Raw genomic sequence first — 72,089 nt, 5'->3', positions numbered from 1 at the left:
ATTCTTCAATTTACTACAGGTTTGGCACAGGTCAGTCTTCTCAAAATGCATGTGGACCCCAGGGCACCAGCGACACACTGTGAACGGCCTGGCACAGATTTTGCATTCCTTCCCATACCTTTCTTTGGTTATTCAGATATAGGGGTTTTCTCCAAGACACATCTGGCCAAGAATGGTGAAGCCCACATCCTCCCAGCTCTGCCCTTTATCGGTGCTGGAACCAGAGGCTGCCACCTTCAGAGCATCTGAGGCCCCAGTTTCAGGTTGGAAGAGGACTGCCCCAATCCCATCAGGCCCTAGGCTGGTTTCTAATTAAGGTTTTTATTGAAGTAAAATTTACACACAGTGAGCACATGTCTTAATTGTACAACTTAATGAGTTTTGACAAATTTGTGTAACCAACACACCAAGCAAGATACCTAACTTCCCACTCCTGTGAATGTTCCCTCATACCCTTTTCAATCAGTCTCCTGCTCTGGACAACCACTGTTACAATTTCTATCACCACAGTCATTTTGTCAATTCATGAACTTCATATAAATGAAATCACACAGTGTATCCTCCTTTATGGCTGACATTTTCCCCTCAGCATAATGCTTTTATTTTACTAGAGGCCCGATGCACAAAATTCATGTAAAAGTAGGCCTTCCTTCCCCCAGCTGCTGGCACCAGCTTTCCTCTGGCACTCAGGACCTGGGCTTCCCTCGCAGCTCTGGCTTCGTCCAGAAGGTCATCCGGAAGGACGTCTGGTCTAATTAGCATATTACACTTTTATTATTATAGATTATTTAATGTCCTCCCCCCTCCATTGACTCCCTAGTGCATCCCTGCCACCCACCCCAGGCCTTCACCATCCTATTGTCTGTGTCTATGGGTTATATATTTATGCATGCAAGTTCTTTAGTTGATCACTTACCACCCACCCCCGCCTTGACTCTGAGATTCAGCAGTCTGTTCCATACTTCTATGTCTCAGAATCTATTTTGTTCATCAGTTTATTTCGTTCATTAGATTCCACATATGAATGATATCATGTGATACTTGTCTTTCTCTGGCTTATTTTGCCTAACATAATACTCTCCAGGTCCCTCCATGCTGTCTCAAAGGGCAAGATATTCTTCTTTTTTTACAGCTGCATAGTATTCCATGGTGTGAATATACCACAGCTTTTTTACTCTTATTTGATTGCTGTGGCTAGCACTTCCAGTACTATGTTGACCCATGTGCACTTGAGAAGAATGTATATTCTTCAACTTTGGGGTGAAATGTTCTGTACATGTCAATTTAATCCATCTGATCCGGTGTGTCAGTTAGAGTCACTGTTTCCTTGTTAATTTTTTTGTCTGGAAGATCTATCCATTGAAGTCAGCATGGTGTTAAGTCCCCTACTATAACTTTATTGCTGTCAATCTCTCCCTTAAAGTTCTCCAGAAGTTATTGTTGTTGTGTTTTTTGTTTTTGTTTTTTTGGTACTCCTATATTGGGTGCATATATGTTTACCAGGGTTATAGCCTCTTTTTGGAACAATCTCTTTAGTATCATTTAGGGAACTTTGTTGTCTCTTGTGATGGCCTTCAATTTGAAGTCTATTTTGTCACATATGAGTATTGCTAATCCAGGTTATTTTTGTTTCCATTTGCATGAAAAATTTTCTTCCATTCTTTCACTCTCATCCTGTGTGAGTCTTTTGCTCTGAGGTGGGTTTCTTATAGACAGTATATATTTGGGTCATTTTTTTTTTTTTTGTATCCATTCAGCTGCCCTACTTTTGATTGGAGCATTTTGTCCATTTACATTTAAGGTTAATTGATAGGTACTTATTTATTGCCTTTTTAAATTCTGTATGCCTATGTTTCTCTCTATTTCTTCTTCTCATTCTAGCAGTTCCTTTAGCATTTCTTGCAGTGATGGTTTTGGTGGTGATAAACCCCTTTAGCCTTTTTTTGGCTGTGAAAAGCAGCAGGGTTGCTGTCTGCCAGTGAGAGACTGCTGGAAATGCAGGCCTTTGAAATAGAAGCTCTTTATTTCACCATCTATTTTGAATGATAGCCTTGCTGGATATAGTAATCTTGGTTTAAGATCCTTGATTTTCATTACCTTGAGTACTTCATGCCATTTCCTTCTGACCTATAGAGTTTCTGATGAGAAATCAGCTGATAGCCTTATGGGAGCTCCTTTGTAGCTAACAAATTGCTTTTCTCTTGCTGCCTTTAAGATTCTCTCTTTGTCTTTAATTTTTGGCATTTTAATCATGATGTGTCTGGGTGTGGGCCTGTTTGGGTTCTTCTTGCTTGGGACTCTCTGTTCCTCCTGAACATGTGTGACTTTCCTTCACCAGGTTAGGGAAATTTTCTGCCATTATTTCTTCAAACACTTTCTCTAGCCCTTGTTCACTTTCTTCATCTTCTGGCACTCCAATTATGTGAATATTGTTATATTTCATGTTGTCCCACAGTTCTCTTAACTGTCCTCCTGTTTTTTAATTGTTTTATTTTTGGTTCTCTGATTGAGTGATTTTTTTTTTCAACCCTGTCTTCTAACTCATTGATCAGATCCTCAGCTTCCCCTAATCTGCTGTGTATTCCTTCCAATGTGTTCTTTTTTAGTGCTATGCCATTTTTTATTTGCAACTGTTTTTTTTCATAGTTACTTGTCTTTTCTCATGCTGTTGAACATTCTTGCCATCATTATTCTAAACTCTATATCTGATAAATTTCTTATATCCATTTTATTTATCTCTTCTTGTGGAGAATTCTCTTGTTCTTTCATTTGGGGCTTTTTTTTTTTTTTTTTGTCTCCCCATTGTGGCTGCCTCTTTGGATTTTCATCTATGTATTAGGTAAAGCTGCTACAACTCCCAATTTCTAGTAAAGGACAATGTCAGAGGCTGTTTGTGACTGGTCCTGAGTATCCTGTTTGGAGCTATCAGCAGTCCACAACTTGTGGCTCCCTCTGCTGTAGCTGAGTGCCTTTGGAAAGGGCCAAGATGTGGAACAAGGTCTGCTTTTCCTAGCCCAGAGCTCTGAATTAGATCAGGTAAAGACTTAAAGTCTCCAGAGACCCACTTCTCCCTGCAGTGTGATTGTTATTCAGTCTTTTTATTTTTTAAATATATTTTTATTTATTTCAGAGAGGAAGGAAGAGAGATAGAAACATCAATGATGAAAGAGAATCATTGATCAGCTGCATCCTGCATGCCCCCACTGGGGATTGAGCCCGCAACACGGGCATGTGCCCTTGACTGGAATCGAACCTGGAACCTTTCAGTCTGCAGGCCTATGCTCTATCCATGGAGCCAAACTGGCTAGGGTGTTATTCAGTCTTGATTAGCCTCAGGCTATAGAGCACAGCAAGGCATAAGCTACACAGAGTGGGGCAAGAGGTTTTACAACAGGGTAGGGCAATTGCTTCTGCCTACAGGGGATTTGTGATTCTCAGTTTCTTAATGGGCCTCAGAAACTCCACAGGATGGGGCCAGGGGTTTTCCAATTTCCAATTGCTTCCTCAGAGGCAAAAGCTGTCTGGATGGTAATGTCTGCTGGAGAAAGATGTCATCTGCAGAATGATAGAATGATTTAGCATAGGAAACCAGGGTGTCTGCCTTCAGAGCTTTAACCCCATTACCCCCAACTCTGGCTTATGTTCACACAGCTCCACTCCACTCTGCCCTCCCTCTGCTGGAGCCCAAGGTGAGTGGTTGCACACGAAATTTTGTGCATTGGCCCTTTAAGAGGGTGCCTGCATCTCCAGCCATCTCTCCTTGGCAGACAGCAATCCTACTGCCTTTCACAGCCAGATGTTGTGTGGGAAACTTTCTCAGTTCTGGTGCTCTGGGCTGGGAGGCCAAGCTTGGGGTTTAGACCTCAGAGTTCTCAGTGAGAATCTACCCACAGCTGAGATATACTTCCAGAACTTCAGCTGCTGTCTGTGGGAATCGGCCTACTCTTTCATGCCTCTGTACTTCCTACCATTCTCTATGGGGTCTACACTTTCCATCCTTGGTTATCAGGGTTTTCTCCAGCTAGTCTTCAGTTGATTTTTCAGGGTGGCTTTTCTGTATTTTAGTTGTAATTACAGTTTAGTCCTGGGGATTGTCAGTGTAACTTCTATTTACACTGCCTCCCTTTTGGAATCTCACATAATGCTTTTTAGAATAACCCACATTATGGCTTATATTAGCAGTTCATTTAAAAAAAAACCTTGCCAAGTTTTAAAATACTGAATTTAAAAAATTCTATTGTATGACACTACCACAATTTCTTTATCCTATTTCCTTGGGATGGACTTTGGTTTTTTTTCCTGTTTTTGGCTCTTATGAATAGAGCTACTTTGACATTTCTGTCAATGTTTTTCTTTGTACATGTTTTCATTTCTTTTGGGTAAATACTTGGTAGAATTGCTGAGGAAGGGCGTGGATGTTTGTCTAACTTTATAAGAAATTCCCAAACTGTTTTTCTAGTTGTTGTACCATTATATACTATGTCTGGAACTGCACAGACTCCAGTAGTTCCACATCGGCAATTGGTATTGGCAGTCTTTCTAATTTTAGCCATTTTATTGAGTATAAAATAGGATCTCAGTGTGTTTTTAATTTGTATATCTTTGGTGTCTTATGATATGCATCATTTTGTATGCCTATTGGCTATTCACATAACATTTCTGCGTGTGTGAAATGTCTGTTCAAGCCTTTTGCCTTTTGTTATTTATTTTAGGAGTTCTTTATATATTCTGGATATAAATTCTTTGTCAGATGTATGTATTGTAAATATTTTCTTCTAGTCTGTAGTGTTTTCTGAAGAATAGAAGATTTGAATTTTAATGAAGTTTAATACTTTTTCCTTTTAGAATCATTGCTTTTTGTGTTTCATTTAAGAAATATTTACTTACCTGAATATCACAAATATATTAATATGTTTTTTTTCTAGAAGGTTTACTATTTTATCTTCTTGTTTTATCCTATATCAATCCCAAAATAACTCTTTGAATGAAGTATATGTCAAGATTTGTTATTCACCTCCCCCACCCCATTGGATATCCAGATGTTACAATACCATTTGTAGAAAAAATTGTCTACTTCCTACTTAATCATCTTGGTGCCTTTGTTGAAAATTAGTTGATTGCATTCTGTAGGTCTATTTCTGGACTTTTATTTTGTGTCTATAATTGCAGTTTTTTTTTTTAAATAGCATGCTTTATTCCAAAAACAATAGGAAAACAAATTTAAGATACTGAAAGAAGAAAAAAATGAACTAAGAATTTTATATCTAGTCAAAATGATTTTCAGTCATAGTTACAACAAGCTATTATCAATGGGGAATATTCTTTCCATGAGTCTTTCCTTAAGATTGAGCCCACAACCTGAGTTTGTGCCCTGACCAGGAATCAAACCATGACCTCCTGGTTCATAGATCAACACTCAACTACTGAGCCACACTGGCTGGACAAAAAGTATCGTTTCATACCAGACTAAAAGTGATAAGGATCTTTCTCTTGCACCCTCTTCCACTTTTGTTATTTACAGCATTCCTCACAGTTGATAATCTACCATTCTGTTTCCCAGCAATAATCTCCACAGTTTTGTTTGTTTGGCAAGTCCTATAACTAAGTGGATTCAGTAGTTGTCACCATTCTGTTTTAGAGTTTTTGCCATTTATCTCTTGTTTAGTTGAAGTTGGTCTTCTACGTTTTTAAAAGAAGGGCTCATTGGGACTATGTTCCCTGAGTTTGTTGTAATAGTTGGATTAAAAAAAGAGTTTGAGTCTATAAATACTCTGAGATTTATTTGATATGTGTGATGAAGTTAGATACAAATTAACTTCTAACCTCCAGCCATGTATGATATCTAGTAAAACAACTTTGCTGATTACTTCTTTAACCTTCAGAAAGATGAAACTGTCCAAGGAGATTTAATATTTGCTTTCCTTTGAGGAAACTGAGACTTCAAACAGAAAAAAAAAATGTGTTCAATCCATTTGAGGGCTTAGGGAGAAAAGAAGTTCAAGTAATTAACTACAGGAAGAAAAGGAAATTGTGGCTAGTTGGTGTCCTATACATTGAACGAAAATAGAAGAATCAAGGAAACAGTGCCTGGGACAAAAAAGGCATTTGGTACATACTTGTTTACTGAATTAGAGGGTGGATTCTGGTTTCTGGGAGGTGTAATGAGAGTAAAAGTATAAGAAATATAGAAGATAAAGAGGCTGTGGTGATAACAAGGTTCCAGGCTGGTCCTCAAAGTGGGTTGTCCAGATACCTTAGATGAGAAGGTCACTAGTATTTAGAAGAATCACCAGAAGGCTCGAGGTTTTAATTGCTCTGTAAATGGGAGCTAAATTCTTTCAGAGCAATAGGAGGATTTTTGGGAGAAGATGAAGACCTAGCCAACTACATAATTATTCAGTGAATGTGGGGAAACAATCAGCTCTATGAGGTGGGTTCAGTCTTCTATTCATTTTATAGATTAGGAAATGAAACATGAAGAAGTTAATAAAATTTGCATATGGCCATAACATTAATAATTGCCAGAGTCAAGACTCAGATCCAGGCAACCTGACTGTCAAGCTTATGACCTACTCTTTCTGCAGCCCCCCGCCCCCAATGTGCACACGCGTGCGTGCGTGTATGCGTGCGTGTGTGTGTGTGTGGTTGTGTCGTGGGGCTGGTGTTGTTATTATTTTTTAAATTTATCTTTATTGTTGAAGGTATTACAGATGTGTCCCCTTTATCCCCCATTGACCCTCTACCCTGCACCCACTCCTCCCAGGTCTTCACCACACTATTGTCTGTGTCCATATCCTATCTAATAAAAGAGTAATATGCAGATTGACCATCACTCCAACATACAAGATGGCTGTCCCCATGTGGACACAAGATGGCCACCACAAGATGGCCAGCAGGGGAGGGCAGTTGGGAGGAACCAGGCCTGCAAGGGAGGGCAGTTGTGGGCGATCAAGCCTGCAGGGGAGGGCAGTTAGGGGTGACCAAGCTGGCAGAGGAGGGAAGTTGGGGGCAACCAGACCTGCAGAGAAGGGCAGTTGGGAGGGACCCAGGCCTGCAGGGGAGAGCAGTTGGGGGGGAGCAGTCCTGCAGGGGAGGGCAGTTAGGGGTGACCAGGCCTGCAGGGGAGGGCAGTTAGGGGAAAACAGGCTGGCAGGGGAGCAGTTAGGCATCAATCAGGCTGGCAGGGGAGTGATTAGGGGGTGATCAGGCTGGCAAGCAGAAGCGCTTAGGAGCAATCATGCAGGCAGGCAGGCAGGCGAGCAGTTGGGAGCCAGCAGTCCTGGATTATGAGAGGGATGTCTGACTGCCCGTTTAGGCCTGATTCTGGTGGGATCGGGCCTAAACGGGCAGTCGGACATTCCTCGAGGGTTCCCAGATTGGAGAGGGTGAAGGCTGGGCTAAGGGACACCCCCCCGCCCCGTGCATGAATTTTGTGCACTGGGCCTCTAGTATGCATATAAGTTCCTGGTTAATCTTGTGCACCAACTGCATGAGACTGCAGAGCAGAAAAGAGAGGGAAAGACAGAGAAATGTCGATGTGAAAGAAACACATTGATTGGTTGCCTCCTGCACAAGCCCAGATCAGGGCCCTGGCTGGGGAGTAGCCTGCAACCAAGGTAAGTGCCCTTGACTGGACTCGAACCTGAGACCCTTGGGCTGTAGGCTGACGCTCTATCCACTGAGCCAAACTGGCTAGGGCTTGGTACTATTTTTGAAACATTTTTGTAATTATAAAATTATTTCAAAACAAAACATTTAAAAACAAAGGTTTTAAAAAAAATAATTTATTTCTCTATGAAATGATTTCCCCCCATATCATTTACCAAGTAGTTGACTGGAAGCAGTGCAGTAGCGTCAGATACAACGAGAGAACACTGCGGGTAGAGAGGAGAGACTTACATGTATAAATAAATGAGCTAGTCCTAAAGTTTAAATCCTCACCCATTTCTACATATAGGGGCGCTACTGTCATTTTGTTTGGGACAGTACTTCATTATGTGGGGTTTTACATACAAAATAGTATGTTTAGTATACCCAACCCCTTGCCCCAAATGCATCTTTATAGCAATCTCCAAGTTCCCTTCACACATTTCCAAATACCACCTTTGGTTGAGAACCTCTGGTTTAGATGATTAGATCCCAAGAAGACTACAGCTCTTGAGAAAAGGTGTGCTTGGGTAGAGGTACAAAACGTCATCTGAGGTGAGTGTCACAATTTGTGTGTGAGGGACAGAATGGGAAACTGTTGAGGACTGATCAAAACAGGATCTTAGCACAGAAGAACCTGTCTAAGAATCTCAATACCAAGGACATTGCCTAAAGCTTGGAATTTGGCTTATTTCCCTAAGGAGACATTACTGTTGATAGTAACACATAATCCAAGAGAAATGTGATCTCACAGAAAAAATAATGAGACATTTGAAGAGCACAACTACTATATAAGAAAGGAAAAAGTAACAGACCACATAGAGCAAGAGTTAGAATTAAGCATAATAAATATCATTATCATGAGAGAGATAAAAATACTGATTGGCTAACTGTAAAGCAGAAACAAGCAGTCATAAAGAACTAGTTGAAGATTCTTGATCTCAAATATATAATAACTGAAATAAATAACAGTCTGGTGCACGAGTAGAATGCATACAAAAATCAAGTTGGTGAGCTGGAAAATCAGGTGAAGGAACTCTCCCTGAAATCATCAAGAAGTATAGAGTTGAAAGAATATAAAAAACAAGTTAAAAGATATGCAGCAAAGATATAAAAAGGTCAATATCTGTATTTAACAAGAATCCTAGAAAAGAAGGGTAAAAACCAAAGACACAAACAGAGAAACTACATTACTTTCAAGTAAATGTGAAAATAAAAGACTACATACTGGGTCACAAGAGAAATCTCAACAACTTCTAAATTCGTAATTTAAATGTAAATCACAATGAAATTGCAATATATTTGACAGTAAATAACAATGAAAATACTTTATATCAACCAAATTATACTGAGAGAGAAGTATATTACTGTAAATGCAGCTACTAAATAGCAATGAGAATTACAATGAGCTAGACGTCCAAGAATAGAAAAAGACCAGCATAGTAAATCTGAAGAAAGTAAAAGTAAGAAAATCATAATATAGGAAGAGATACTAATAAAAGATAAAACAAAGGAACAATAGAAATAATCAGCAGAATAAAAAGCTAATTCTTAGAACAAAACTAAAAACCAAACAACTTTCCAATAAAGTTGATGGATAAACAAATATACAAATAATTAATTTGGGAATAAAAAAGGGTATATCATAGCTGATACCAGGAATATTTTTGAAATCATTAGAGAATACCAGAATGACTTTATATCATACATTTGCAAAGTCTGACAAAAAATAAATATTTTCAAAATATGTAACAACGTAATTGATGGAAGAAGAAAGAAAAGAATTAGAGAAGATGGCAGTGGAGTAGGTGGAAGCGGCACTCACCTCCTCCAGGACAAAACTGGAATTATAGAACTAAATTGCAGATTAACTACAAATTATACAACTAAATTACATAATAAATCAGCTGGAATAACTAACTGAAAACTAGATGAACAGAGGTTTTTAGCCAAGGATTTACAGAAGAAGCCACCTTGAGAATGGTAGGAAGGGCAGAGATACAAAACGAGCTGGCCGCATATGCATGTGCGGTGGTTGAGAATCTGGAGGGCTATCTCAGATGCAAATGTCCCCCCTGAGGAACGTGGGATCTCAACCCCTTTCTGGGCTCCCCAGACTGAAGCCCCAGAACGGGAAGAAGAGCCCATATAACATCAGGCTCTGAAAATCAGCAGGGATTCTGTCCTCCAGGGAGAGACAGGAGTCTACTAGAAACTCAAGTGCCCTCTTAAAGGGCCAGCACACAAAATCTTATTTGCTGCCATTCACCCTGGGCTCCAGCAGAGGGAAGGTGGCTCAGAGAGAAGGTGTGGCTTTGGGGAGAAGGTGAAGGGGACAGCTGTCAAGGACCCGATGGTTTTAGGCGACCCACAGGTTGAGAGCTGCTGCGGTAGAGCCTAAGACCATCGGAAAACACAGACATTTACATTACGATTCATTAACAGTAGCAAAATTACAGTTATGAAGTAGCAACGAAAATAATTTTATGGTTGGGGGTCACCACAACATGAGGAACTGTATTAAAGGGTCGCGGCATTAGAAAGGTTGAGACCCACTGCAGTGGAGAGTGTGCAGGAAGAGCTGATCGATATTTCTCTCTCATCGATGTTTGTAACTCTCTATCTCTCTCCCTTTCTTTCTGTAAAAAATCAATAAAATATATTAAAAGAAAAAGAAGTACAAATTGGTAGTTACAAAATAGTCATGAGGATGTAAATTATAGCATAGGGAATATAGTCAATAATATTGTAATAACTATGTCAGATGGATACTGTATCTATCAGGTTGATGACTTTGTAAGTTGTATAAATGTCTAATAACTGGGCTAAACACTTGAAACTAATATAATATTGTATTACATTGTATTATATTTTTTTCTATCTCTTGTATGGCCTTGGCCAGTGTGACTCAGTTGGTTGGGCATCATCCTGTGCACCAAAAGGTTGCCGATCAGGGCACATACCCTGGTTGTGGGCTTGACCCCCAGTAGGGGGCATGCAGGAGGCAGCCAATCAATGCTGTGTTCTCACATCAATGTTTCTCTCTCTCTCCCGCTCCCTCTTCTTTTCTCTTTCCCTAAAAATCAATACAAATATTTTAAAATATAATATTGTACATCGACTCTAATTGAAAAATTAAAAAAACATATTTTTAAAAAATAATCCCCACCCTAAGCACTAAGTAACTCCAGAGAAATTTAAAGCTGATGGTGAATTTTAGGTCGCCATAGCAACAAAAACCCCAAACCCAGCTGAACTCCTGACTAGAGTAAGTGAAGTCCCCCTCCTCCCCACACACTAATGGCCTAGGAGAAGAGTTATACTATTTCTATGTATAAATACAGTTAATTTTCAGTCTATATTTTTCTAAAATTTATTTCTGATAATAAATAAAAACTCAAGGAAAAGAATTCCCAGTAAAGGAGCAAAGCAATCATTAGAATCAGACTTAGAGACAACCCAGATGTTAGAAATATCAGATGGTATAGTTACACAGAAGTATGCCTTTCATGGCTTTGATGGCTAATTTTACATGTCGACTTAACTGGGCTAAAGGCTGCCCAGATAGCTGGTAAAACATTATTTCTGGGTGTATCTGTGAGGGTGTTTTTAGAAGAGATTACTGATGAAGGTAGTCTGATTAAAGATCACCCTCAGCCGAAACCGGTTTGGCTCGGTGGATAGAGCGTCGGTCTGCGGACTGAAGGGTCCCAGGTTCGATTCCGGTCAAGGGCATGTACCTTGGTTGCGGGCACATCCCCGGTGGGGGGTGTGCAGGAGGCAGCTGGTCGATGTTTCTCTCTCATCGATGTTTCTAACTCTCTGTCCCTCTCCCTTCCTCTCTGTAAAAAAATCAATAAAATATATTTAAAAAAAAAATAAAGATCACCCTCAGTCCTCACTCATGTGGGTGGGTATCATCCAATCTACTGAGGGCCAGGAGAGAATGAAAAGGTGGAGGGGGTGGAATTTGGTTTCTCTGCTTTAGTCAGGACACCTCTTTGTCTATCCCCAGTACTTCTGGTTCCCTTGCCTTTGGACTTGGATGGGGACTTACATATATATGTAACCCTCCCAAACTCAATAATAAAATAAACAATACAATTAAAATGGGCAAAATTTAAACATTTTACCAAAGATGATATGCAGATGGTAAAATATAAAAAGATGCTCAACATCATCACATTAGGGAAATGAAAATTAAAATTATGAAGACATAGTACTACATATCTATCAGAATGTTTTTTTAAAAACTGACAGAATCAAATGCTGACAAGAATGTGGAACAACGGAAACTCTCTGACATTGCTGATGGTGTATGCAAAAATGGTGCAGACACTGTGGAAAACAGTTTGGCATTTTCTTATACTAGTAACTAGTGCCCGGTGCACGAAATTCGTGCATGGAGGGTGCAGTTCCCTCAGCCCAGCCTGCACCCTCTCTAATTGGGGACCCCTTGGGGGATGTCTGACTGCTGGTTTAGGCCCGATCGAGATCAGGCCTAAACCGGCAGTCAGACATCCCTCTCGCAATCTGAGACTGCTGGCTCCTAACTGCTCACCTGCCTGCCTGCCTGATTTCCCCTAACTGCCTCTGCCTTTCTGATAACCCCTAATTGTCCTCCCTTGGCAGCCTGGTTGCCCCAACAACCCTCCCCTGCCTGCCTGATATCGCCTCCAATGGCCCTCCCCTGCCAGCCTGGTTGCCCCCAATGGCCCTCCCCTGCCGGCCTGATCTTGTCCCTAACTGCCCTCCCCTTGCCGACCTGGTTGCCCCAATTGCCCTCCCCTGCCAGCCTGATCTCACCCCCAACTGCCCTCCTCTGCTGGCCAATTTGGTTCTAATTGGTCAGTTTCTATGCCAGTCAGTGTCAAGAGCTCCACCTCCTAGGCAGCCTCCTCACAGTTGACCTAGATTTGGTTCTGATTGGCCAGTTTCTATGCCAGTCAGCATCTCTGGGCCTATCAACAGGGCCTGATCAGAAAGGCACAGCTGATCAGCAGCCCCTGTGGAGGCTGAAGAGAAATGGAGGCAGGGCTGCTGGCCAGGCTTGGAGGGAAAGAGAGAGGCAAGTGCTAGTCAAAAGCTGCCACAGACACCACAGATCAGCCCCTACTTCTTGCTTCAGGTCTCTTTCCGGGCCTGATTCAAAGCCCCCTCAGCAGTCATTGCTGGGTCACTGGGCTTGCAGCCTCAGTAGTCAGCGCTGGGTCACCATGGCAACCCAGCGCTGACTTCCGGTTGGTCAGCCTTTGGTCGTGATCGGTGGTTACACTCTGGCTCTTTATTATAGAGATGTTAAAATGCATTTACCATGGTAGCCAGCATGACCATCACCCAAGAAGCATGAAAACTTATGTTCATACAAAAACTTGTACATGAATGTTTATAGAGGTTTTATTCACAATTGCCCCAAATTGGAAATAATCCAAATGCCCTTCAACTGGGTAAATAAACTAGGGTGGACCCAGGCCCATTCTACTCAACAGTAAAAAGAAACTACTGATAGACACACAGCATGTGTAAATCACTAATGTATTATGCTAAGAAAAAGAACCTAGCCAAAAACAGCTTATACATATGACATTCTGGAAAACAGATTAAGGGGTTGCTAGCAGTTGGGCGTAGGACAAAGACAGACCACAAAGGGCCATGAGATCATGTTTTGGGTGATGGAACTGTTCTATATCTTGATTGTGGTAATGCTCACGTTACTGTCAAAACTTCATAGAACTGTACAGAAAAATGGTGAACTTCACTGCATACAAATTATACCACAATATATTGACTTTAAAAAAGCTAGAAGAGACTCATTTTTCACCTTTGCTTCTGTCAGACTGTTCTGCACACCACACACACACACACACACACACACAGCTCCTTGAAGGTACAGCTTCCATATGAGACAAACGTTGTTTTCTACACACTTAAATACATAGCATCATATATTACCTTATATCCCCATTTTCAATGAAAACATAAATTAGAATTTTATTGTCTACTAGAGGCCTGGTGCACAAAATTCATGCTGGGAGGAGGGTGTCCCCTCAGCCCAGCCTTCACCCTCTCCAATCTGGGACCCCTCGGGGGATGTCCAACTGCTGGTTTAGGCCCAATTGGACTGCCAGGATCGGGCCTAAACTGGCAGTCAGACATCCATCTCACAATCGTGGACCACTGGCTACTAATTACTCCCCTGCCTGCCTGCCTGGTCACCCCCAACTGCCCCTCCTCCCTGCTGACCTGGTCGCCCTTAACTGCCCTGCACTGCCATCCAGGTCACCCCCAACTGACCCCTCCCTGCCGGCCTGGTTGCCTCCAACTGCCCCCTCACCAGCCTAGTCACCCCTCACTGTCCCCCTGCCAGCCTAATCACCCCCAACTGCTCCCCCTGCCAGCCTGGTTGCCTCCAACTGCATCCCCCCCCACCGACCTGGTTGCCCCTAACTGTCCCCCCGCTGGCCTGGTTGCCTCTTACAGCCCCCCTGCCAGCCTGGTTGCCTTCAACTGTCCCCCTCTGCCAGCCTTGTTGCCCCCAACTGCCCCCCCTGCCAGCCTGGTTGCCTCTCATAGGCCCCCTGCCGGCCTGGTTGGCCCTAACTGCCCCCCCCCCCCCACCCCCACCAGCCTGGTTGCCCCACACAGCCTGCTTGTTCAGTCATTTGGTCGTCCCTCACTAACCCCCCTGCTGACCTGGTCATAGGCAGCCATCTTGTGAGGGCATGAGGGTTAATTTGCATATTACCTCTTTATTATATAGGATACTAATAAAAGGGTAATATGCTAATTAGACCGGGTTGACTGGACATCTTCCGGTTGTCTAGTCCTCCTTCTGGAGAAAGCCATGGTGGCAGGGGCCAAGGCAGAGGTGGTTAGGGGTGATCAGGTCAGCATGGGAGAGCAGTTAGGGGTGATCAGGCCAACAGGGAAGGGCAGTTAGGGGTGATCAGGCTGGCATACAGAGGCAGTTAGGAGTGATCAGGCAGGCAGGCATAGGGGTTAGGGGTGATCAGGCTGGCAGGCAGAGGTGGTTAGGGGTGATCAGGCAGGCAGGCAGGTGAACGGTTAGGAGCCAGCAGTCCCCTGCGGGATTGGGCCTAAACCAGCAGTTGGACATCCCCCGAGGGGCCCCGGATTGGAGAGGGTGCAGGCTGGGCTGAGGGGATCCCCCACCCTACACAAATTTCATGCACTGAACCTCTAGTAGATATATAAAATAGTTTTACCATACCTTTTGAGATAATTTTTTAAATGTTTGCTATTCTTTAAAATATTCTTTTAACCAGTTATCCTCTATAATAAAGAGGTAATATGAAAATTGACCCTCACATTGTCGCACTAGATGGCCGCCCCCATGTGGTCAAAAATGGCTGCTCCCATGTTGTAGAAGATGGCCACCACAAGATGGCCGGCAGGGAAGGGCAGTTGTGGGTGATCAGGCCAGCAGGGTAGGCAGTTAGGGGCAACCAGGCCAGCAGGGGAGGGCAGTTGGGGGAAACCAGGCCTGCAGGGGAGGGCAGTTGGAGGAAAACAGACCAGCAGGGGAGCAGTTAGGTGTCAATCAAGCTGGCAGGGGAGTAGTTAGGGAATGATCAGGCTGGCAGGCAGGCAAGTGGTTGGGAACCAACAGTCATGGATTGTGAGAGAGATGTTCGACTGCCTGTTTAGGCCCAATCCCTGTGGGATAGAGCCTAAACCGGCAGTCGGACATCCCCTGAGGGGTCCCAGATTTGAGAGGGTGCAGGTTGGGCTAAGGGACAACCCCCCCACCCATGCACAAATTTCGTGCACTGGGCCTCTAGTATGATAAATAATTTGAAATACTGATTTTCACCTCCCAATAATCTCTCCAATTATAATGTTTCAGGAATGACATCTTCATGATCTGTTAACAAAAATGTGTCTTGAACTTGTCCAAAGTTTAAAAATTTTATGAACACAATAAATGTTTTATTATCACATTGAAAGTCACACTTTCCTGAGGGTTATATCAGTACTCAATATATCAGTTCTAAAAATAAAGAGGTTTGAAAAGTTCAAAGATGTTCAAGCATGAAGAGACATGTACCTTTTAAAACCCTGTGACAACATCTCGGAAGCCCTCCTAGTTAACACTGAGTGTTAGCAGGACATGGAGAGCCAGAACTGACGGCTCTGGGTACAGTGTGGGTGGGAGACAGTTGGTATGCTAGAGAGAATTTATAATCTGATGTCAGAAAGGTAGAATGTGTAGGTGGCAAATGTTAAGACAAAGAGAAGGTCAAAATCCAGGGACTCAGAGGAGGGCTAAGAAGTCAAAATTAGAAGCTCCTCCTCATAACTGCCCCCTCCTACACCACATTGCTCTAGCAAAAGCTACTATTTATGGAGCACGGACAATGTACTGGGGACCTATATTTTCACCTGTTGTGTCCTAAATTCATTGTTCAATATTATAAAAAACATTTATCTTCCTGACAAACCTGTTTGTTGTTATCATTCTCATTTTGCAGAAGAAGAGATGAGCTATTGGCAGGGTCAAGAATTGAATTTACATCGTTCTGATTCCAATGTTCCACAATATCCTGCACCTTATGAGAACCGCCCAGCATCCAGACTTATTCAGCCCTACTGCACTTTTTCCAAATTTCTGAAGAATCTCCACATCTTTGGACAACCATTCCTGCCTTTATAATTTGTAGCACATTCTGGACCTCAGAAAGGACAGGTCCTTTCTCTCTAAGGCCCTGTCAGTTTCCTACCTTTTCTCTCCTGAAGCAGGTTCAACCCCCTTTACAAGATCATCTTCCTGACACACAGAAGCATTTTTGCTTTTGTTTGTTTGGAGCCACTGGCAGCATCTTTATAGTGAAAGGTTCACAGCTTGATAATTACCTTTAACTTGGGGGTGGGGAAAATTCCCCCCTAAACATAATTTAATTATGTTATTCTAAGATTTTAAAATGTGTATATCCAGATTAGTTCTGATTTGTTTTGAAATATGATCCATGGACTCACAAACAAAAGGTAGTTATATATATACTAGTTGCCTGCTGCATGAAATCATGCACATTAAAAGGGAATTAATTAGAGAAAATATTTTAGGGTCTGGGGTGCAGGGAAATGGGATTCCTGGCTGGCAGGCTGCTGACAGCAAGTTGACCAATGGCCAATTCCACGAGGAATGAGGCTCCCTCCTCCCTCCTCTCAGGGTCCGGGGTGCAGGTGAATGGGATTCCTGGTTGGTAGGCTGCTGACAGCAAGCTGACCAATGGCCAGTTCCACAAGGAATGAGGCTCCCTCCTCCCTCCTATCAGGGTCTGGGATGCAGGTGAATGGGATTCCTGGCTGGCAGGCCCAGAGCTCCCTCCTGCCATGCCAAGACCCATCAAATTTATCCTAACTGTCCCCCTTGCTGGCCTGGTCACCCCCAACTGCCCCCCTCCTGCTGGCCTGCCCCCCTCCCCATTGGTCTGGTTGCCCTTTACTGCCCCCTCTGTTGGCCTGGTTGCCCCACACAGCCTGCTGTTTGGTTGTCTGTCTAGTCGTTTAAGTCGTGACAACCCCTGGCTTTTTATATATTAGGACTAGAGACTCGGTGTATGAAATTCATGTATGGGTAGGGTCCCTAGGCCTGGCCAGAGATCAGGGCCATCCAGGGCCTTCTGGCTGCCGGCCGGGGCCTTCCTTCCCTGGCTGCTGGCTGCCAGCTGCTGGCTGGGGCCTTCCTTTGTTCCATGCTGCCCCCTGGTGGTCAGCACGTTATAGCAAGAGATTGAACTCCTGGTCTCCTGGTCAAACTCCCGAGAGGACATTTTGCAAATTAGCCTTTTATATGTATAGATATTTTTCAAAAGGTAACATGGTATAACTGAAATTGACTGGATTGGTAACTAAAAGACCTGTTCTGCCTGGCTGGTGTGCATTACTTGAGCATTGTCTTGTGCACCAAGAGGCCACCGGTTCGATTCCCCATCAGGGCATATGCCCCAGTTGCGGTTGTGGGCTCAATCCCCAGTGGAGGGGGGGATGTTGGAGGCAGCCAATCAATGTTTCTCTCTCATCGATGTTCTATCTCTTTCTTCCTCTCTCTCTGAATAAGTAAAAACATTAAAAAAAGACCTGTTGTGTCCTAAATTCATTGTTCAATATATTATACTAAAGGCCTGGTGCATGGAATTCATGCACTCAGGGGGGCCCTCACCCCGGCCTGCGCCCTCTTGCAGCACGGGATCCCTTGGGGGTTGTCCAAATGATGGCTCCCGCCACTGCTGCTGTGCTTGCCAGCCATGAGCCCAGCTTCTGGTGTACTGACTACCAGGGGGCAGCTCCTGCATTGAGTGTCTGCCCCCTGGTGGTCAATACATGTCATAGTGACTGGTCGTTTTGACTTTTGGTCAATTTGCATATTAGCCTTTTATTATATAGGACTAGTGGCCCAGTGCACGAAATTCATGCACGGGTTGGGGGGGCATGTTCCTCAGCCCGGCCTGCACCCTCTCCAATCTGGGACGCTTCGAAGGATGTCCTACTGCCGGTTTACAGGGATAGGGCCTAAACCGGCAGTCAGACATCCCTCTCACAATCTGGGACTGCTGGCTCCAGCCACTCACCTGCCTGCCTGCCTGCCTAATTGCCCCTAACCACTCTGCCTGTTGGCCTGCTCACCCCCAAATCTCCCCCGCCAGCCAGATCACCCCCAACTTCCCCCCATGCCAGCCTGCTAACCCCCAACTGCCCCCCCTGCTGGCCTGCTCACTCCAAACTGCCCGCCCCCGCTGTCCTGATCACCTCCAACTGACCCCCACTGATGGCCTGCTCATCCCCAACTGGACCCCCTGCTGGTCTGCTTACCCCCAACTGCCCCTGCTGTCCCATCCTGGCCTGATCACCTCCTGGCGACCCAAGGTCCCAGTCCTCCTTTTTTTCTTTTTCTTTATTTTCCCCCCAGTGCCTCCTTGAGTGGAGGCCAGGGCCGGCTGGAAGCAAGTATCTAGGATTTATTTATATTCTATACTCGAAACTTTGTAGCCTTGAGAGGAGGCCAGGGCCTGCCAGGGCGGGAAGCTTGGCTTCCTCCATCTCCGGGGGCAACGCAAGCCTCCTGCTCAGCTCCAGCTCCGTGGCCACCACCATTTTTGTTGGGATTTATTTATCTTCTATAATTGAAACTTTGTAGCCTTGAGTGGAGGCCAGGGCCGGCCAGGGCGGGCAGGAAGCTTGGCTTCCTCCATTGCCAGGGCAACCCAAGCCTCCGGCTTGCTCCAGCTCTGTGGCTGGCCGCCATCTTGGTTGGGTTAATTTGCATACTCGCTCCTGATTGGCTGGTGGGCATGGCTTGTGGGTATAGCGGAGTGATGGTTTATTTGCATGTTTCTCTTTTATTAGTGTAGATAGTCTTTAGTAAATCATATAACCACTTTAATCTTCAGTTTCTTGATCTGAAATCAGGCATAATTTCACCAAATATTTTTTAAAGAGCTGTTAATGACCCAAGTCTCACATTAGGTTGCTAGTTTATGCATGTGGCAAACATATTTACTAGAATATCAGCCCCTCTTGGAATTTTTTTTTTTAGTGTATTTGTGTTTTCCTTGTAGTTAGAGTCTCTGTTTGAACTGAATTCTTGCTCAGTCATGATGGATAGAAATACTAAAGGAAAAACAAACACCAGACTTCATTCACAGGATGCACACCTCTATATAATACACACAGAACACACCCTACACACATCCACACCCTTTTCACATGCACACATCCTGCAGTGTAAACCATGATAGTTTTTCTCATTTTCCATACAAGTGCCTGGCTTGAGCTTTGATTGCTGTCCCCTTGAAAGATGCTGTCTTGAGAAATCACATTCCCAGCCATGTAACTGGCTAAAGACCAAGGCCACTGCCCCTCACCGAAGCACCTTTGTTTAGAGATTTCAGTCGATTTTGGTAACTGACCATTTGAGTCACCCATTTTTTTTCTTTCCCCCCTGTTTTAAATTCACATTCTTATGTTTTAAAATCACCAATAAAGAGGGATCCTGAGAAACCCTAGTCCCCCACTCTCGATTCAATAAAAGCAGAAGTCGAGGCCCACTCTATTGTGACTTTGCTGTGGGGCCCCAGGTGGGCTGTGTGAGTTCCAGGTCCTGCAGTAATAAATCTTTATTTTTTTAAAGTTTCCTGATGGTTATTGTGGAGTGTCTTGTAATCATAGCAATATCCACAAAGGCTGGTCCAACCACACTTGGGTTATTGATAGGCTGAGACTATCACAAAAACACACATGCTTCAGAAACACAGACACAGGCTCGAACATTATAAGAACACCTAAGCTCCCCATTTCTAAAGGATGTGCCCATTTTTATAGTCTGTTTGGACTACGAATAACAAATTACAACAGACTGGGTAACTTATAAACAACTTATATTTATTTCTCACGGTTCTGGAGGCTGGGAGTCAGATGTCAGCGTGCCAGCATGGTTGGGTTCCGGTGAGAGCCCTCTTCTGGGTGGCAGATGCTGACTTTTTGCTGTGTCCTCACATGCAGAAAATTGGCAGAGAGCTCTCAAGGGTTCCTTTCACAGGGACACTAATCCCATTCACGAGGCTCTACTTTCATGACCTAATCACCCCCCAAAGACCTCCTCTCCTAATGCCATCACATTGAGCGTTAGAATTTCAACATGTGAATTTTGGGGAGATACATTCAGTACAAAACACTACTCATTCAACAAAATTTTATTGAGCACCTACTGTGTGCTAGTTGCTGTTCTGCCTGTGCTATGATAACTATGTGGTCCAGTGAGTTACTTAAGTATCTACAGCTATTTTCATGAGGATCCAGATCCTGACTGACAGAGAGCTATGGAGCTGGCTTTCCTCTTCTAGAACTTAAGGAATCTTTCTGGTTTTTTAAATTAGTTCTTTTCATTTAACAAGTCAAGAGGTTGAGGAACAGTGCAGAATGAATATAAAAAAATGTATTTCTTATTAACCTGGTTATGATTAATGACTAGACAAGTTTTTTCCTAGAACACTGATTTAAAGCATAATTCTGAAATAATAGACTTCTAAGTGTTCATTCAGTTGGAGGTCATTCATTAAAACATGCTACATGTCAGTCACTGTGCTAGGCAGGGTGTGCATTTAAACTAAGTCCACACATTTTTTGATCCTCCTCTGGAGTGGGACTTGCTTGTAGCAAATATAATGTGGTGGAAGTGTGTGATTAGATCATAAAAAAAACATTATGGTTTCTTGCTTGCTTTCTCAGTTGGAGTGCTGGCTTTGGGGGGAGCAGCTGCCATGTCATGAGGACACTAGAAGAGTCTTTGGAGAGAGCCACATAGTGAGGAAATGAAGCTTCCTGACAACAGCCATTGGAGTGAACTACCTTAGAAAGGGATCTTCTAGCCCAGTCAAGCCTTCAGGTGACAATGCATCTCTAGCTGACATTTTGAGAGACTCTGAACCAGAACCACTCTGCTAAGCCACTCCTGAATTCTTAACACACAAACTGTGATAGTAAATTTTTATTGTTGTAGATTACCAAGTTACACAGCATGGAAATCTAATTCACAGAGGACACAGGAATAAAAGATTCAGCTCTTGACTTTGGGTCATGTACAAAAAGAGGCAAACAGACATTACGGTAAGTGCTATGATCAACGTGCGGTTGGTGTTCTATGGGTACACAAAGGAGGGGCTCCAGCCTTGACCAGGAGAAGGATGTCCAGGAGGTATTCTTAGAAATGACATTTGAGGTATATCTAGGCAGGTGGATAATGTGCTTATTAAGCTATTGCCCTGCAAATCCAAACTAGCTCTATTCTGCTTTGTGGCATTGGGGCTGGGACTTTGCAGGAGTCAGCTGGACCCTTGCTAGGTCTGCCATTAAAGGGCACTAGAAAGGGACTTCGGGGCTGAAAGAAGAAGGGACGGTTCCTTCCTCTCTGATTTCTATTCTGCCAGGAAAAACGAGTATTCTGCCTTTCTTCCTGGCAGTTGCATCTAGTTTCTTTGGGCTTTTCAAGAACTACTTTCATTGACCTCTCTTCTGATTGTAAGCATCCACAGAGCAGTGCCCTCTTTTAAGTTTCCTGAGCCCTACTTCATTGGGACCTTCCTTGAAGTGTAGGGTTTTGAAAACCTCCACCTATGCTTCCCTGTGCTCCCCCAGCTCTGGAGTGGTGGCTTCCTCCTGATACCTTAGTCTCAGGTATCCCACTGTTCCTCCCCTCTGGCTTTTTAATTCCTCCAACATCTGTTCTCTAATTTAACTTCTCTCTTGAAATATCTAGTGTATGAATTCTGTTTTTGCATGGACTCTGGTTGATACAGGTAGAAATTAACCGGGTAAAAGAGGGTGAAGGCTACTCCAGAGAGAAGGAAGAGGAAGACCAAATCCATGAAGGTGTGAATGAGAACACGGGTATTTTTAGAACCTGGTCTGACATAGGGGGCAAGTGGGAAAAGGAACAAGCTAGGACGATAAATGGAGGTGGGCAGGAATTATGATTTATCTTTATAGTTTTCTTTACAACGTATCAATAGTTAGTGCATATTGTAATGAATATTCTAAGTATAAAGTCAGACTATTAGGCATGACTTATGGAGCAGTAGCATTAAACCTTGGAAAATCCCTCCTTCCAAAGCAACTGGACAAAATTATCAAAAACAACCATTTTAGAACTCTGGAAATAACCAAATGCATACAATAAATATAATAGTGTTGTTGGTTTTCTTTTTGTTTGTTTTTTGAGGAAAACTACTGAATCTTGATCAGGAGAGTGGAATCTCTGACACTCTCAGGGCTGCTCCCATACCACACCCAGCTCCACGGGCAGATGCCATGATGAGTGGCAGCTGGAGGAGTGACCTGGTTCAGAGCTCCACAGGAAAGCCCTATGCTCAGGGATGAGTTAAAAAACAGTAACGGTCCAGAGACAGCTCTTATAATGGCAGGGTGAGGGGCAATGTGGACCCTCCTCCCAGGGAGAGAACCATAACTGGTGAAAATTATAAAACAAACAATTCTTTAAAGTCTCTGGAAGTTATTGTGAAGGCATACAGCAAATGAATAAACATGTTAAAACAAATCTAAATCTTGGTAAGAACAGCAAGATCTATGGCATTTGAGCCAAAAAAAATGTTTCCTTTCCTCACCCCCATCCTCCCACCAGAATGACAGAAACTACTCTGGTGGCACAACCAGGAACACAGGGCTGCCTTTCCCCCAGCTCCTAGAAGAGGGTATCTCTGAGAAAGGCCAAACCACCAGCATTTCTCACTTCTGGCTTCATGTTGCAGAAGTGCTAATCCAGGCAAGAGTGGCTGAGTCTAGAACTTTTCCACCCTGCCCTTACTATTCCAGGTGTGGCAGAATAATCATCACCCCCATGCCAATTTACTTGCTGGGAGAGATGAGTTGAGAATATCTGTGTGCAAAGTTAGGGTCTCACGCTGAGAAAAGTGGGCTACTGTCCTGGTCCTCAGTTCTGCAACCATAGCAGATGTGTGAGAAAGGCAGGATATAGAACAGAATACTTCAAAGATTTCCCAAAGGGAACTAATTTTATTTGAGAAGTTCAAGCCTAAGGACACTCTGAAAAAAGACTAGTCTCAAGGATTGCCCCTGCAAAGGGGCCCACTTTAATTGGATCAGTCAAAACTGGAGCCATCAAGTCAGCCATTACTGACATCTGATGGCTGAATGTTATATCAACAGATGCAGACAGCTTAATGGAGGGATCAGCATAAGAGACAGTCAAAGAAGCTTTAATAAAACCAGTCATCTCAGGGTGATTGTGCAAACATCCATGGTTATGTTCTCTGAGGAGCAACATGATAGGCTGCATAATCCAGAAGAAATAGACTTTACTAACATAGTCTATCCAAGTCACTACACAAAAAGCAAACAACAGCAAGCTTCATAGAGGGAGATCAGAGTGTAGAGTTACTATAATATATTATCTGAAACATTCAGTTTTCAACAAAAAATAAGAGACATGAAATACAATGGACAAGTATAAACTCCCTCCCCACCTCAAATAGGAAAAAAAAAAAAAAAAAAAAAACAGCACCAGAAACTACCTTAGGGAGAACAAGGCGTCAGGTCTAGTAGTTAAGCATTATAAATATGTTCAAAGAATGAAAGAAAACTGCTTAAAGATATAAAGAAAGGTTTTCTGACAATATCTCATAAAAGAGAAATTATAAAAAATGAAGAAACAAATAACCAAATGGAAATTCTAAAGATGGAAGTACCATAACTGAAAAGGAAAGTTCACTAGCAGTGAACTAAGTTTGAATGGGCAAATAAGCATATTTGAAAAATTGATAGAGATAATACATTCTGAAGAATAGAAAATAATGAAAAAAAAAATAGATCCAGCAATATATGGTACAATTTTAAGTACATCAACGAACATAATGCAAGAACCATAGGAAACGAGAGGAAGAGAAGAGTAGAAAAATATTTTAAGAAATAATGCTTAAAAATTTCTGAAAGTTGATTAAAAAAACTGCTATAATCTACACATGCTAGAAGCTCACATCACCCCAAGGAGAAGAGTTTAGAGATCTTTATCTGGAAAGACAAAGACAAAGTGAAAATAAAATAAAAAATAGAAAATTGACTAGTTAAGCACAAGGAAAACACAGTTAGATCAACAGCTGATTTATTATGAAACAATGAAGCAGAAAGGCAGTAGGATGACATTCAAAGTGCTGAGAGAAAAATAAAAACAAAAAATCAATGAAACTCATAGACCAGAATTTTGAATCCAGCAAAAAGATATTCCCAGATAATGAAAATGAAGAGAATCTATTGCCAACAAACCTGACTTACAAGAAACAGTAAGAGAAGTTCTGGCTGATAGTAAGTGGCCCAGATAGTAATTTGAAAGAAACCCCCCCGGCCCCCCCCCCCCACACAACTACCATAAATAATTAGAATCTACTGTATATCTTGCTAGAACAGCCCTTAAAATTCAGAAAATAGTGAAAATATCATTAAAGAAATTAAGATTTATACTAGAAAATATTCATTTAATAAAAAATAAAGAAGTAGGGGGGTGAGGGGTGGCATATATGGGAGTGGGGTGGGGGGTGGCAATGGTAAAACATGTACACATATAATACCTTAATAAAAAAATTGGGAAAAAAAAAGAAGTAAAAAGGGAAGAAACAAAAAGATATGGAAAATATTGAAAACAAATCATAAAGTAACTCTCTTTTTAAAAAATAAATCTTTATTGTTCAGATTATTACAGGTGATCCTCTTTTATTTCCCCCCATAGCTCCCCTCCACCTGATTCCCCACCCCACCCCATGCCCTTACCTCCCCGCCACTGTCCTCATCCATAGGTGTAAGATTTTTGTCCAATCTTTTCCCGCACCCCTCAAACTCCCTTCCCCCTGAGAATTGTCAGTCCATTCCCTTTCTATGTCCCTGATTCTATTATAATCACCAGTCCATTCTGTTCTTCAGATTTTTTATTCACTTGATTTTTAGATTCACTTGTTGGTAGGTATGTATTTGATGTCATTTTGTTGTTCATAATTTTTATCTTTACCTTTTTCTTCTTCTTCCTCTTCTTAAAGAATACCCTTCAGCATTTCATGTAATCCTGGTTTGTTGGTGATGAACTCGTTTAGCTTTTTCTTGTCTGTGAAGCTCTTCGTCTGACCTTCAATTCTGAATGATAGCTTTGCTGGGTAGAGTAATCTTGGTTGTAGGTTTTTGCTGTTCATCACTTTAAATATTTCTTGCCACTCCCTTCTGGCCTGCATAGTTTCTGTTGAGAAATCAGCTGACAGTTATATGGGTACTCCCTTGTAGGTAACTAACTGTTTTTCTCTTGCTGCTTTCAAGATTCTCTCTTTGTCTTTTGCCCTTGGCATTTTAATTATGATGTGTCTTGGTGTGGTCCTCTTTGGATTCCTCTTGTTTGGGGTTCTGTGCACTTCCTGAACTTGTAAGTCTATTTCTTTCACCAGGTAGGGAAAGTTTTCTGTCATTATTTCTTCGAATAGGTTTTCAGTATTTTGCTCTCTCTCTTCTTCTGGCACCCCAAAAATTCGGATGTTGGTACGTTTAAAGTTGTCCCAGAGGCTCCTTACACTATCTTCATATTTTTGGACTCTTTTTTCTTTTTGGTTTTCTGGTTGGGTGTATTTTGTTTCCTTATATTTCAGATCTTTGGTTTGATTCTTGGGGTATGTTGATCTACAGTTGAGTTTCGGTATATTCTTTTTTTTCTTTTTTTTTTTTAAATTTCTTTATTGATTAAGGTGTCACATATTTGTCCTCATCCCCCCATTCCCATCCCACCCCTCCCCACGCATGCCCCAACCCCCTGTTGAACTTAACCGTTGGATAGGCTCATATGCATGCACACAAGTCCTTTGGTTGAACTCTCCCCCTCCCCCCACCCTCCCCTTTCCTCCCTCTGAGGCCTGATAGTCCGATCGATGCCTCCTTGCTTCTGGTTCTGTTCTTGTTCCTCAGTCTATGTTGTTCATCATTTCCCCTAGATGAGCGAGATCATATGTCACTAGATATATACTTATGAGAACTGAATGTGAGACGAGCAATAATAGTTATGCTGACAGGCAGATGGATCAGTCTGTAGTAAGTTTCTTTCTGGACCAACAGTTCTTTTGTGACCCACTTTCAATGTCCACCAGTTCCTTATGTGTACATGTCAGCACTGACCCCTCAGCTCTGGATGGTGGACAAATGGTGGTAACGGAGGTCCGACTCCCTCTGGTTTGGTCTCGGCCGGACCCAGGGGCACGGCTTCACCCGGACTAAGGGGCACGTGGCCTCACCCGGATCTAGGGACACATGGTCTCACCCGGACCCAGGGACGCTTGGGCTCTCCCAGACCCAGGGGCACGTGGCCTCACCCGGGCCTAGGTGCACGAGGCCCCACCCGGATCCAGGGACACATGGTCTCACCCGGACCCAGGGACGCTTGGCCTCTCCCAGACCCAGGGGCACGTGGCCTCACCCGGGCCTAGGTGCACGAGGCCCCACCCGGATCCAGGGACACATGGTCTCGCCCGGACCCAGGGGTGCGTGGCCTCTCTCAGACCCAGGGGCACGTGGCCTCACCTGGACCTAGGTGCACGAGGCCTCACCCGGATCCAGGGACACATGGTCTCATCCGGACCCAGGTGCGCTTGGCCTCTCCAGACCCAGGGGCACGTGGCCTCACCCGGGCCTAGGTGCACAAGGCCTCACCCAGATCCAGGGACACATGGTCTCACCCGGACCCAGGGACGCTTGGCCTCTCCCAGCCCCAGGGGCACGTGGCCTCACCCGGGCCTAGGTGCACGAGGCCTCACCCGGATACAGGGACACATGGTCTCACCCGGATCCAGGGACGCCTGGCCTCTCCCAGACCCAGGGGCGCTTGGCCTCACCCGGGCACGGGACCCAGCGTCATCCAGGTCCAGGGGCACTTGGCCTCACCCGGACCCAGGGATGCTTGGCCTCTCCCAGACCCAGGGGCACGTGGCCTCACCCGGGCCTAGGTACACGAGGCCTAACCCAGATCCAGGGACACATGGTCTCGCCCGGACCCAGGGGTGCTTGGCCTCTCCCAGACCCAGGGGCACGTGGCCTCACCCGGGCCTAGGTGTACGAGGCCTCACCCAGATCCAGGGACACATGGTCTCACCCATACCCAGGGACGCTTGGCCTCTCCCAGACCCAGGGGCACGTGGCCCCACCCGGGCCTAGGTGCACGAGGCCCCACCTGGATCCAGGGACACATGTACTCGCCCGGACCCAGGGGTGCGTGGCCTCTCCCAGGCCCAGGGGCACGTGGCCTCACCTGGACCTAGGTGCACGAGGCCTCCCCCGGATCCAGGGACACATGGTCTCACCCGGACCCAGGGGCGCTTGGCCTCTCCCAGACCCAGGGGCGCTTGGCCTCACCCGGGCATGGGACCCAGCGTCATCCAGGTCCAGGGGCACTTGGCCTCACCCGGACCCGGAATCCGGCCTCACCTGGAGCCAGGGGCACGCGGCCCCACCCAGACCCAGGGACGCGAGGCCCCACCCATACCCGGAGGCGCGCGACCACTCCCGAGCTCCGAGGCGCGCAACCCCGCCCGCACCCGGGTCCCAGCGGGGCCCCGTCCTCCCGGTCCCAATTCCCGCCGGTCAACCCCCCCCAGCTACCCCCCCGGCCATCCTGCCAGAGCTCCAGGACGGCCGCCGCAGAACTCGTCGGGCGGCTGCTCGGCGAAGCTCCGGTGCGTGGCGGCGGGCCGGCCCGGCGTCGCCGCGCCGGCCCCTGGGTCTGCAGCGGCGGCCGGTCGCCGAGCATGTGCACCCGGCCGCCCCCGGGGCACCGAGATTCCTGAAGGACTCGGAGGCCAGCAAGCGCGGAGTCCCCCACCCCACGTCTCACAGGGGCCCGTCTGTCCATGCTCGGCAGCAAGTGGAGCCGCCCCCTCAGCCGGAGACCGCCGGGGGGACCGCGCCGAGCACGCTCCAGGTCGCCACTGCGTCGCCCGAGCCGCAGTTCCCAAAGTGTGGTCCTTGGGTCATCTGCATCAGCATCATCCCGCATACCCCTCTTATTCTAGCTGCAGAGCATCCACTCAGCCAGCCCTACGGTGGTTTTGGGTGGTGTCTGCTCTGCTCTCCCGTCGCAGCCTCAAAGTTGTTGTGGCAGGCAACATCCAGGCCTCCGCCCTATGTCTCCATCCCGGTCCTCCCTTGTATAGTTAAGTCTTGATTGTTGCTGGTGCCACCGGGAGGGCTCTCTTTGTCTATAAAGGAAGAGTTGCTATGCAGGAGACTCTCCTATGGGCCGGGTCTTGGTGCAGCAAGGCTTTGGCGCTCACTGAATCTGCCTGTTGTATGTGTCCCTTATGCATGTGGTTGAAATCTGGTGTCATCTCCCACAGACCACTAGATGCCCTCGTTTCTGGGTCTCCAATGGGGTGTAGATCAGCTACTGCCTTAGGCACTCAGCAAGGATTACAGTAAAAACTGTAGTTTCTTCCTCCTGTCTGAGTGGCCCTGGAGCAGTCCGACTAGAACAGCAGTTTATCTGGTCCGCTGCCAGAGGGCAGGCCACCCACATGCATAAGCCGTTGCTTGGAGCATAGATGCACCTGCAAGACTTGCGGGGCGGGTCTTCAAAACGTGTGGGGCGGGTCCCAGGGTGGGGCGGGTCTCAGGGCGGGACGGGTCCCAGGGTGGGGCGGGGTCTCAGGGCGCCAACAGGCCATGGTACGGCGAGCCGCAATGGCTGCGAGTCTGCTCCTTCTGCCTTCCAAGTTTCTAAGTCCCCTCGTTCCGCGCTCTATCGCAGCAAACACTGATTGCTGGGCGCACCTCCGCAAGAGTCCCGCCTCTCCCCGCAGGCATCTGGGTCTCCCGCGGGTCCCCAGAAGCTGGATTTCAGGGTGATGGAGAGCTAATCTCCCCTAGGTTTGGAACAAAAGCCCCTTTCCCCCGCCACCAGCCCGACCCACGCGCCTCCGCACCTCGTCCCCTCCGATTTCGCTGGTTTCCTCTTCCCTCTTAGCTGTAAATCTGCCGTTCAGCCATCTCTCCTGTAGTTCTGGGCTGCAGATGCTCCGTCCTCCAGTCGCGCCCCTGATCGCAGTTCCTTTGTTTAGCCCAGCCGTCCTCTTGATTCTCCTCCGTCAAAATGGCTAGAGGACTTGAATGTAAGATGAGAACTCCTAAGAATCCTCCAAATCGGTGTTGGCGGCGTCCGGGGCCCCGAGGATCTCAGTGCACAGCTCGGCCAGGTCGGTGGCGCAGGTGAGCCCCTCCTGCAGAAAGATGGTCTCTTTCTTCACTGAGAGCCGCTGCGCCGAGTCCGCGGCTGCCACCACAGCAGCCACCGCGGCCCCCACGAGCTCATGGCCCCGGCTGCGGTACTGACTGAGGGGAGCAGCTGCCCGGTCTGGGGAGGCGCGAGCAGCAGTCGCCACCCTCAGCAGTCCATGTTTCAGTTGTATTTCCGAAACTGCCATGCGAGGCAACAGATCAGCCTTTCACCTCCGCCGCCATCTTTCTTCCTCTGAGTTTCAGTATATTCTTTATTTTAGACAGTGTATGCTTAATTTCTGACTGGTCCTTTTTCATTTTTTTGGCATTCTCGTTAAGATACTCAAAGGTCTCACTAAGTTCCTCAGAGGTTTTTAGAAGATTCTTGAGTAACCTTATAAATGTGGTTTTGAACTCTGTCATCCAGTAGTTTGCTTTCCTCCATTTCTTTCATTCGTGACATGTTTCTTTGTCTCCGCATTTTGCTGCTTCCCTGTGTTGATGGAGTGGCTTTGTGTGGTAGGTGACCTATAGGGGCCAGTAGCTCAGCCTCCCCAATCACCTGAGGTGGACGCTCTTGATACACCCCTTTGTGGGCTGAGTGCAAAGTCTTGGTGTAGTTAAGCCTTGATTGCTGTTGGTACACTGGGAGGAATTGACCTCCAGGCCAATTGGCTGTGAGAACCCGCTGTGTCTATAGTGGAAGAACTGTTGTGCTGGAGACACACTTATGGTGCAGGACTTGTTTCAGTGGGGCTTTGGTGCTCACTGAGTTTGCCTCTTGAATGTGTCACTTATGGATGTGAGGAGTTGAAATCTGGTGTCTCACACTGACCACTAGATACACTGGCTTCTGGATCTCCAATGGGGTGCAGGTCAGCTACTGTCTGAGGCCACCCAGCAGGAGCTACAGCGAGAACTACAGTTTTCTCCTCTTTTCTTGGGGTTTGGAGGTTTTGGAGCTGTCTGATCCGGGCTGCAAGTTTGCTAGGTTAAGCTGCGATAGGGCAGGCTATTCATATGCAAAAGCTGCTGTGCAGAGCTTGGGTGTGTTTGTAGATTGTGCGGGGTGGAGTCTCAGGGCGTCACTAGGCTAGGGCGTGGCAAACAGCGATGTCAGCCGTCTCTGCATCTCCGACTGTGTCCCCGAGTCCCATGCCCCAGCGCAGTAAACAATTATTCCTGCGCGCAGCTCTGCAAGCAAGCCACCCTCACTTTCCAACCTGATGGCAGACAGCCCAGCTTCTCCCCATAGGAGTTTGGGTCCTCCGCACCTCCCCAGAAACTGGATTTCAGAGTAATCGGGAGCTTGTCCCACTTCGGGTTGAAAAAAGCAACGCCTGCCACCAGCCCGGATTGCACGCCTCCGTACCTCAGCTTTTCAGCACTGTGCTCACCTCAATGCTCTTTTCTCTTTCCTTCTAGTTGTAGAACTTCCACTCTGCCAGCTTTCCCTTGGTTCTGGGTGATAGACGTTTTGTCTTTTAATTGTAGTTTTGAAATTGTTGTGCAAGGCAGCAGTTTAGGTGTTTACCTATGCCGCCATCTTGGATCCTCATAAAGTAACTCTCAATAGTAATATTAATTGTGAAATTAAAAAAAACAAAGCTTGCCAGATTGGTTAGTAGGAAAAAATACAACTATATACTGTCAACAGGAGACACTAGAAATAAGAGAAACATTTTCTAATTATAAAAGATTCAATACATCAGGAATATATAACAATCAATTATAAAAATACATGCATCTAACAGACCTTTTCTATGATGCCTGCATTACTCTGATAACAAAACCAGACAAAACACTGCAAGAAAACTATAGACCAATGTCTCATGAATATAAACACAAAAATCTCAATAAAATATAAGCACACCAAATCCATTAATCATAATACTATGACCAAGTTGAATTTATCCTAATAATACAAAGTGAGTTTAACACATGAAAATGAATGTGCTACAACTTATCAATAGGTGCTACAACTCACATGTGCATCTCAATAGATACTAAAAAAAGGCATTTGACAAAATTTAATAGTCTTCATGACTGAAACTCTCAACGTATTAGTAATAGAAAGGAACTTCCTCAACTGATAAAAGGCATCTATAAAAACCCACAACTAACACAATACTTAGTGGTAAAAGACTGAAAGCTTCTCCTAGAATCAGAAAAAAAGCAAGAATATCTGTTTCCCCCACTGCTTTTTGTTATTTGACTGGAGATTCAAGGTCAGGACAATTAGGCAAGAAAGGAAATGAGGCACTCATATAGGAAAGAGAGAAGTAAAACTATTTCTGTTTGCAGGTGACAATGCCCTATATAGAAAATCCCAAGCAATCCACTAAAAATCCATTTAGAACAAATAAGTGAGTTCAGCAAGTTTACAGGGTAAAAGATCAATATTCAAAAAATCAGCAGTATTTCTATAATTATCAATAAACAATCTGAAAATGAAATTAAGAAAATAAGTCCACTTATAGTAGCATAAAAATAATTAATATTTAGGCATAAATGAAATAAAGTAAGTAAAAATTTTATATTCTAAAAATTATAAAATCTATAATAATAAAAGTATAATATGCAAATTGACCAAACGACTGAACAGCAGAACAACTGTCTGGATGACCTTCCAGATGACCACACTATGACACACACCGGTGCCAGGCCAGCCAAGGCAGGTGCGATGCAATTGATTGGGGGCCCCACCATTGTCCCACAATCACCCCATAGAGGGAGGCCCAGGCAACCCTCTGCGGGGCGATCAATGAGGGAGGCCCATGATCAATTGCCCCATAGAGGGAGCCCCAGGTCACTGGCCAGTGACACTGTGGTGGGTGCAGGGCTAGCCAGTGATTGCCCCACAGAGGGGGTCCCAGGCCAGACAAGCAATCGCACCTCACACCTGTCACCCACAGAGGGAGGAGTCTGATGGTGCGGTAGGGGATCAGTGCTGCACAAATGGCAAGCAGTGGCAGCAGCGGGGGCAGGGCCAGCTGCCAGCAGCCAAGGGAAGGAAAGCCCTGAGAGGCTCTGATTGCCGGCCAGGCCTAGGGACCCTATCCGAGGGGTCCTGGATTGCGAGAGCCCCCCCCCCGCCCATGAATTTCATGCACCAGGCCTCTAGTATTATTGTAAGTAACTAAATAAGACCTTAAACATGGAAAGATATCCCATGGATCAGAGGACTTAATATTGTTAGAATGATAATTCTCTCCAAATTGATCTTATGGAGAGACTATAGCGGGGTCTCTCTTTTCCACGTCCAGCATGGAAAGAGAATGATCCGGTTCTTCGAGTAGAGGGGCTGAGGATTGAGAAATAAAAGAAAGAGACAAGACACAGAGATAGAAAGAAAAAGCTGGGACTGGGTGGACCGTTGCCCTCTTCTGATGGAGAGACAGTGACCCAGAGCCGATGCAGCAGGTTTATTTTATACCACCAAATACCAGGAAGTTTCACCAAAATTCAAGACAAAGGAGATTATTTGCATTCTTGAATAGGCCCAAATCCTATTCATTCCTGGTGCTTGACTGGATTTACATATCAAAACCCATTCCCTGACACCTGGGCAAAGATAAGAGTCAATGCTGAGAACACATCTGCCTTTTTGGTAAGATGTGTATCCAAGACATGGCTCTGCTGTCGCCTTGGATTCAGCTGACAATTATTAAGGAAGAATGCCCATGTGCCTTCCCAGGCGCTCTCTACAAGAGACTATATCAATAAAATGGAATTCAGAGCCAGAAATCAACTCTTACATTTATAATCAATTAATTTTTTGTGAAGGTGCTAAAGCAGATTAATGGTTGCCTGAGGTTTGAAATGAGAATGAGGAGGGACTGCATATGGACATGAAGGATTTTTTTGGGATGATGGAAATGTTCTAAAATGGAATTTTAGAAATGGTTTCATACTGGGAAGTTTATTGAGTCCGTAAACTATACACTTAAAATGGGTGGATTTATCATAGCTCAATTAAGCTGTTAAAACAAAAAAAAATAGTTTCACGGGCTATGTTCTCTAAAGGAAAAGCATCACATATTGGAAAAAATTGAGGGAAAATCAGTTCACTCTGGGGCTGGAGGGTACTAAATATGGAATATGGAATATGAAATGGAACTCACTTTTGGTTTCACCTTAGCACCCTCTTCTGTAAAATTCTGCCTCTTTTTGAGGATCATTTTTCTTCTGCTAATACCCATAACCACTTTCCTTTTTGGCTATTAACTTCTCCCTAACATTGTAAAAGAGTTTAGTATTGAGTTCATGACCTTCCTCCCCACCTCAAATCCCATTTTCATTCTGTGAGTTCTTAATAACCACATGAATGACACATCTGACATCTAAATCCTCATAGTTTATTGTCTCTCTTCAATCCTCTTTACACAACTTTAGATAATTAGACCCTTGGGCACGTATTATAACTTGTTATTAGCCATCATTTCTCTGCTACTTTACCACTTCTCTGAGTGAGTACAACCTCCTGTTCTTCTTGCACTCCACTCACATTTTTAGTGAGGGCCAGAGAATAACTATTTTAGGCTTTTGGATCATATGGTCTCTGTCACAAATACTCAACTCTGCAGTTGTAGGGAAGAAGCAATCATGGGTAACATGTAAGCAATTGAGTGTGGTTGTCTTCCAGGCAAAACTTTATTTATAAAAACAGGTCTCAGCCCAGATTTGGTCTATGGGTCATAGCTTTCACTGCTCTCTCCCTCAGCTTAGAAAGAGGCTTATATAAATATAAGCAAATTATTTTACTGTTTTGAGTCTATCTATATAATGTGGGTAATGTTTTTCAATTCTACAAGTTTATGAGTTAAACTAGTGGCCCGGTGCATGAAATTCGTGCACATTAAAAGGGAATTAATTAGAGGAAATATTTTAATATTGCTATTTGCCCTTTGCTGGGAGCAGGGATGTGAGCCTCATGTCCCCAGGCTGGTGCAGGGGGCAGGGATGTGAGCCTCACATCCCAGGCCTGTTGCCAGGGGTGGGGACACGAGCCTCAAGTCCCTGGGCTAGTGCAGGGGGCAGGGATGCAAGCCTCACGTCCCCGGGCAGTGCAAGTCCCCGCCCACCCGCACCTGCTGCGCATGCAGCCTGCTGATGGGTCATTACATGATGGCGTCCCAACCAATTTGCATATTACCCTATTATTAGATAGATGAGAATATTATCTAAAAGCTCAAATGTAATTTATGACAAAAAAGGATTAAAAGAATGTGTTACCACCAAACCAGCATTGCAAGAAATGCAAAAGTGACTGTTGCAAGAAGAAATAAAGAGGAAGAGAAGAGCACAATGATAAAGAATAAGAATGGCAATAAATAAGCACCTATCAATAATAACCTTAAATGTAAATGGATTAAATGCTCCAATCAAAAGACATAGGGTAGCTGAGTGGATAAGAGCACATGACCCATATATATGCTAACTGCAAGAGACCTGCCTCAGAACAAAGGACTCACATGGGATGAAAAATAATGTTCCAGGCAAATGGAAATGAAAAAAAAAAAGAAAAAAAAAGAGCTGGGGTAGCCATACTCATATGTGACAAAATAGACTTCAAAGTAAAGGCCATAACAAGAGATAATGAAGGCTACTCAATAATACTAAAAGTTTTGATAGAAGAGGATATAACTTTGGAAGACATATATGCACCTAACAGATGAGCATCCGAATATATATAAAAACACTTCTGGAGGATTTTAAGGGAGAGACCAACAGTAATACGATCACAATAGGGGACTTCAACACACCACTGAAATCTTTGGATGGATCTTCTAGACAAGAAATCAACAATGAAACAGTGAATCTAAAAGACATACTAGATCAGATGGAATTCACTGACATTTTCAGAACATTTCACCCCAAAGGGATGAATATACATTTTTCTCAAGTGCACATGGGACATTTTTAAAGGTAGAGTACATGTTAGGACACAAATTAAGTCTCTACAAGTTCAAGAAGATTGAAATCATATCAAGTATCTTTTCGGATCACAATGACATGAAATTAGAAATAAACAACAGTAAACACACTCAAAAACATTCAAATACATAGAGGCCAAATAGCATGTTATTAAACAATGAATGAGTTACCAAAGAGGACAAGGAAGTAATAAAAAAGCATCCTAGAAACAATGAAAACAACAACCCAAAGACCTATGGGACACAGTGAAAAACAGTTCTGAGAGAGAAGTTCATAGCATTACAGGCTTACCTTGAAAAACAAACAAACAAAAACTTTTAATAAGCTATCTTACACTACAACACAAATAATTAGAAAGAGAACAAGAAAAGCACAGAATAAGTAGAAGGAAGGAAATAGTAAAGATTATGGCAGAAATAAATGACACAGAGACTAAAAAAAATTCATGATCAATAAAAACCAAGACTGGCTATTTGAAATGAAAAGATAAACAAGCCGAAACCGGTTTGGCTCAGTGGATAGAGCGTTGGCCTGCGGACTCAAGGGTCCCAGGTTCGATTCCGGTCGAGGGCATGTACCTTGGTTGCAGGCACATCCCCGGTAGGGGGTGTGCAGGAGGCAGCTGATCGATGTTTCTCTCTCATCGATGTTTCTGACTCTCTATCCCTCTCTCTTCCTCTCTGTAAAAAATCAATAAGATATATTAAAAAAGAAAAGAAAAGATAAACAAGATTGATGAACCTCTAGCCAGATTCATCAAGAAACAAAGAAACAAATAAAATAAAAAATGAAAGGAAAGAAGTAACAACAGACCCCACCGAAATACAAACAATCATAAAAATACTATGCATGACTATTTATAACAAACTGGACAACCTGGATGAGATGGACACATTCCTAGAAAAATACAATCATTCAAAACTCAATTAGGAAGAACCAGAAAACCTGAACAGGCCAATAACAACTGACAAAATTGAAGACGTAATAAAATAAACTTCCAGTAAACAAAAGCCCTGGTCTGGACAGGTCCACAGGGGAATTTTACTGAATATTCAAAGAAGAACTAACACCTATCCTCCTTAAAATATTCCAAAATATCCAAGAGGAAGGAACACTTCCAAACTCATTATGAGGCCAGAATTACCCTAATTCCAAAATGTGATAAAGACATTACAAGGAAAGAGAATTACAGGCCAATATCCCAGATGAATATAGATGCTAAAATCTCAACAAAAATATTAGCAAACCAGATCCAGCAATACAGGCAGTCCTCGGGTTATGTCAGAGATCAGTTCCTATGGCGCAACGTAACTCGATTTTCGCCGTAAGTCGGAACCCACCTACATAAGCACCTATGTCACTCACATAGAGCACATACACAGCAGTAATGAAGTGAAACAGTAAAAAAAAATGTAAAAGAAAGATAACAATTCCTGACCTTTACATGTGGTAAATAAATAATAAAAAACATAAAGTACATATGTACATATGTTGAAATGACGGAACTTTTTTTTTTTTTAATAAAAACTGTAAATGGGAGATGGCGATGTAACCACGAAATGACGTTAGTCGAGTCCAACATAACCTGAGGACTGCCTGTACAATAAAAAGATCATACATCATTACAGGGATGCAAGGCTGGTACAGTATTCAAAAATCAATAAATGTGATACATCACATAAACAGACTGGAAAACAAAAGTCACATGATCATATCAACTGATGCAGAAAAAGCATTTGACAAAATACAACATCCATTTTTGATAAAAACTCTCGCAAAGTGGGAATAGAGGAATCATGCTTCAACATCAAAAGGTTATGTTATAGCCAACGTCATACTCAATGGGCAAAAACTAAAACCATTTTCCCTAAGAACAGGAGCAAGACAGGTATGTCTGCTTTCACCACTCTTATTCAACACTAGAGGCCCAATGCACGAAATTCATGCAAGAGGAGGCCTTCCTTCCACTGGATGCCAGCACCGGCTTCCCTCTGGCACCTGGGACTCGGGCTTTCCTCCGGCCCCAGCTTCGTCCGGAAGGTCATCTGGAAGGATGTCCGGTCTAATTAGCATGTTATATTTTTATTATTATAGATAGTACTGGAAATACTATCCATAGTGATCAGACAAGAAGAAAAAATAAAAGGCATCCAAATTGGAAAGGAGGAAGTAAAACTCTTATTATTTTCAGATGACATGATATTGTACCTAGAAAACCCTAAAGACTCCATAAAAAACTACTAGATTCAATAAATTAATTTAGCAATGTAGCAGGATACAAAATTAACACCCATAAATTTATAGCATTTTTATGCACCAATAATGAACTCCCACAAAGAGAAATGAAAAAAAAATCCCATTTACCATTGCAACAAAAAAAAATTATGATACTTAGGAATAAACTTAACCAAGAAGGAAAAATCTTGTACTCAGAAAACTACAGAATGTTGAAAAAAGAGACAAAGGAAGATATAAACAAGTGGAAGAATATACTGTGTACATGTCTTGGTAGAATCAACATCATTAAAATGTCCATACTATCCATAGCAATCTATATATTCAATACAATCCCTATTAAAATACCAATGGCATACTTCAAAGACCTAGAACAAACTCTCCAAAAATTTATATGGAATCCAAAAGATCCCTGAATAGCTGCAGCAATCTCGAGAAAAAAGAATAAAGTTGGTGGGATCACAATACCAGATATCAAGTTACACTACAAAGCCACTGTACTCAAAACTGCCTGGTACTGGCACAAGAACAGGCATATAGATAAATGGAACAGGACAGAACCCAGAAATTTACGTAAGCCATTATGCTCAATTAATATTTGATAAAGGAGGCAAGAACATACAATAGAGTCAAGACAGTCTCTTCAATAAATGTTGTTGGGAAAATTGGACAGATACATGCAAAAAAAAAAAAAAAAAGAAAGAAAAAGAAACTAGACCACCAACTTACATCATAAATAAGAATAAACTCTAAATGAATAAAAGACTTAAATGTAAGTCGTGAGACCTACCTTTGGATACTATAGAAGTATCCAGAAGTAGCAAAATCTCAGACATCTTTCATAGCAATATGTTTACAGATACATCTCCTAGGGCAAAGGAAACTAAGGAGAAAATAAACAAATGGGACTACATCAAAATAAAAAGCTTCTGTACAGCAAAAGAAAACATCCACAAAATGAAAAGAGAACCCACTGTATGGGAGAACATATTTGCCAATGATTCATCCAATAAGGGGTTAATTTCCCAAATATATAAGGAACTTATACAACTTAACAAAAGGAAGACAAACAATCTATTTTAAAAATGGGCAAAGGACCTCAATAGACACTTCTCTAAAGTGGACATACAGATGGTGAAGAGACATGAAAAAATGTTCAAAGTCACTGATCATCAGAGAGATGCAAATTAAAGTGACAATGAGGTATCACCTCACACCTGTCAGAATGGCTACCATCAAGAAATCAACCAAGGACAAGTGTTGGTGAGGTTGTGGAGAAAAGGGAACTCTAGTACATTGCGGTTGGGATTGCAGACTGGTGCAGCAACTGTTGTAAACAATATGAAGTTTCCTTGAAAAATTAAAAATGAAACTCCCATTTGACCCAGTGATCCCACTTCTAGGAATATATCCTAAGAAACCAGAAATACCAATCAGAAAGCATATATGCACCCCTATGTTCATAGCAGCACAATGTACAATAGCTAAGATTTAGAACAGCCCAAGTGCCCCTCAGGAGATAAGTGGATAAAAAAGCCTTGGTACATTTCCACAATGAGATACTACATAGCAATAAAAAAAGAAGGAACTCTTACCTTTTGCAACAGCATGGATGGACCTGGAGAGTATTATCCTGAGCAAAATATAACAGTCAGAGAAAGACAATTATCACATGATCTCACTTGCACATGGAATCTAATGAACAAAATAAACTGGGGGGAGCGGGGGAAGGAAAAATAAACAGAACGCACTCCACAGATTGAGAAGAACCAGCCAAATCCATTCTCAGTGGTGCAGGAACTGTGGACAAGAGCTTCTGCTCTCTCTCTTTCCAGTTTTTCTGACACTGCTCCTGCTACCGGGGAAGTGACGAATCCCGCAGGACAGCAAAACAAGGCAAGAAAGGGGAAGGGCACTGCGCGGAAATACGTGAGGTCTCAACCAAAGGTGATCCTGGGCTGTGGTTAGCCACATCCATCCCCTAAACAAACTCACCGCTCCCTCCTGGCGTCCGTCTTCTGGCTCTGTGAAAGGGGTGCCTGTGATTCCAGCTGGCACACGGTCGCCACAAATGGCTCTTCAGCTTTTGATCAATGAAGCTTATAGGGAAACTCCAGCCCTGAAATAAATGCAAAGACTGTTCTAACCAAAATACTCAGGACAACTGTAATCCCTGTGAGAGAGTATGAGAATATGATGGAGGAAATATTCATCCACAGGTGTGGTACCTCCCAACTCTTATTTGCACGTTTAATGGCAGAGACAGGAGGGTGCGCAACACATCAGCCATTGCTTTTCAAATGGTGCGTTACAGCTCTTTGGTATAGTAAAATTGTTTACTTGGACATGAATAATACTTTAGAAGTGGGTTAAAATGGAATGGATTAAAATAGAATAACTAGAAAATACGCAGTAATATGAATGTCGTTTTATGAGACTTGTAGTGTGTGTGTGTGTGTGTGTGTATGTGTGTGTGTGTGTGTGCCTGCCCTGAAACAGGCTTTGATATGATTTTCTTACTGTGGGTCTGGGCAAAAAAGTTTGAGAAAAACTGCCATAATTTAGCTCTTTGCCACATACTTTTGGGATTCTGGACTTAAAAAACCAAAACTAAAATCCCAACCATTCAACAGTGACAATTCTCTAGAATGCCTCCTTTCCCTTTATGCAATTTTCTCAACCTCTTCAGCACGAGAAGACTAAAAGCCTGAGGTGGAAGCAGTCTACCTAAAGACACAAATGGGAGATTCAGGATGAAGTCTCCGGAGGCAGAGAAGATTGGGGAGGAAGGGCACCAGATAAAAACATGTGTGTGCATGCGTGTGTATCCAAGAGAATTAGAGACCAGGATTCATTGGAGGGCACCAGAAAAATGTTTTTTTCTTAGGGTAAACAGTTGCTTTGGGTAAAAACCTTGATGAGAGAAATAGCTCAGAGCCTGGATGTCACTTCAAACCGAAGAAGGTCAGGAATCAGGAGACCTTCAATCAGTTCAAGTCCCTGCTTCAAAGAGGGTTGTTTGTTTCTGATTTCTATTATAACATATAATGGAACTTTCCAGAAACGCAGGAGATAGCAGCATATAGAACATAATCCTGTCTGGAAAGCACTAAAGAGGAACCAAAATATACAGAGCAATGTCATGTTTAATTTATTTAATGTGTGATTATTTCTCCTCTTTCTTATGGTGTACTCACTAAGTTTCCAAATGCAATAGCTCATAAATTACTGGTGATGCTGATATTTATCTTAGTTTTCTGGGCCATTTAATTGTCTTTAAAAGAAATAAAGGTAGGAATTTTTTTCTTTTTTAGAATTTCAGGGAAGATCACAGTGACTTTGAATACTCATCTTTCTCAAGGCAAAATTTAAGTTAAAAGCATATCATCTCAGCAACAGATGTGGGTGAGACGGTTCTCTGTTTAGCCAAAATCCCTCTGACAATATCTATGATATTATTATTTTTTTTAGTGACAGGTGGATTTCCAGCCATCTCTATATAATTTGGCACTTCTAATCATCCTGGCTAAAAATTCTCTCCTGCCTTTGTCTCTGAGGCTCCAATCCAATTAAACCCGTTTCAGTTCTCTGCCTTCTTCACAGCAGTTTTCTTATTCTTTGCATAGCTCAGTTAGTGCTTTTATTTTCCTTTTCTGTAGTCTTTCTTAACTGATCTCGCTTCACTTTCTCCTCTTCCCAACCAGGTAGTAAAAAACTGATCTTTCAACACTTCTGCCTTCATCATCCTCTTGTCCCGATCAAATACTTTCATCATGGTTTTCATACATGACAGAACCAGAGCAACTCCTTAGCCACTCAAGGTTCTTCTACATTTGAACCCTACTTCTTTTCAAAATGTCTCTTGCCTTAGTCTAATAGAAACTCCCAGCTCCAAACAAGAAGGGCCACAAGTCCAGGACATTCAGGCATTGATGTGAACTGGTGAATAATAGAGCTCTCCGACCACAGCTCAGAATGTTTCTCTTTGCAATTCCTCCCTATATATTTTTGTTCTCTACCTACCTTTCTTCCTTCAATCCTCTTCTTTTTCACACTTGTATCCTTCAATTTACACGCTCAGATCCTATCCACTACTGCAGGAGGCTAAAGCAGACAGCAATTAGCATAAAAGTGCAAAAAGAGACATTGGAAGGCCAATGGACTTTGATATTCAGCAGGGCTGAATATGAGCAACTGCCCTGCTGTGATTGCAATGGCTCAAGGTGATTTCCCAAACTGATAATCTTTACATTGTATACCAAACTTTACCTTTGATCTGCCTGTCTGCATTGCTAAAGGGAAAATGTGTATTCAGAGTGAATAAAAAGCAGATGGGACCCAGTCTTGGTGAGCCTCTTCACAAAAGAGGTTTCCACCTGCCCATCCCCCACCCCCGCCATGCCTTCTAAATTCATATTTCTTGTATAGCATTTTCATTTGTGCATTGGCCCCTCCTTCAGATCCTGAACCTTGCTGTGCAGGTCGCAGCACACTACCAAATTAGTGCTTCTTAAAGTGAGGTTTGGACCTGAACACCTGTGTTTGTGCATGTACATGTAAAATGCAGATTTGAGGTCCTATTCCAGAGCTACTGAAATCTCTTAGGCCTGAGCCTAAGTATTAACAAGCCCCCCTCCCCCCCCCCAGATGATTCTTAGGGTAAAGTTTAAGAATCTCTGCCTATGTACTCCCAGAACTGAGATTTATTCTGTTTCCCACTCTTGAAATACAGGGTGGGAAAAAGTAGATTTACCATTGCGAGTACACAAGAGTTTATTCCTCTATTATTGTTTATTAATCATTGCATTATTTTTTTAGCAACACCTGTAAACCTGCTTTTGCCACACCCTGCATGTGCTGCTTATCGGGAATCTCCACCTCAGTCTTCCACTCGTGTCCCCAGCAAAGAGAAATGCACTGATTTATCATCTCCCACCACCCTCCTTGGCAAAAACAAAAACCCAGCATCAGCTGGAAACAAATTGCCTGCTCTTCTCCTTCCTCTCCTGTGTTGTCACAGTTCATTAGTCAACCAAGCCAAAACTCTCTCCACAAGCAGTCTCATAAATTCTACCTCCTAGATATCTCTCAAATCTATCCTGTTTTCTCCACCCTCATTGTCTTGCTTTAGTCCTAGTCCTTTGTCATTTCTTGTCTATGGTGTTGAAATAGTTTTCTAATTAGTTTCCCTGCCTCCAGTCTCAGCCTACTTTAATCACTTGTTACACAATCATTTGTTTAATACTAGAAACAGCTTCATCTCCATCTCTTAATATCTCCCTCATCCTGACATTTTTCCCCAATAATACCCTTTACTTTCTAAATTAAAATACTGTATAATTTATCTATTTATTATGTTAATTGACGATTGTCTATCTTGACCTACTACAAGGTGACCTACATAAAAGCAAGGATTTTTATCTGTGTTTACTTTTTTAGTCTAACAAATGATAGAAATGACAAATTATAGAACTAGAGAACAGAAAAATGGTTGCCAGGAGTTAAGGGATTAGGGAGGGTGGGGTAGGAGGAAATAGGTGTGGCTAAAAAAAGGCAACCTAAAGGAGCTTTATGGTTGGTAATGGAAATGTTCTATATCTTGACTATATCAGTGTCCTCTTGCTGGTTGTGATATTTTACTGGAATTTTGAAAGCTGTCACGATTAGGGAAACTGGGTAAAAAGTACATGAAAAAACTTTTAGGATGGCTATGATCAACAAGACAAGTGTTGCAGAGGTTGTGGAGAAAAGTATAGAAAAAATAGAGTTGAATATTTAGAAAATTAAAGTGTGGAGAACAGTCTAAGATAAGAAGCAATACAAGTTGTGTGACAAAGTAATTTTTCAGTGCTTTAAATATTAAATACCTCTAAAACTGTCAAGCAGTAAATTGATAAATACATTTTGTGTAAAATTGAGAGACTAACTGTTACAATGTTTATTATATAAAGAACTGAGAAATAAAAGCATTGAAATCAAAATTAAAGAATTGGTCAAAGGAAATAGACCATTGAGAGGAGAAGAAGGAAATATTTGAAGGAAACTAAGGTTGAAACACACTGGTATTTAAATATAATTTAAAATAATAGTAAGTCTCCATTTTCACCAATAAAATTTGCACATAGTTTTTTTAAAACTGAATTTATTGGAGTGACATTGGTTAATTAAATTGTATAGGTTTCAGGTGCACAATTCCACAAGACATCATCTGTATTTTGTGTTTACCATCCCAAGTCAAGTCTCCTTCCATTACCATTTATTCTTCCTTTGCCCTCTTCTACTTCCCTCAATCCTTCTTTCCCTCTGGAAATCACCATTCTGTTGTCTGTGCTCATGATTCTTTCTCTTTGCTTAATTCCTTCTCTCTTCTCACCCATCCCTCAACCTCCTCCCCTCAGACAGTTGTCAGTCTGTTCTCTGTATCCATGAGTCTGTCTCCACTTTGTTTATTTTGTTCATTAGATTCCACATATGAGTGAAGTCGTGTGCTAATTGTCTTTCCCTGACTGGCTTATTTCACTTAGCTCTCCAGGCCCATCCATGCTGTAACAAGAGGTAAGATTTCCTTCTTTTCTATGGCTGAGTAGTATTTAATTGTGTAAATACTACCCAAAGCAATCTATAGGTTTAACACAATTCCTATCAAGATACCAATGGCTAGAAGGTGTCAACTGGGAAAAAAGGGACACATGTAATATTTTCAACAATAAAGATTTTTTAAAAAAGCACCAATGGTATATTTTACAGAACAAGAACAAATATTCCAAAAACTTATATGAAACCACACTAGATCATGAATAGCCTCAATAATCTTGAGAAAGAAGAATAAAGTTAGAGGAATCATGCTACCTGATATTAAACTACTAGAGGTCCAGTGCATGAATTCGTGCACAGGTGGGGTCCAGCCGGCCCACCCCTATGGGCCCTGCCCCCGATCGGGTTGGGGGACCCAATTGGGGGTGGAGCCAGCCATGGGGAGGGGTCATGGGAGGTTGTGGGAGGTCCGATCAGGGCTCAATTGGGCCAGTTTGCCACCGGAGGGTGGGTCATAGGGACCTGTCGTTCCAGTTGTTCTGGGTGTTCTGTCATTCTGGTCACTTAGCTTTTATATATATAGACTAGAGGCCCGGTGCATGAAAATTCATGCACTTGGGAGGGTCCCTCAGCCTGACCTGCACCCTCTCCCAGTCTGGGAGCCCTTGGGGGATGTCTGACTAATGACTTAGGCCCGCTCCCCTAAGCTGCCTAAGGGTGAAGGGGAGTGGGCCTAAGCTTTAGTCAGACATCCTTAGCATTGCCACAGAGGTGGGAGAGGCTCCTGCCACCGCCGCTACGCTTGCCAGCCATCAGCTCGGCTTGTGGCTGAGTGGTGCTCTCCCTATGGGGGAAGCTCTGGCCCCACTCCCCATCCTCCTGCCGCTGCTGCTGGTGGTCTCCCTCTACAGGAGGTGACCGGCGGGCCGATCGCCACCACTGCCAGTGGCCTCCCTCTGTGGGAGGTGACTGACTGGCTGATCGGGGGATGGCACTGGCTGGTGAGCAGTCGACCCTGCCTCCCGATCACCCCTTCACTACTGCCAGTTGCCGCCATCCCCCGATTGCCGTCCCCTCCCTCTGCCCTCTGGCACCTGCCTTGGCTGGCCTGGCACCGCCCGCTCACCAGCCCTGCCTGCTGCCAGCTGGTCATTCCACCATTTGGTTGATTTGCATATTAGGCTTTTATATAGGATGATTTCACTTATATGTGGACTCTAAAGAACAAAACAGATAGGCAAACAAAATTGAAACAGACAGATACAGAGTACAGACTGATGTTGGCCAGAAGGGAGGGGTGTTAGGGACTGTGTGAAAAAGATGAAATTATTAAGAAGTACAGATTGGTGGCTATAAAATATTCATGGGGATTTAAAGTACAGCAAAGGAAATATAGCCAATAATATTGTAATAACTGTGTATTGTGCCAGGTAGATACTTGAAATCATTAAGTATATGATTATATGTGCTGTACCACTGAAACTAATACATAATAATATTGGATGTAAACTAATTGAAAAAATAAAATTAAGAAAAAAGATGAATTTTTCATGAATCTTTCATTCATGCAATTATTTATTAGAATATGATATATGTGATGTTGCATAATTGTTTTGGGATAACTACTTACATTGTTCTAAAAACGTCTTTGACAATAGTTATGATGAACAAAGAGAGGGGCTCTGGTGCAGGTCCAGATCAGCTGCTGCCTGTGGCCCAGCCCCAGCCTCAGGCCACCTGGCAGGAGCTCTGAAGTGATCTGCAGTGGTAGCTGCATGTGCTGAACGTGGCGGTGCCTGGGAGAAGCTATGTTGTGAACATGGCTGACTGCCACAAGAGCCGCAGGACATCTGCTACATAAGGCCACTCTGCCAAGGCTGGAAGACATAGCAGACCTACCTCCTACATGGAAACAAACACAGGGAGGCGGCCAAATGAGGAGACAAACATGTCCCAAATGAAAAAATGACAAAATTTCAGAAAATGAACTAACAAAATGGAGGCAAGCCATGTACTGGATGCAGAGTTCAAAACACTGGTTATAAGGATGCTCAAGAAACGTAAGAAACGAGTAGATAAACTCAGTGAGAGCTTCAACAGAGAGCTGGGAAACATTTTAAAAAGTTAGAAATTAAGCCCAGCCAGCGTGGCTCAGTGGTTGAGCATTGACCTATGAACCAGGAGATCACAGTTGGATCCCAGGTTGTAGGCTCAATCCCCAGTGAGGGGGAGGGGGTATGAGGTATAGGAAGCAGCCAGCAGCTGATCAACAATTCTCTCTCATCATTCATGTTTCCATCTCTCTCTTCCTCTCTGAAATAAATAAAAATGCTTTTTTTTAAAAGTTAGGAATTAAGAATATAATAGCTGAAATGAGGAAAACATAGAAAATTGAAATCGGAAAAAGAGCTGGGGTAGTAATTAATGCTGATATCAACCTCCTGTGTCCCTCCCCGGCCCTGATCATGCACCGGTGGGGTCCTTTGTCCTGGCCTGTGCCATCTTGCAATAGACTTTAACACAAAGACTGTAACAAGAGACCTAAAAGGACATTTCATATACAATAGCCCAGATATGGAAGCAACATAAGTGTCCATTGATAGATAATTGGATAAAGAAGATGTGGTACATATACACAATGGAATATTAGTAGGCCATAAAAAAGAATGAACTTTTACGATTTGCAACAACATGGATGAACCTAGAAGGTATTATGTTAAGTGAAATAAGTCAAACAGAGACAGACAAGTACTATATGATTTCACTTACATGTGGAATCCAAAAATCAAAATAAATACACAAAACAGAAACAAACTCATTGATACAGAAAATAGACTTAGGAACCTGGATGAAAAAGGTAAGGGGATCAAGAAGTACAAATTGGTAGTTTCAAATAGTCATGGGGATGTAAAGTACAGCATAGAGATATAGTCAATATTATTGTAATAACTATGGATGGTGCCAGGTGGGTACTAGACTTATTGAGGGGATCACTTCTTAAGTTATATAAATGGCAAAGGTAAATACTTCAAAATCAATCAGCAAATAACATATACTTATCCTATATAATAAAAGCCTAATATGCTAAGTGTCCAGTCGTCTGATCATCCGTTCAACCAATCAAAGCGTAATATGCTAATGATATGCTAAGGCCACTCAACTGCTCACTATGATGTGCACTGACCACCAGGGGGCAGACAGTTGACCACTCAACTGCTCTCTATGACATGCACTGACCACCAGGGGGCAGATGCTCTGACTGGTAGGTTAGCTTGCTGCTGGGGTCCAGCCAATCAGGACTGAGCAAGATGGGCTGGATACACCCTGGAGCCCACCCGCAGTCCCTCCTCGGCTGGCCAACCTCCTGTGTCCCTCCCCAGCCCTGATCATGCACCGGTGGGGTCCTTTGGCCTGGCTTGTGCCCTCTCGCAATCCGGGAACCCTCAGGGGATGTCAGAGAGCTGGTTTTGGCCCGATCCTGCAGGCCAGGCTGACGGACCTCACTGGTGCATGAATTCGTGCACAGGGCCTCTAGTTTTATATAATTAATTAAAGATATTTCAGAGAGGAAGAGAGAGACAGAAACATCAATGATGAGAGAGAATCAGCTGCCTCCTGTATGCCCCACACTGGGGATTGAGCCTGCACCCTGGGCATATGCCCTAACCAGGAATCAAACCATAACCTCCTGATTCACAGGGCAACGCTCAACCACTGAGCCATGCTGGCCAAGCTACATAGTTAATTCTTATGCCAGTGACTTCAAATACAGTAATTGATACAAAAGGGCAGATTTGGTTCAGACCAACTTTTCCTAATCAGACTCCTTTATTTGTCTATTACTAATGACTAGGGTTAATTAGACCTATTGCTCAGAGTCACTTAGCTGGTAGTAAAATCACAGGGCCCCATACAGGTCACCTCTACAACTGTGGTTTTAGTGATCCAATTTGCTAAAAGGAGTATAACCAAAGAAGTGTTTTCTACATATATAGTTCTCCATGGTTATAATACTTCCAGATTCAGTAATTTTGTATAGCCCATCACTTCCTATCATGTATTCCATGGAATACCAATCCTATAAAGTATTAATAGATGCTTTGCAAAATACAAAAGGGGGGTGAATGGTAGCATTATGTAGTCTACCCTTTACAGCAAATGAATTGCCAAATTTTATGAATTGTACCTCCCAAATATCTGCTGAGCCCAGACACTTCACTCCCTGTTGTTGCCCCTGTCCTTGTATAAACCATCATTGTGCCTCAATTAGGCTACAGCAACTCCAGAGCTGGGTTTCTTGCCTACAGTCTTGTTTCCTTCCATCTGTTCTCCACACTGTACCCAGACTGGTGTTTCTAAACACAGATGACTTCTACATTTCCTTGCTTAAAACCATTAATATGACCTTAATGCTCTGAGGATGAAATCCAAACTCTTTAATATGTTTACAGAACTTTCCAAGCTCTGGAGTGTCTTGCCTCACTTTAACTTTTATTTCACAAACGGACCATGTTCCCTTTCAACCTTAGCACGTCACACGCCTGGCTTCAGATGGCATTTCCTCCACATCTGCATTCTGTTCTCCAATCAGAACACTTACTACACTATCAAATTTTCAATACATGTTTATATCTTCTGCTACTTCGTAAGCTTTGTAAGGCAACCCTCTATTTTTCACCATGCATGCATTCATTCAGTTTATAAATAGTTGTTAGCACATTCTGTATTCCAGATATAGCTCTAGATGCTTGGAAGTCAACATTTTAGTGGATGAGAAAGACAACAAACAAATAAACAAATAGGTTTGTAACATAAAGTCATCAGAATAAGGGGTTTTGTAGGTGATGGGGGACACTATTTTAAAAAGTGGTCAGGTAAGACCTGTCTTGAGTAGCAACCTGAAGGAAGTGAGGAAGTGAGCCATGCGAATTCTGGGGGAAACAACATTCCCTAGAGAGGGGACAGGGCCTGAGGCAAGAGCATGCTGGGATGTCCCAGGAATCCCGAGAGGGACCACTGAGGCTGGAATGCGAAGGAGAGAGGAGGCCAGATGGGTAGGAAGCACCGTAGAGGCCATCTATGTATGACAGGAAGCCATTAATGGCCACTGCTTTGTCTCACAGGCCAAGCATAATGCTTAACACCTAGGACATCTCAGTACCCGTTGGGGGAAAGAATAAGTGACATACAATCTGGGAGAACAATTAAACAGGTTTCTTTGCAGCAGTCCTTCAAAGCAACTTTAGTATGTATCTCTTCAAGTGGGGATAGAGCACAAAACATTTCCCCAAATGACTTGACCATGGAACATGAACTTAATGGATCATTTTCAGGAACTTGGTTCCACAGTTTGAGAAGCCCTGCTGTATAAATACCTTGGTTTTCTAATGTGGGCTCAGGAGAGCAAGCTGGATAGCATAATATCCTAGAGATTCAAATTCAAACCCAATTCAAGGGCAGGATGCAGGGCATAATGCTGACAAGATTTTCCTTTCAACCCTATCTCACCCTCTCTTCTTTTTGTTTTCTCAATCAAGGTATGGAAAAATATCTTTTCTATAGTTTGTCCCAAAGAGGCTAGACTTTTTCGAATAAATGGTTTACAAATAACAAAAGGAAAAATGGTCATGGAGACATAGAGGCTTGCCTGTTCTGAAGGTCTCCAATCCATGCCTTAATTCGAAGGGCAGAGACCACCTGTGCTGATTCTATCTTCCCTGTTGGCCACACCTGGCTCCCTCTTGAGATGGTCCTCATTGCAGCCTGTTGGAGGGACTTTCCATGTACACTGTCCCTGCTGCTCTCAGGAAATCCCCAGGCCCGGGTCTGGCAGACCTGCCTGTGTTTTAGGTCCCATAATGCTTCTCAAGTGGCCTGTGTTCATGACAGTAGTCTGCTTGGCCCTGTTTACTTCCCAATAGACACATTTCCTCCCCGGATCCCTGGCTCTGTTCAAACTGTCCAGCTCTTTCTCTACTGCATGGAAGCAGAGATTTGAGTCTCCTCACAGATGAGTTAGTATGTGTATTAGGAATTGGACTTCACGAGTGATTCCATATCCAAGAACTCCCAGGGATCATTCTATTCTGTCACTGAGCCCCAGGGTCCCTTCATTGGCCCAAGCCAGGCTCTATGACACTTTTTCATCCCACAGGTCCAGAGACTAAGCCTGGTTCCCTTTCGTTTATAACACAGTGAGTACACTTTCCCAGCAGGACTCTTTCTGCCGTTCCTGACTACAGATTCAGGCGCTATCTCTTCAGACACTCACTCCTTCAAAGTCAAAAAAGTTTGTTTTATTTTTAAATTTAAGAGTTTTATTGATAATAATGATGGGAAAATATAAACAGAGGCTACCACATGAGAAGACATCATACAGAAAACACAGTTGTGATGATTCTTCCATTTATGTTATGGTCTAATGTTATGGACACCCTTCTGAAATGTAATACACACCTGTATACACATATGTATGCTCAATACTAAGATAAGATGCCTTTTTACCATGGAGACATATTTTTCATCTTAATTTTAATGCCTCATCAAAGTTTGGCATTGGTAACTAAATTTAGAAGGCCAGGTATTGGTATCTTTTGTCAGCTTCAACCTTACCTGGAATAGATTTGGGGGAATAAATATTTGACCAAGTGCAAGTTTCTCACTGAGAGAAATTTTAATCCTGTGCCAAAATAGGTCCGATGGGATCCACAGTAAAGCACTCTGTGGTGGTCATTATCATGCCCATTTTCCACACGGGGACATGTAAGCACAGACATATTAAGTAGCTTGGCCAAAGTCACATATCTAGTAAGTGCAAAGTTAGAATTGGAATCTCAGTCTACCTTACACAAAGGTCAATGGGCTATAGCGCTGTCTCCCATGACTCTAGCATGCCATGCAGCCCTCACTGCCAGCTTCCCTGGCCTCTCACTTCTCCAGCCTCTGTCCCGCTAGCTGAGGGGAATATTATTCTCACTTGACCTAAACGAATCCTTTCCTGGGATTCAGACAAACCTTTTCAATTTTGAAAAAAATGATTTATTTACTTATTTATTTATATAAAATAATTCTTTATTGTTGAAAGTATTACATATGTCCTCCTTTCCCCTCATTGATGCCCTGGAAAATGAGTAACAAATAAAAATTGTATATATTTAAGGTTACAATGTGATGCTTTGATATACTTATCTGTTGTGAAATGATTACTACAAACAAGCTGATTAACATATCCATCGCCTCACAGAGCATTTATGTGTGTGTGTGTGTGTGTGTGTGTGTGTGTGGTGAGAACACTTAAGATACACTGTCTCAGCAAATTGTAAGGATAGACTACATTATTATTAAGTATTAGAGGCCTGGTGCACGAGATTCATGTACTGGGGGGAAAGGGGTCCCTCAGCCTGGCCTGCACACTCGCAGTCCAGGACCCCTCAGGGGCCAGGGATCAGGCCTAAGCTGGCAGTCAGACATCCCTCTCCCAGTCTGGGGCCCCACGCTCCTTACTGCCCACCTGCAGCGGTGGTGGGAGAGGCCTCCGCCACAACGCTGTGCTCACCAGCCGTGAGCCTGGCTTCTGGCTGAGCGGCACTTCCCCCTGTGGGAGCGCACTGACCACCAGAGGGCAGTTCCTGCATTGAGTGTCTGCCCCCTGGTGGTCAGTGCATGTCATAGCGACCTATCCTTCTGTTGTTCCATTGATTGCATATTACACTTTTAGTATATAGTACTAGAGGCCCGGTGCATGGAAATTTATGCACTGGAGGGGGGGTCCCTCAGCCTGGCCTGCCCCATCTCTCAGTCCGGAAGCCCTCAGGGGCAGGAGGCGACTTGGTGATCAGGGGAAGGAGACATCACACCTCTGCTGTTGCCACTGCCGGCAGCGCAAACCTCGGTCGGCCCTGGTTACCTGAGCCTCGGGCAGCTCTGGGCAGCTGGGCAGCCACCTCCGAGGCTTGCCTGCGCCTCGGGCTGGTCCTGGTGGCTGGGGGGCTGAGGGGATTAGGGGACTCCGGAGGCAGGCGCACGGAGTGGCTGGACCCACCTTGGGGCGGACCCGGCTGTGCCATGCACCTGCCACCCCGGCGGGGCTGAGGGGACTGGGTGCCATCATCTTGTGGCTCTGGGCGCCTCCATCTTTGAGGGCGTGGCAGTCAATTAGCATATTCCCTCCTTATTGGTTGTGGACACCACCATCTTTATGAGGGCATGATGGTCAATTAGCATATTCCCTCTTTATTAGATAGGATTACATTGATTTGCATATTATGCTTTTATTATATAGGATAGTTACCATGCTGTATATTAAGTCACAGAACTTAGTCCTTTTATAAGTTTATGCCTTTTGACCATCATCTCTCTATTTCTACCAGCCCCCAACCCTGGAAACCACCATTTTACTCTGAGTTTGGCTTTTTAAAATTCAACAGCAACAAAAAATGAGATCATTTTCTGTATCTTGCTTATATCACTTAGTATAATATATTCCAGCTTCACCCATGTTGTCACAAATGGCAGGATTTCATTCATTTTTAAGGCTGAATAATTTATATACTAGTATAGGCCACACTTTCTTTATCCATTCACCCACTGACAGACACATAGGTTATTTTCACGCATGACTAATGTGACTAATTCTGCTGCAAACCTGGGGGTGCAGATTTCTCTTCAAGCTCCCAGAACTATTGAATCAGAAGCTGTGGGGATGAAGCCAAGCCATCTGAGTGGCAACAAGCACTCCACATAACTCTGATGCATGCACAAGGTGGAGAAGCGCTGGGAAAATGCCAATGAAAGCCCAAATTACTACAGGTGGTCAAGTGTGCAGAGATGGCTTATTAAAAAATTAGAAGGAAATGCAAAGAAATATATTTCTGATTAATTTGACATGGAACATGAGTGACTCCCTCTGGATCTCCAGACTCCTGGTATTAGCAGGAGAACAGTTTTTCAGAATTCTAACCCATTCACTCCCCCAGAATATCTAAAATAAGTCCAAATAAAGAAAAAAAAATCTACAGAGAAAGTTAAGGGTGGTTCAATCCACCTTAACCAGTGATTAATTCTTACTTCAATATCTGGGAAGGTATCAGGCTTTCCATTTTTTTGAAGGTCCAACGTGGGAGTTGAATTGCTGACTTTACCTGCAGCAAGGTCTTACAATGCAACAGTAAGTCTATTGTGCTATTGCTTGTTATGTTCACAATTTATACACTTGAAGGACATTCTTATTTTAAGAGGTATTTGACATTTACCTTTAAAATTCTTTTTTCTATATATACAAGGCATTTTTTCTTTTTTTTGTCAATCAGTTATTTTTTAAAAAAATTTTTGTTAATCCTTACAGAAGAATATGTTTCCATTGATTTTTAGGGAGAGTGGAAGAGACGGGGCAAGACAGAGAGAAACATCGATATGAGAGAAACACACTGATTGGTTGCCTCCTGCACAAGCCCCAACCAGGGCCCAGGCTGGGGAGGAGCCTGCAACCAAGGTACAAGCCCTTGACTGGAATCAAACCCGGGACCCTTTGGTCTGCAGGCCGATGCTCTATCCACTGAGCCAAACCGACTGGGGTGACATTTGCCATTTTGATCTCTCATTTCCTGTGACAAATAGCATCAATTGTTTTGGGTTTTATAGAAGAGATTTTATTTTTGTAGGAGTTGCATTTTTGTCTGGAGTCAGATGTAAAAAAACTTGGCAACCCTTAATTTCAGCTACCTATTCTCAAAATGTGCAGGTTATTGTTGTTATTTTTTTAAATCCTCACCTGAGGAGATTTTCCCATTGATTTTTAGAGAGAGTGGAAGGGAGAGGGAAAGACAGAGAGAGAAACACCGATGTGAGAGAAACACATCGATTGGTTGCCTCCTGCATGTCCCCAACCAGGGCCGGGAGCCTGAGACCAAGGTACGTGCCCTTGACAGGAATCAAACCTGGGATCCTTCAGTCACGGGCTGACATTCTATCCACTGAGCCAAACCGGCTAGGGATCTACAGGTTATTTTTATTTAAACTTGAGATTTATTTCTGAAAAGCCAATAATTGGGCAGTGGTGCTCTGTGAAAATGTGTCAGGTGGAACTCGGAGTTAGGAAATACCTTTGGTGGTTTCTACCCTGTTTTTCAGCCGAACCATCTCAGTCAAAGGCCCATAAACTAGCAATTTTTGTGATTCTTCCCCCCCGCCCTCAATTTTACCACATGGACTTCAGTGGTCAATATAAAACCATCTCACTCATAAAAGTGATGTTTCTGTTACTCTGAAATTAAAGTGAATTTCAGAAAAGTAAAAGATTTCTGTTATAACAGTCAACAGAGCCTACATTCACTCTGTTCATGAATTCAGCAAATGTTTATTGAGGACCTACTCTAGGCAAAGAATTTTGCAAATCCCAGTGGAGAACATAGGTATAAATAAAGAACCCATTCTAAAGTTCACGCTCTGTGGAAAAGTCAGTTCCCTTTTCTGCCATGGCAACCATCTTCCATGCCCAACTTTTACACCAAAGAAGGTTCTTAGATTCTTGAGGCAACTTGAGTCCTTTTAATCTCTCTGGTTTCTCTGTTGCCTGGACAGTGATTTCTAGTAAAGTTGGTGGTTTCTTAGAAGATAGTGCCAGACTGTTATTTTTCAGAACCATTTATAAACCTGGTATAATTTAATACGGATAAGTTTAAGTTCCTAAGCTTATACCCCAAATCCCAACACTCTAGGTAGGTGACAAAGAAGGTGTGGCTTTAAAACCTTTTGCACTCGGATGTCGAGTGTGACTCGACACGGTTAGCATTAGAATAAAGGAATCGAGAAAAAAGCAAGCGAGTGCAAAGGGTTAAAGTGGCACAAATATAAAAATGTGCTGAGTGTTACCTAGTGGAAGCCTGATATGAGTCAGTGAATACAGCTTAGGCTACTTTTTAAAAGAATCCTCATCGAAGATACATTTATTGATTTGAGAGAGAGAGAGAGAGAGAGAGAGAGAGAGAGAGAGAGAGATCAGTTGCCTTTCCTATGAGCCCTGACTGGGGATAAAACCCTTAACCTGCGTATGTGCCCCGACTGGGAATGGAACCCCCACCCATTTGGTGTACAGGACTAGGCTTCTTTTATAGCGGAGTATTCAGAATAAGGAGGTAATGGGTCCTGTCTTTCTCTGCCCTAATCAGACCACACAGACTATTACGTTCAGTTCTGAGCACAGCAATGAAACATTTAAGGGGTTTTAGAATTAGCCAGAGAACATGATTCTGGCACACACAAAGTAAGATATATGTGGCACTCATTTCATAAATGTTCAAGAGTTTTCCCTTGTAAGTAGCTTGGGGAGGGGAGATTTACAATTCAGCAAGGCCATTGTCATCAGCACAGAGTTCAGCGGGGACACCGGGTTCTGCTGTTTCACGGCCGAACATTTCCTCCTGATTTGGCTAGCTGTCTCCCGGTCCAGTGGCCTGGGCTGAAGCCACGGAAACATTGTGAATGCGCAGGAGAAAATCTATCCCGCACCAGGAAAAACGATTCAGCGGGAACGTTGTATCCCCCCTTTACGATGAACTTGTTTAACCAATATTTGTGGAAGAGCAGAGGGCAGAGATAGAGGAGGGTGGAGGGAAAAGAGAAAGGGGTGGGGGAGAAAACGAGAAAGGTGTTTCCTAAATTATTTGTGGTAATAAAAATGACTTACTGAGGGAATTTTTATTGCCAGAGAGTTAGAACTTAGAAATGCCAGCTTGGAATGAAGATACCTCTCCCAGGGGTCATACTGTGGAAAAGGCGGGTCACAGCATTTTGCAACAGATGGAGTAAAATGAAACTTATTTACCTCATGGGAGATTCAACACTGTGTCAACGATTAACTACTTACAAAAAGTTCTGAAAGTATGTATGTTATTTTATTTTGAAATTATATTGCATTTTGGAGATTATTTTTACCTAATTAGAATTCTTTGATTTTCTTTTCTGATTAGGGTTTTTAATAAAATGCTAAATTTTATATTTTATTCACAAATATTAACATTTTTCTTCTTCATCTTATGTTCAAAATTTTGTTAAGATTTTAATGTATTTGGTAAAGTTCACTACCTCCCATAGGCAGCACATCTATTCTAGCTAGAAATGATCTTGGATAGAATTTTAGACATGTTGTGTGCATTTTAAAATTTCATCATTATTTTCCTTTTGTTAAGAGATTTATCAACTTATTTTCCACTAGCCTTCAAATATTTCGACCACCGTGGAACTGGGGTCTTTCAGCCACATGCTTCTGGATGCTGAAAGGCATTTTGATTCAGTGGGAACAGCATGGTCATCCATTTATTAACAGGAATCTGTTCCCTGTGAAAGATGAAAACTATATCCCACGAGAAATTGACCAGGGAGCAGGAGACAGAGACACAGCACCTCAGACCCTTTCCCATCAACATTTTCATCAGCAGGGCCGTCCATGTGCAAAAGGACACGGAATGTTTGCTCTTGCGAAGCCCGGAGACCAAGGTGATCCCTAAGCAGTAAACACCAGGGAGCTGTGCCTGCATGCGGAGATGTTCGGTGAAGTTCACGGCTGTAGTCAGAATCTTATCATGAGGGACATTTATGTGGATCTCAATATGGGTATTATTAATGCCTAGGACATGACTATTGCATATGGCACTAACCATGCCCGTTCACTTGGTTATGTGATTGAAAATCAGATGAACATGTTGTTTTGTTGTTGTGTGTTTTTTTTTTTAAATATATATATTTTTTATTGATTTCAGAGAGAGTAAAGGAGAGGGAGAGATAGAAACATCAGTGATGAGAGAGAATCATTGACCAGCTGCTTCTTGCACTGGAAATCGAGCCCACAACCTGAGTGTGTGCCCTGACTGGGAATCGAACTGTGATCTTCTGGTTCATAGCTCAATGCTCAACCACTGAGCCATGCTGGCCAGGCCAGATGAACATGTTTTTAAATTATATTTGTTAGAGGAAAAATACAAAAAAGCACTACTAACCATTCTTTGTAGATGACATCACTTATCCTACAAGGGTAGTTTAAAACAATCTAAGGGAGGAGAAAATAAAATTAAGTTTTTGTTTCATTCTAGTAAAATATGCATAACATAAAATTTGCCATTTAAATAATTTTAAAATGAGTAATTTAGTGGCATTACGTACATTCACAATGTTGTGTAACCATCACCTCATTCTAGTCTCAGAACTTTTTCAACATCCCATACAAAATCTCTGTACCATTAAACAGTAACTCCCTACTCTCCATTTCTCTCAGCCCCTGGCCACCACCATTCTACTTGCTGTCTCTGTGAATTAGACTATTGATTGTAGCTCATTCTAGTCAGATTATAGAGTACTAGAGGCCCGGTGCATGAAAATTCATGCACTGGAGGGGGGTCCCTCAGCCCAGCCTGCCCCCTCTCACAGTCTGGGAGCCCTCAGGGGTGGGAGGCAACCCAGCAATCAGGGCAAGGCGATGCCCCATCACACCTCTGCTGCTGCCACTGCCGGCAGCGCAAGCCTTGGCCGACCCTGGTTACCTGAGCCTCGGGTGGCCCTGGGTGACTGGGCAGCCACCATCTGAGGCTTGCTTGTGTCTCAGGCCATCTCTGGGTGGCTGGGAAGCCAATATCTGAGGCTTGCCTGCACCTCGGGCCGACCCTGGGTGGCTGGGGGCTGAGGGAACTGGGGGACTCCAGAGGCAGGCACGCAGTGTGGCTGGGCCCACCTGGGGGCGGGCCTGGCCTTGCCACGTGCCTGCTGCCCTGGCAGGGCTGAGGGGACTGGGCGCCACCATCTTGTGGCTGTGGGCGCCGCCATCTTTGAGGGCGTGACAGTCAATTAGCATATTCCCTCCTTATTGGCTGTGGGCACCACCATCTTTGAGAGCGTGGCAGTCAATTAACATATTCCCTCCTTATTGGCTGTGGATGCTGCCATCTTTGCGACAGTATGAGGGTCAATTAACATATTCCCTCTTTATTAGACAGGGTTTGTCCTTTGGGGCCCAGGGTTAGGAAAAGCAGGCCTTGGTGTACATCTTGGTCCTTTCCAAAGTCACCTAGACCCAGAAGAGGGAGTCACAAGCTGTGGATTGTTGAAAGCTCCAAATAAGGTACACAGGACCAGTCAAAACAGCGTGTGACATTGTCCTGCATTAGAGATTGAAATTTGCAGCATATCTACTGATACACAGTCACAAACCCAAACAGGCATCCAAAATGGGGAGACAAAAAAGCCCAAACAAAAGAACAAGAGAATTCTCCCAAAGAAGAGATAAATGAAATGGAGATAAGAAATTTATCAGATACAGAGTTCAGAATAATGATGGCAAAGATGCTAAACAGCATGAGAAAGGATATAGTAACTATGAAGAATGACATAGCACTAATAAAGAACACACTGAAAGGAATACACAGCAGATAAGGGGAAGCCAAGGATTGGATCAGTGAATTAGAAGATAAAAAAAAAATCACTCACTCAGAGAACCAAAAAGAAAAAACAATTATAAAACAGGAGGACAGCTTAAGGGAGCTGTGGGCAACATGAATTGTAACAATATTTTCATAATTGGAGTGTCAGGAAAAGAAAAAAGTGAGCAGGGGATAGAGAACATGTTTGAAGAAATAATGGCAGAAAACGTACCTAATCTGGTGAAGGAAAAAGTCACACAAGTTCAGGAGGCAAGAAGAACCCAAACAGGCCCACACCCAGGCACATCATAATTAAAATGCCCAAAATTAAAGACAAAGAGAGAATCTTAAAGGCAGCAAGAGAAAAGCAATTTGTTAGCTACAAAGGAGCTCCCATAGGATGTTAGCAGATTTCTCATCAGAAACTCCACAGGCCAGAAGGGAATGGCATGAAGTACTCAAGGTAATGAGAAGCAAGGATCTGAAACCAAGATTACTATATCCAGCAAGGCTATCAATCAAAATAGATGGTGAAATAAAGAGCTTCCCAGACCAAAAAAAAAAAAAAAAAAAAAAAAGGCTAAAGAAATTTGTCATCATCAAACTAGCACTGCAAGAAATGCTAAAGGGACTGCTGTAATGAAAAGAAGAAGTAGAGAAAGAAACCTAGTAAAACGAGTAAATAAATGACAATAAATAAGTACCTTTCAATAATAACCTTAAGTGTAAATGGATTAAATGCTCCAATCAAAAGACATAGGGTAGCTGAATGAATACAAAACATGACCCAACTATATGTTGTCTATGAGAGACCCACCTCAGAACAAGACTCACACAGGATGAGAGTGAAGTTAAGGAAAAAATTTTCCCATGCAAATGGAAATGAAAAAACAACAACTGTGGTGGCAACATTCATATCTGACAAAATAGACTTCAAAATGAAAGCCACCACACGAGACAATAAAAGTCATGACTAAAGGGATTGATACAACAAGAGGACATAATCCTGGTAAACATATATGCACCAAATAAAGGAGCACCTAAATATACAAAATAACTTCCGGAGAACTTTAAGGGAGAGATTGACAGCAATACAGTCATAGTAGGGGACTTTAACACCCCGCTGACCTCACTGGTAGATCTTCTAGACAAAAAAATTAACAAGGAAACAGTGACTCTAAATGACACACTGGATGAGAGGAATTTAATTGACATGTATAGAACATTTCACTCACTGTAGGGGAGGACATATTTGACAATGATACATCTGATGAAGAGTTAATATACAAAATATATAAGGGACACCACTTCTCCAAAGAGGACATACTGATGACCAAGAGACACATGTAAAAATGCTCAAAGTCACTGATCATCAGAGAGATGAATATTAAAACAATAACGAGGTATCACCTCACACCTGTTAGAATGGCTACCATTAACAAATCAACAAATGACAAGTGCTGGCAAGAATGTGTAGAAAAGTGATAATGGGAATGGAGACTGGTGCAACCATTATGAAAAACAGTATGGAGTTTCCTAAAAATATTAAATATGGAACTGTCATTTGATCCAGTGATCCTACTCCTAGGAATATTTCCAGGAAACCCAAAATATTAACCTGAAAGAATGTATGCACCCCAATCTTCACAGAAGCACAATTTACAATAATAGCTAAGATCTGGAAATAGCCCAGTGCCCATCAGTAGATGAGTGGATAAAAAAATGTGTAGTATATTTACACCATGGAATACTATGCAGCAGTATAAAGGAAGGACTGCTTACCCTTTTAGACAGCATGGAGGACCTGGAGAGTATTGTGCTAAGCAAAATAAGCCAGTCAGAGAAAGACAAGTATCACATGATCTTACTCATATGTGGCATCTAATGAACAAAATAAACTGTTGAACAAATTAGATCCAGAGACAATAAAGCATGGAACAGACTGTGGAACTCAGAGGGAAGGCAGGGGAGAGTGGGTGGGAGGGAAGATATCAACCAAAATACTTGTATGCATAGATGCCTAACCCATGGACACAGGCAATAGGGTTATGGAGGCTGGGGCAGTGGTGGGCTAGAAGAGGTCAATGGGAATAAAAAGGGGACATATCTAATACTTTCAGCAATAAAGATTTTTTAAAAATCAGTGCAAAGATAAATAGAGATTAGAAAGACCATATGGAATAAAATCAACAAAACCAAGAACTTATTCTTTTATGATTACAAAAATTGACAAATTCTTAGCTAGACTACTTAGGGAAATGAGAGAAGAATCAAACAGATAAAATTAGGAAGGATAGAGAACCAATTTTACAGAAATAAAAAGGAGTATAAAGACTTTTATGATTAATTATATCTCAACAAGCTGGACAATCTAGAAGAAATGGATAAATTCCTAGAAACATAAACCTTACCAAGACTGAATCCTAAAGAAATAATAAATCTAAACAGACCTATAACTACATTGAATATAATGAAGATATGGAAACATTAACAAAAACCTTTCAATAAAGAAAAGCCCAGGTCCAGGTGGCTTCACTGTAGAATTCTATCAAATATTTAAAGAAAAATGAATACCAAACCTTAAATTGCTCCTCACAGCAGAAGGGGACACTTCCAAAACACATTCTATGAGGCCAGCTTTATCTGGTACCAAAGACACAACAAGAAAACTACAAATCAATATCCCTGATGAGTATTGACCCAAGATCCTAAACAAAATACTAGCAAACTAAATTCAACAGCACGTTAAAAGGATAATACTTCAGATCAAGTGGGATTTATATCTGGAATCAAGGACAGTTTAACATACAAAAGCCAATCCATGGAATGCATCACATTGACAAAATGAAGGACAAAAAGCACATGATCATCTCAATTGATGCAAACTCAATACAATCCTTATCTAAATTCCAATGGCATTCTTTTGTAGAAATGGGGAAAAAAATCGTAAAATTTGTATGGGATCTCAAGGGAGCCTGAATAGCTAAAACAATCTTGAAAAAGAACAAAGTTGGAGAATTTAGACTGCCTAATTTAAAAAGATGCTACAAAGCAATAGTAATTGAGATGTTGTGGCACTGGCATAAAGACAGATGGGACCAGATAGAGAGCTCCCAAATAACTCCTTGCACATATGGCCAAATGGTTTTCAACAAGGATGCCAAGCCTACACAATGGAGAAAGGACAATCTCTTCAAGAAACAGTGTTGAGAAAACTGGATATTCCATGCAAAAGAATGAAGTTAGATATCTACCTAATACCCATACACAAAAATTAAAGCAAAATAAATTAAAAACTTGCTTAAGCATAAGACCTAAAATTATTAAACTCACAGAAGAAAACATAGGGGAAATCTTCAGAACATTAGATTTGACAGTGATTTGTTTGATATAACACTAAAAGCACAGGCAACAAAGTAAAAAATAGACAAGTGGGAGTATACCAAACTTAAAACATTTTATGTCAAAGAAAACAATCAATAAAGTGAAAACACAACTTGCAGAATGGGAGAAAACAATTGCAAATCATGTATTCCTCCAAAGAAGATATACAAATGGCCAACAGGAATATAAAAAAAAAATGCTCAACATCACTAATCATAGGGAAATGCAAATCAAAACCACAATGAGACATCATCTACACCCTTCAAGATGGCAACTATCAAAAGAACAGAAAACAACAAGTGTTGGTGAGGATGCGGAGAAGTTGAAACTCTTTTTTTTTTTTTATTTTTTTTATTTTTTTTTTTTATTTTTTATTTTTTTAAATTTCTTTATTGATTAAGGTGTCACATATTTGTCCTCATCCCCCCATTCCCATCCCACCCCTCTCCCCACGCATGCCCCAATCCCCTGTTGAACTTAACCGTTGGATAGGCTTATCTGCATGCATACAGGTCCTTTGGTTGAACTCTCCCCCTCCCCCCACCCTCCCCTATCCTCCCTCTGAGGCCCGATAGTCCGATCGATGCCTCCTTGATTCTGGTTCTGTTCTTGTTCCTCAGTCTATGTTGTTCATCATTTCCTCTAGATGAATGAGATCAAATGTCACTAGATATATACTAATAAGAACTGAATGTGAGACTAGCAATAATATTTATGCTGACAGGCAAATGAATCAATCTGTAGCGAGCTTCCCCCTGGACCAACAGTTCTTTTGAGACCCAATTTCGATGTCCAGTAGTTCCTTATGTGTACATGTCAGCACTGACCCCTCAGCTCTGGATGGTGGACAAATGGTGGTAATGGAGGTCCGACTCCCTCTGGTTTGGTCTCGGCCGAACCCAGGGGCACGGCGTCACCTGGACTAAGGGGCACGTGGCCTCACCCATACCCAAGGGGCGCGTGGTCTCACCCGGGCCTGGGACCCAGCCTCACCCGGATGGATCCAGGGGCGCACGGCCTCACCCGGACCCAGGATCTGGCTTCACCTGTACCCAGGGACGCTTGGCCTCTCCCAGACCCAGGGGCACGTGGCCTCACCCGGGCTTAGTTGCACAAGGCCTCACCTGGATCCAGGGACACATGGTCTCACCCAGACCCAGGAACGTTTGGCCACTCCCAGACCCAGGGCCACTTGGGCTCACCCGGGCCTAGGTGCACGAGGCCTCATCCGGATCCAGGGACGCATGGTCTCACCCGGACCCAGGGACGCTTGGCCTCTCCCAGACCCAGGGCCACTTGGGCTCACCCGGGCCTAGGTGCACGAGGCCTCACCCGGATCCAGGGACACATGGTCTCACCCGGACCCAGGGACGCTTGGCCTCTCCCAGACCCAGGGCCACTTGGGCTCACCCGGGCCTAGGTGCACGAGGCCTCACCCGGATCCAGGGACACATGGTCTCACCCGGACCCAGGGACGCTTGGCCTCTCCCCGACCCAGGGCCACTTGGGCTCACCCGGGCCTAGGTGCACGAGGCCTCACCCGGATCCAGGGACACATGGTCTCACCCGGACCCAGGGATGCTTGGCCTCTCCCAGACCCAGGGCCACTTGGGCTCACCCGGGCCTAGGTGCACGAGGCCTCACCCAGATCCTGGGACACATGGTCTCACCCGGACCCAGGGACGCTTGGCCTCTCCCAGACCCAGGGCCACTTGGGCTCACCCGGGCCTAGGTGCACGAGGCCTCATCCGGATCCAGGGACACATGGTCTCAACCGGACCCAGGGACGCTTGGCCTCTCCCAGACCCAGGGCCACTTGGGCTCACCCGGGCCTAGGTGCACGAGGCCTCATCCGGATCCAGGGACGCATGGTCTCACCCGGACCCAGGGACGCTTGGCCTCTCCCAGACCCAGGGCCACTTGGGCTCACCCGGGCCTAGGTGCACGAGGCCTCACCCGGATCCAGGGACACATGGTCTCACCCGGACCCAGGGATGCTTGGCCTCTCCCAGAACCAGGGCCACTTGGGCTCACCCGGGCCTAGGTGCACGAGGCCTCACCCGGATCCAGGGACACATGGTCTCACCCAGACCCAGGGACGCTTGGCCTCTCCCAGACCCAGGGCCACTTGGGCTCACCCGGGCCTAGGTGCACGAGGCCTCACCCGGATCCAGGGACACATGGTCTCACCCGGACCCAGGGACGCTTGGCCTCTCCCCGACCCAGGGCCACTTGGGCTCACCCGGGCCGAGGTGCACGAGGCCTCACCCGGATCCAGGGACACATGGTCTCACCCGGACCCAGGGATGCTTGGCCTCTCCCAGACCCAGGGCCACTTGGGCTCACCCGGGCCTAGGTGCACGAGGCCTCACCCGGATCCAGGGACACATGGTCTCACCCGGACCCAGGGACGCTTGGCCTCTCCCCGACCCAGGGCCACTTGGGCTCACCCGGGCCTAGGTGCACGCGGCCTCACCCGGATCCAGGGACACATGGTCTCACCCGGACCCAGGGACGCTTGGCCTCTCCCAGACCCAGGGCCACTTGGGCTCACCCGGGCCTAGGTGCACGAGGCCTCACCCGGATCCAGGGACACATGGTCTCACCCGGACCCAGGGACGCTTGGCCTCTCCCCGACCCAGGGCCACTTGGGCTCACCCGGGCCTATGTGCACGAGGCCTCACCCGGATCCAGGGACACATGGTCTCACCCGGACCCAGGGACGCTTGGCCTCTCCCAGACCCAGGGCCACTTGGGCTCACCCGGGCCTAGGTGCACGAGGCCTCATCCGGATCCAGGGACGCATGGTCTCACCCGGACCCAGGGACGCTTGGCCTCTCCCAGACCCAGGGCCACTTGGGCTCACCCGGGCCTAGGTGCACGAGGCCTCACCCGGATCCAGGGACCCATGGTCTCACCCGGACCCAGGGACGCTTGGCCTCTCCCCGACCCAGGGCCACTTGGGCTCACCCGGGCCTAGGTGCACGAGGCCTCACCCGGATCCAGGGACACATGGTCTCACCCGGACCCAGGGATGCTTGGCCTCTCCCAGACCCAGGGCCACTTGGGCTCACCCGGGCCTAGGTGCACGAGGCCTCACCCAGATCCTGGGACACATGGTCTCACCCGGACCCAGGGACGCTTGGCCTCTCCCAGACCCAGGGCCACTTGGGCTCACCCAGGCCTAGGTGCACGAGGCCTCATCCGGATCCAGGGACACATGGTCTCAACCGGACCCAGGGGCGCTTGGCCTCTCCCAGACCCAGGGCCACTTGGGCTCACCCGGGCCTAGGTGCACGAGGCCTCATCCGGATCCAGGGACGCATGGTCTCACCCGGACCCAGGGACGCTTGGCCTCTCCCAGACCCAGGGCCACTTGGGCTCACCCGGGCCTAGGTGCACGAGGCCTCACCCGGATCCAGGGACACATGGTCTCACCCGGACCCAGGGATGCTTGGCCTCTCCCAGACCCAGGGCCACTTGGGCTCACCCGGGCCTAGGTGCACGAGGCCTCACCCGGATCCAGGGACACATGGTCTCACCCAGACCCAGGGACGCTTGGCCTCTCCCAGACCCAGGGCCACTTGGGCTCACCCGGGCCTAGGTGCACGAGGCCTCACCCGGATCCAGGGACACATGGTCTCACCCGGACCCAGGGACGCTTGGCCTCTCCCCGACCCAGGGCCACTTGGGCTCACCCGGGCCTAGGTGCACGAGGCCTCACCCGGATCCAGGGACACATGGTCTCACCCGGACCCAGGGATGCTTGGCCTCTCCCAGACCCAGGGCCACTTGGGCTCACCCGGGCCTAGGTGCACGAGGCCTCACCCGGATCCAGGGACACATGGTCTCACCCGGACCCAGGGACGCTTGGCCTCTCCCCGACCCAGGGCCACTTGGGCTCACCCGGGCCTAGGTGCACGCGGCCTCACCCGGATCCAGGGACACATGGTCTCACCCGGACCCAGGGACGCTTGGCCTCTCCCAGACCCAGGGCCACTTGGGCTCACCCGGGCCTAGGTGCACGAGGCCTCACCCGGATCCAGGGACACATGGTCTCACCCGGACCCAGGGACGCTTGGCCTCTCCCCGACCCAGGGCCACTTGGGCTCACCCGGGCCTATGTGCACGAGGCCTCACCCGGATCCAGGGACACATGGTCTCACCCGGACCCAGGGACGCTTGGCCTCTCCCAGACCCAGGGCCACTTGGGCTCACCCGGGCCTAGGTGCACGAGGCCTCATCCTGATCCAGGGACGCATGGTCTCACCCGGACCCAGGGACGCTTGGCCTCTCCCAGACCCAGGGCCACTTGGGCTCACCCGGGCCTAGGTGCACGAGGCCTCACCCGGATCCAGGGACACATGGTCTCACCCGGACCCAGGGACGCTTGGCCTCTCCCCGACCCAGGGCCACTTGGGCTCACACGGGCCTAGGTGCACGAGGCCTCACCCGGATCCTGGGACACATGGTCTCACCCGGACCCAGGGATGCTTGGCCTCTCCCATACCCAGGGCCACTTGGGCTCACCCGGGCCTAGGTGCACGAGGCCTCACCCGGATCCAGGGACACATGGTCTCACCCGGACCCAGGGACGCTTGGCCTCTCCCCGACCCAGGGCCACTTGGGCTCACCCGGGCCTAGGTGCACGAGGCCTCATCCGGATCCAGGGACGCATGGTCTCACCCGGACCCAGGGACGCTTGGCCTCTCCCAGACCCAGGGGCACGTGGCCTCACCCGGGCCTAGGTGCCCGAGGCCTCACCCGGATCCAGGGACACATGGTCTCACCCGGACCCAGGGACGCTTGGCCTCTCCCAGACCCAGGGCCACTTTGGCTCACCCGGGCCTAGGTGCACGCGGCCTCACCCGGATCCAGGGACACATGGTCTCGCCTAGACCCAGGGGTGTGTGGGCTCTCCCAGACCCAGGGGCGCTTGGCCTCGCCCGGGCACGGGATCCAGCGTCATCCGGGTCCAGGGGCACTTGGCCTCACCCGGACCCGGAGTCCGGCCTCACCTGGACCCAGGGGCATGTGGCCTCACCTAGACCCAGGGACGTGAGGCCTCACTTATACCCAGAGGCGTGTGACCACACCCGAGCCCAGAGGCGCGCAACCCCGCCCGCACCCGGGTCTCAGCGGGGCCCCGTCTTCCCGATCCCAATTCCTGCCGGTCAATCCCCCCTCAGCAATTCCCCTGGCCATCCTTCCGGAGCTCCAGTATGGCTGCTGCAGAACTCGTCGGGCGGCGGCTCGGCGAAGCTCCGGTGCACCCGGTGCATGGCGGTGGGCCAGTCTGGCGTCGCTGTGTCGGCCCTTGGGTCTGCATCGGTGGCCGGTCGCCGAGCATGCGCACCTGGCCGCTTCCGGGGCGTGGAGATTCTTGACGGACTCAGAGGTCAGCAAGCGCGGAGTCTCCCACCCCATGTCTCATAGGGGCTCGTCTGTCCGTGTTTGGCTGCCAGTGGAGCCGTCCCCTCAGCCGGAGACCACCGGGGGAACTGCGCCGAGCACGTTCCAGGCCGCTGTTGTATCGCCTGAGCCATAGTTCTTTTGTGTCGCCTGAGCTGTAGTTCTTAAAGTGTGGTCTTTGGGTCACCGGCATCCGCATCATCCCACATCCCCCTCTTTTATTCTAGTTGTAGAGCATCTACTCAGCCAGCCCTATGGTGGTCTTGGATGGTGTCTGCTCTGCTCTCTTGTCGTAGTCTCAAAGTTGTTGTGGTAGGCAACAATCAGGCTTCCGCCCTATGCCTCCATCTTGGTCCTCCTTTGTATAGTTAAGTCTTGATTGTTGTTGGTGTCACTGGGGGGGGCTCTCTTTGTCTATAAAGGAAGAGTTGCTGTGCAGGAGACACGTTTATGGGCCGGGTCTTGGTGCAGCAAAGCTTTGGCGCTCACTGAATATTCCCGTTGAATGTGTCCCTTATGCACGTGGTTGAAATCTGGTGTCATCTCCCACAGACCACTAGATGCCCTCGTTTCTGGGTCTCCAATGGGGTGTAGATCAGCTACTGCCTTAGGCACTCAGCAAGGATTACAGCAAAAACTGTAGTTTCTTCCTCCTGTCTGAGTGGCCCTGGAGCAGTCCAATTAGAACAGCAGATCATCTGGTCCGCTGCCAGAGGGCAGTCCACCCACATGCATAAGCCGTTGCTTGGGGCGCAGGTGTGCCTGCAAGACTTGCGGGGCAGGTCTTCAAGACGTGCGGGGCGGGTCCCAGGGCGGGGCGGGGTCTCAGGGCGCCAACAGGCCATGGTGCGGCGAGCCTCGATGGCTGTGAGTCTGGTCCTTCTGCCTTCCATGTATCTAAGTCCCCTCGTTCCGCACTCCAGCGCAGCAAACACTAATTGCTGGGCGCACCTCTGCAAGAGTCCTGCCTCTCCCCGCAGGCATCTGGGTCTCCCGGGGTTCGCCAGAAGATGGGTTTCAGGGTGATGGAGAGCTAATCTCCCTTAGGTTTGGAACAAAAGCCCCTTTCCCCCGCCACCAGCCAGACCCACGCACCTCCACACCTCATCCCCTCCGATTTCGCTGGGTGCGAGGCAACAGAACAGCCTTTAACCTCCGCCGCCATCTTTTTCAAACTTCTCAATTTGTACTTCTTAATCCCTTCATTTCAGTCAACTTTACTGAAGTCTAGCGCCGCCGGGAGGTGCACGGAAAGGGCGCCCGGGCCTCCGTCCGGTGCGCGGTGCGCGCGTCCCGCGAAACCAGGCGCGCGAGGGCCGCGCGGCTGGGACGGGCGCTGGGCGGCCGCCGAGCTCCAGGCACCACCATCGCCGTGTTCCGGACGTCGCCGCCGCGGCGTCCCCCCAATTTATACTTCTTAATCCCTTGAATTCAGTCAACTCTACTGAAGTCTAGCGCCGCCGGGAGGTGCACGGAGAGGGCGCCCGGGCCTCCGTCCGGTGTGCGGGGCGCGCGGCCCGCGGCACCAGGCGCGCGGGGGTTGCGCGGCGGGGACGGGTGCTGGGAGGCCGCCGGGCTCCGGGCGCCGCCGCTGCGGCGGTGTCCCCAGCGTCCCGGGCCGGGCAGCCTGCGGGGCGGCGGAGTTGCGAAAGTGAGTGAGTTTCCCAGGGTTTCGCCCGGAATGGGGTTCAGTGCAATCGGAGCCGGTGCTCAGTGCACTCCGGAGCCTTTATCTCCTTCCTGCCAGTGAACTCCGGCCAGGTCATCAGCCGCCCCCTCCTCTCCGGTTCCATCCTCCCCGCAGGCGCGTGTGCTCGTGTCTCCGCCCGTTTCTCCATACCTCAGGCTTTTACGGCTTCCCCGACTGTCCCAGTGGCCTTCTCCTTCCCCCCAGCTGTGGGCATTTCAGTCCGCCAGCTCTCCTGTGGTTCTGGACGATGTCCGTTCTGACCTCTAGTTGTATTTTTGAAATTGTTGTGCCCGGCTGCAGGTTAGGTGTTTAACCTATGCCGCCATCTTGGTTTCTCGAAACTCTTATGCACTGTTGCTGGGAATGTAAAATGGTGCAGCTATTATGGAAAACAGTATGGAGGTTCCTCAAAAAAATAAAAAGTAAAACTACCACATGATTCAACAATCCTGCTTCTGGGTATGTATGCAGAAGGACTGAAATAAGAATATAAGAATACCAAAGACTTATGTGCACTCCCTTGTTCACTGCAGTATTATTCACAATAGTCAGGATATGGAAACAACCCAAATGTCCACTGACAAATTTTTTTTTTAAAATATTTTTATTGAGGTATTATATGTGTACATATCTTACTATTACCCCCCCACCCCACACCCACACATGCCCTCCCCCCGCGAGAGTTTTGCGTCCATTGTTTATGCTTATATGCATGCATACAAGTCCTTCGTTTGATTTCAAAACTCCCCCACCTTTCCCAAACTTTCCCCCTGTAATTTGAAAGTCTGTTTGATGCTTTACTGTCTCTGTATCTATCTTTTTGTTCACCACTTTATAATGTTCTTTACTATCCCTAAATGAGTGAGATCATGTGGTATTGTTCTTTCATTGACTGGCTTATTTCACTTAGCATAATGTTCTCCAATTCCATCCAGGTTGCTGCAAATGATGAGAATTCCTTCTTTTTTATGGCAGCATAGTATTCCATTGTGTAGATGTACCACAGTTTTCCGATCCAGTCATCTGCTGATGGGCACCTAGGCTGTTTCCAAATCTTAGCTATTGTAAATTGTGCTGCTATGAACATAGTGGTGCATATATCCTTTCTGATTGGTGTTTCTAGTTTCTTCGGATATATTCCCAGGAGTGGGATTACTGGGTCAAATGGGAGTTCCATTTTCAGTTTTTTGAGGAAACTCCATACTGTTCTCCACAGTGGCTGCACCAGTCTGCATTCCCACCAGCAGTGCACGAGGGTTCCTTTTTCTCCGCATCCTCGCCAACACTTGTTGTTTGTTGATTTGTTGATGATAGCCATTCTGACAGGTGTGAGATGGTACCTCATTGTTGTTTTGATTTGCATCTCTCGGATAATAAGTGACTTTGAACATGTTTTCATGTGTCTCTTGGCCTTTCTTCTGTCTTCTTTTGAAAATATTCTGTTTAGGTCTGTTGCCCAATTTTTTTATTGGATCATTTATCTTCCTCTTATTAAGTTGCATAAGCTGCCTGTAGATGTTGGAGATTAAACCTTTATCAGTGATAGCATTTGCAAATATGTTTTCCCATGCAGTGGGCTTTCTTGTTGTTTTGTTGATGGTTTCTTTTGCTGTAAAAAAGCTTTTTATTTTGATGTAGTCCCATTTGTTAATTTTCTCTTTAGCTTCCATTGCCCTAGGGGCAGTGTCAGTGAAGAAGTTCTTGTGGCATATGTCTGATATTTTGTTGCCTGTGGATTCCTCTAGTATTTTTATGGTTTCCCGTCTTATGTTTAAGTCCTGTATCCATTTTGAGTTTATTTTTGTGTATGGTGTAAGTTGGTGATCTAGTTTCATTTTTTTGCATGTATCTGTCCAGTTTTCCCAACACCATTTATTGAAGAGACTGTCTTGACTCCATTGTATGTTCTTGCCTCCTTTGTCAAATATTAATTGAGCATAGTGGTTTGGGTCGATATCTGGGTTCTCTATTCTGTTCCATTGATCAATATGTCTGTTCTTGTGCCAGTACCAGGCTGTTTTGAGAACAGTGGCTTTGTAATACAGCTTGAAATCTGGTATTGAGATCCCACCTACTTTATTCTTCTTTCTGAGGATTGCTGAGGCTAGTCGGGGTCTTTTTTTATTCCAGATGAATTTTTGGAGAGTTCTTTCTAGGTCTGTGAAATATGCTGTTGGTATTTTGATGGGGAGTGCATTGAATCTGTAGATTGCTTTGGGTAGTATGGACATTTTAATGATGTTGATTCTACCAATCCAGGAACATGGTATGTTCTTCCATCTGTTTACGTCTTCCTCTATCTCTTTTTTCAGTGTCCTGTAGTTTTCTGCGTATAGGTCTTTTACCTCCTTAGTTAAGTTTATTCCTAGGTATCTTAATTTTTTTGGTGCGATGGTAAATGGGATTGCTTTTTTAGTCTCTCTTTCTGTAAGTTCATTATTGGTGTATAGAAAAGCCATAGATTTCTTGGCGTTAATTTTGTATCCCGCTACATTGCCGAATTCATTTATTAAGTCTATTAGTTTTTTGATGGAATCTTTTGGGTTTTTTATGTACAATATCATGTCATCTGCAAATAAGGACAGCTTCACTTCTTCTTTTCCAATTTGGATGCCTCTTATTTCTTCTTCTTGCCTAATTGCGATAGCTAATACTTCCAGTACTATGTCAAACAGGAGTGGTGAGAGTGGGCATCCCTGTCTTGTTCCTGTTCTTAGGGGAAATGGTTTTAGTTTTTGCCCATTGAGTATGATGTTTGCTGTGGGTTTATCATAAATAGCTTTTATTATGTTGAGGTATGAGCCTTCTATTCCCACCTTGTTGAGAGTTTTTATCAAGAAAGGGTGTTGGATTTTGTCAAATGCTTTTTCTGCATCTATTGATATGACTATGTGATTTTTATCTCTCAATTTGTTTATGTGATGTATCACGTTTATTGATTTGCGGATATTGTACCATCCTTGCATTCCTGGGATAAATCCTACTTGGTCATGGTGTATGATCTTTCTGATGTACTGCTGGAGCCGATTTGCTAGAATTTTGTTGAGGATTTTGGCATCAATGTT

General features: G+C 44.9%; 1 protein-coding gene and 1 pseudogene across 1 annotated transcript; one reads left to right on the top strand and one right to left on the bottom strand.

Moving 5' to 3' along the window:
* LOC103293835 (pre-mRNA-splicing factor RBM22-like) overlaps positions 1 to 514 on the bottom strand; it is a 1,414-nt pseudogene extending 900 nt beyond the window's left edge.
* A 20,729-nt stretch (positions 515 to 21,243) lies between these two features.
* NXPE2 (neurexophilin and PC-esterase domain family member 2) lies at positions 21,244 to 57,097 on the top strand. The gene is given in 10 exon segments (XM_054724974.1): positions 21,244 to 21,273; positions 21,963 to 22,053; positions 40,781 to 40,890; positions 54,849 to 54,864; positions 56,345 to 56,381; positions 56,383 to 56,412; positions 56,414 to 56,524; positions 56,526 to 56,638; positions 56,641 to 56,828; positions 57,074 to 57,097. Coding segments are annotated over 10 exon segments (750 nt in total).
* Positions 57,098 to 72,089: the final 14,992 nt, after the last annotated feature.

The sequence above is a fragment of the Eptesicus fuscus genome, chromosome 13 (assembly GCF_027574615.1).
Source record: "Eptesicus fuscus isolate TK198812 chromosome 13, DD_ASM_mEF_20220401, whole genome shotgun sequence".
Lineage (NCBI taxonomy): Eukaryota > Metazoa > Chordata > Mammalia > Chiroptera > Vespertilionidae > Eptesicus > Eptesicus fuscus.
Note: the sequence above shows the minus strand (reverse complement) of the source record. Positions and strands in the feature narration are given on the sequence as shown.